The 69,333-nt window shown below is 33.7% G+C and overlaps 1 protein-coding gene across 1 annotated transcript; it reads left to right on the top strand.

The window, feature by feature from the left end:
* Nucleotides 1–15,291: 15,291 nt before the first annotated feature.
* LOC129219019 (glutamate-gated chloride channel-like) lies at nt 15,292–67,224 on the top strand. Its single transcript, XM_054853339.1, has 10 exons — nt 15,292–15,371; nt 16,591–16,673; nt 18,628–18,692; nt 20,626–20,840; nt 48,187–48,269; nt 53,080–53,220; nt 55,562–55,932; nt 58,003–58,280; nt 63,842–64,116; nt 67,079–67,224. Exons 1-10 carry the CDS (start codon nt 15,292–15,294, stop codon nt 67,222–67,224), a joined length of 1,737 nt encoding a protein of 578 aa, XP_054709314.1.
* The last annotated feature ends 2,109 nt before the right edge of the window (nt 67,225–69,333 follow it).

The following is a 69,333-nucleotide window of genomic DNA, read 5'->3' as shown; positions in this document are numbered from 1 at the left end:
TTGTTAGAAAATCGTTATAAATGGAGAGTAAAAGCTGTAAATAAAACGTTAAAGTAAGGTTGTCTACCTTTTTTTCTTGCCCTAAACAGGTTGCCAGAGGCTAAAAAGGGGCCAAATATGAGTAATTTACCCTCATCGAGTTTCCAAAAATTGTTGTCATAAATAAAGAGTAAAAGCTGTAAAGAAAACGTTAAAGTAAGGTTGCCTAACTTTTTTTCGGTCCCTAAACGGGTTGCCAGATGCTAGAAAGGGGCCAAAAATGAGTAATTTACCCTCATCGAGTTTCCAAAAATTGTTGTCATAAATGAAGAGTAAAAGCTGTAAAGAAAACGTTAAAGTAAGGTTGCCTACCTGTTGCGTGTGAACTGATCAGGGTTGCCAGGGGCTAAAAGGTGCACAAAAATGAGTTTACCCTCATCGAGTTTCCACATAACTTATATAAAAAATGTAGATAAAAATATTACAAAACGGATGGTATAGGGTTGCCGAAGCAAAAGTGGTCCAATCTTAGGGTTGTCGCAATTCGAAGTTTCAATATTGAAACTTCGAGCAGTGATACATAAATCAAGTACTGAAGAAACTCTAGATGACTAGTAAAAGGAAATAAAACAACGTAAAAAGGAACAAACTTTGCATGAAAAACTGCATACACGTGTTTCGGAGTTTTAAGAAGCCCTTTTGTAAAAAAGTGAGATTTTCGATGTCTTCTTCTCAGCCAACACCCACCCTTGGCTGTTGAGCCATTAGGGTGCATTTGGAAACAAGGATCGGTCGTCGGGGTGCCACCACAAGCGTTCGGAAACGCTTGTGGTGGAACCGGTGACCTCACCTAACCGTGTTCGGAAACGCTGCGGACACTTTCTAGCGGTCGACCTGGTAGCAGAGATGGGCAGATTCGTATTCGTAAATCCGAATCCGAATTTGATTCACAGTACCTTAACGTATAAATCCGAATACGAATACATTCGTATTCACAAGTGTGAATCCGAATACGAAATTCGGATTCATACCTAGTGAATCCGAATCCGAATTCGTATTCAGATTCAGACTTATGAATCCAAATCATTTCTGATTCACATCTGTGAATACGAATCCATTTGGATTCACACTTGGATTCACTGAAATATTTAATTCAAAAGCTCAATATAAATAAGTAAATGTCTGTCTGTACCTCGCTACAGGTCGAGTTCTGGGTGCTAGTGAATTTCTGAAGAAAAATGACGATATTGTTATGGGTTCAAAAATTTTAAAAGTGGAATTCTACCAAAGTAATGTAAATTGAAACTTTGATTTGTTTATATAATTTTACCACAGATATCTATGTAAAAGCGAAAAACGAACAGTAACACAATCATAGGTTTAAAAAACATTTAATGACAGTTCTAAAAAATTAGGGAAGAGACCCGCCGATAATCGGGAGTTTACTGTACTTGTCATTAAATTGCTAATTAAATGGAATTCATTATAGAGCAGCCTAGTTATTGATAACTGTTAATTATTATTTGTTATTGTAAAATACCAATACACTCCTATTTGTGATTTTGAGTATTTTTAAAAAGAATAAATGATCTCAGAATTTATGCATAAGTTAGATGATTCATTCATTTTCTTATTAGGAAAAGAATAAGTAATGTGTTTTACCAACAATTGTGTCAATAATTCACATAAATTTACACCGAAAAAGTTTTTAATTTTTTAGTTAATTATAAATTAGACTTTGTTTTCACTATGTGTTGACATTAGAATCACACAGAGCTAGAACATTTAGACGCTTTTGACTTACTGCCGTGCTAAGCACAAAAGTCGTATCTGCAGTCGAGCTCAAAATAAGAAACCGCTTTTCAGAGTTTTACGAGCATTATTAAAGTTCCACTTTTTCAGGATTTTTTAAAAAATATTTCTCATCCACAAATAATCCCAAAGCATTGTACGTAGGTAAAATAAGTTGCGAACCACGTCATGACAATAACTCAGTTTTGATAAAAAGTACAGATATAACTTTTGTGCTTATCACGACAGAGTACTGCTTCTTAAACTGGTCCTTACTCGTTAAATATTGAACTTGTCCTTTCAACTGCCGTCATAAATACCGAGAGAGTATAGCTAGCATGAAAAGCAGAAAATTTTAAACTGACGTAAAAATCGTAATTTTAGGCAATATTTTGTAATTTGTATAGGGAAGGGAGTTTGGGAGACCCTCCCGAAACTTTTTTAACATTGAAGTCACTATTAAACTGTCTGATGTGACGTTCGGGAGTCAATAGCTTCATCCGGTATTTTTCTCAAAACTAAAGTTTTTAAAACGCGTTTTTAGGTTACTTTTGAAGCCATGAGGTGAGAAGTGCTGTGCTCAGATTAGTATACGAAAGGAAAAAGGAATTTATTTTTAAGTTTGAAAAGGCATTATTTTTATCTATTTTTTGAGTTAAAAACTTGAAATGTGTGAAAAGATAACATTCAAGTCTCATGGAACCTCTGAGAGGGCTCCGTGAAACCCTGGTGTTCCACAGAACACAATTTAAGAAACGCTGTGTTACAGAATAAATTAATAGTTTTCTAATGAGGCTATGTGAGAGGAACTTTGATGTACAGTGGCTCCCAAAAGTCTTCGTACACCTACTACTTTCAACGAAATAGGCCCCAATCCATTGGTTAGAATCAATATTTCGGAATAGGTATTTAATTATAAGATCTATGATCAATTTTTAACAAATCTACATGAAAAGTTTTTAAAAAATATTAAAACTTATTTTTTAAAAAATCAAAAACGAAAAAGTGCCGGAAATTTTATCTCACAAAAGTCTTCGTACACTTTAAAAAATGTCTATATATTATAGAATAATCTAACTTTTTATTAAGTTATTATTTAGTAGAATAGTATGCAGTATCAACAACACTTTTTAAATGTCTGGGAATAGATTTCATTCTTTTTTTTTTCTTTTTATTTGCGTAATTTCTGAGTAAGTGTTCAACTACACTTCGAGTCTTACTGTTTCTAGATCTATTTTCGTTTCAAAGCCGTATTTTCGTAATTTAGCCTCCAGATATCTCTAAATACGTTACATTAAGTTCAAATCTGGAGATTGAGGGGGTATTTTCTAAACTTTTGGACAATTTTCGAGTTACTAGACGCAAACGTTGAAAACCGTGTGCTTCTCACTCTCAGAAATGGACTTTCAAATTCGACGAAATTTTCTTCGTTTCTGACGAAATCGCTTCCAGGGATATGCTCCGAGCGAACATTTCGTCAAATTGAGGAAACTGCTTTCGTCTCTGGTTTGAAGATGCGAATTTCGTCAAATGTAACGAAATATTTCTTCATTCTAGTTTCGTCAAATCGACAATCATTTTCGTAGTTTTGAGAGTATTAGTTTCGTCAAATTAATTTCGTCACATTTGAGCATGTTAATTTCATAATTTTTTTGAGTTTATTTATTTCTTTTATTTTTATTTTTTCTTTTTTGAGCTGATTAGTTTTCTTTCTTTTTTTTTCTTTTCTATTTTTTTTTGACAATACTGACAAACCTCGTTAACTCGAACACGCTTAAAAAGAATTACTTCTAAAACGGACTTTTTTGTAATCCCTGTCCCATTGTTTATTGTTTTTCGGATAAGACGAATTCTGTTAAGAATAATCGATTTTAATGATCCATTAAAGTTCGTTTTAACGAGGTTCGACTGTATCTTATAAGATTTAGTCAAATCTTTACTTAAGAATCTTAGCACCATAATTTCCCACTTTGATGCGCATAGTCACACTAACAGAACAGTCATTTACGGGGGGGGGGTATTCATGGGGGTTGACATTCCCCCCCCTTGATTTTTGAACATTTATTCTTTACGTACGAAAGGTCGTGGTTTTAGTTAGTTCTCTATAAAAATTGTGAAGAGTGTACACCTTTTTCCACAATTGGAAGAAAAATCGAAAGGACTGGCCTGCACTCCCCCCCTCCGCCTAAAGCAAAAGGCAAGTGTTTCTTGAAAAAAAAAGAAAAAAAAAAGATGTTAAAAACAATTTTATTAATGTAAAAATACAAGCAGACAATTTCTTTAAAATGTAAAAATAATTATTGCAAATTAAAGTTAAAGAACAATGTGAAATGATTATCTGGGAATTCGGGCTTTACGATGCATCGATACATCGTAAAATACCGATGTACAGTATACCCTACATCATTACACCGGTTTAGAATAAAAACCTCTAAACCGATAGATCGGTGTGCTCCACAAGTTTGCTTACATCCAAGCTTTTTTTTTATCCAAGCAAAAAAAAAAAAAAAGAACGGAAACTCGCATGTTAGTCCGGCCCCATAAACTCCCCATGGTATCTAACTAAACCCCCATAAGGGGGGGGGTTTCCTGCAAAAAATATATTTTTTGCCGGATCTTTTCCATATTTGGCACAGAGGTTCATTCTTGATGCTCAGGAATACTCATTGAGCAGAATTCGTCCCGCTAAGGTGGGGGGGGGGGGGGAACAACCCTCATGGGGGATCTCCTTATAAAAGCCAAGTTTATGTCTGATTTTTCCAAATTTGGCACAGAGGTCCTTTGATGCTCGGAAATGCACACACAATGGTTTTAGTCCCTTCATGGGGGGGGGGGGGAGGGCAACGCCCATGGGGTTTATCCTTACAAAAACCAAGTTCTGTCGGATTTCTTCTAAATTTGGCACAGAGGTCGTTTGATGCTCGGGAATTCAAGCAGGGTAGTTTTCCTTCCTCTATGGGGGGAGCAACCCCCATTGAGGTTCTCCTTATAAAAAGCAAGTTTTTGTGGGATCTTTTCTGAATTTGGTACAGAACTTCTTTAATGCTCAGGAATTCTCATTGGGGAGTTTTCGTCTAGCTATTGGGGTCTTTTTTTTTTTTTTTTTCAAAAACCAGTTTTTTATAAGATCTTTTAACAATTTGGCACAGAATTCCTTTGATGCTCGAGAATTCCCTCGTTTTAGTCCCGCTATGCATGGGGAATCCCCCGCGTGGGTTTTTGTCGGATCTATTCCAAGTTTGGTACATTTGTCCTTTGATGTTTGTGAATTCCCATAGGGTAGTTCCCGTGCCAAATTTGGGAAAATTCTGACACAAGCTTCGATTTTTGCAAGGAAAACTCCCCTAATCGGGGGTTTGCCGCCTATAGCGGGAAGAATAATTCAAACTGCTTCAACTACTCGCGATGTAAGTTTGGCGATGCATCACGATGTAAAAATTCCTACATCGTCCAGCCCTACTGGGAATATAGAAGTGATACTTCCTCAGCAGACATTGGGTTCTGGAAGAATAAGACATAGGTTACTTTTATGCAGAGTTACATCAATATTTGCTCAAGAGAAAATTGCTGGTGATTTACTTCTTCATTGCATCGCATAAAAAATTAAAAAATTCCAAAAAAAAAAAAAAAAAAGATTTTTTAAAAACTAATACCATAAATTTTAAAGAAATAGTGCAATAAAATGTACAGGTTTAAGTTTGTATATCTTTGTTCGAAAATTAGATATAGAAAATGAAATTAGATAATTTGGAGAAAAATCGATTATTTGTCTTATTAATTTTGCTTCTATGTAGAATGCTTGTTTGGCAAAATTTATGTTTAATACAGGAAGTGTATTATTGCATGCAGTACATACTTTATACTTTGGAGTACTTTGGTACATACTTCATATTTACCTGTCTGGAACTTCAAGGGAAATTAGGTACCTTTATACAACATAATTGATTAGACCTTTACTGATTTACTAAGATAGCTCCATAAGCATTAATGCAACCATGGCCAACGCTAAGACAGAATTGCAAGTAAGAGATTCAAAGGTATGCAATGAAAATAGTGACTAGCGTATCGAGAAAAGTTTGCTAATTTTTATCATATACTTTTTATTTTCCTTTCGATTTTTCAATTGAAATTTTACATAGACATTTTACTTTGTCTGCAGCAAAAACCATTACTCTAACTTAAATTTGGACTTACTAGTAGTTCATCTATGAAATGCTTCTGAAGGGAATTCCCTTTATTTTGCTGATAATTCCTTGAGGCAACAAATATGGCAATAAAATTAATGCTGCATTTATTTCAGCTGTAGAAACTATGTATAATGGAAAAATTCATAATTATCATAAATCAGGTAACACAAATTAACATAGAATTTAGCGTACTAAATGTGAAAATAAACAACAAAGAACGCTTTATAATCGTTATTATTTTCAAACATGCTGCTAACTTACCTTTTTTTTAAATCAAGGTTACCTTCAATAACTTATTTTAAATTTCGGAAAAACTGAAAAAATATTGAAAATATTTAGCTGCAAAGCACAAAGATATAGTTCTTTATGGAAATTAATATTTTCTTTGTAACTTAAAATGCTTTGTTTTAAATTAATACTTACTTTACTTCATGTTTTATTCTGCAAGTAAAACCATTCAAAACAAAAAAGTAAGAAAGAGACTCAACAAATAATGAAGTATTGATACAACATAAACAAGAGACAGCTGCAGAAGGGGATGACATTACATAAACAACATGGGGTGCGACTTTAATAAGTCCGGTCATCGAGCCTAACAAAAAAAAAGGGGGGGGGGGTATCATTTCCGAACCATAAGCTGATAGCCAGTTTGCATTTATTTTTAATTGCATTAAGCGCTTTTTTTCCTCGATTTTTGTGGGCTTGTTTAAAAGGTTGCTAAGCAATTATTAAAAAATATTTTTATGAACACTTTTGTGAGATAAAGTTCTTAATACTTTTTGATTATTAATTTCTTCAAAATCATATTTCATTTTGCAATTAAAATATTTCATGCAGTTTTGATAAGAATTAACTATAGAAGATCTATTGTTTACCCATTTCAAAATATTAATCTTACCTAATGGGTAGAGCAATATTTCATTGAAAATGATAAGTGTTACGTACACTTTGGGAGAGAGCTACTGTATAAATTATTATTGTATTGAATAAAATATTATATGTAGAGTAGAAGAAGAAAAAAATACCAATACTTAGAGAGGGGGTGGGGGGTGGGGGGGGTGGAATATTTGTTTAAGAAAATAAAAATGCAGAGTAAAAAAAATTTGAATTCTTAAACAAAAACACTTCGTTCACCAGAATTATATTAGTAAAATTCATGAAGAAGAATGAAAACACATAACCATGTAACATATTCAACATTGAATTTAAATGCTTCAAAGTTTTATGCTATTATCAAGGCGCTGTATTTATTATCTGCGTTGCTGTAGCTACGGTGGAATTTTTTATGTAAGTTTAAATTCGTAAAAATGCTTTGGTCATCTTTGTCAATTGTCTAACGAAATAAAGGAAGTACGTTTTTGGAAACAAATGTCAACAAACACACATTTTCATTTGCAAATAAAAAATAACGCTAGTTAAGCCTAACGTGAAGGTGACTCAAAGTTATTTTATACAGAATTCCAAACCAAATCGAACAGGTCGTTTTCAATTTTAATGTGTTCTAAATACAACAATAAACACAACACTAAACAAAAATGTAACAATACATAAAAGAAGGCACATTGCACATACAAATTTTAATAAATACTAACCTTCTTTATGAATCCTTTAGAATAACTGCCGTAAAATAATTTAACGAGCAAGTACAAGACTGAAACGAAAACTCCCAGAATGCACTGCAATGTGACGAAATCGGGACGAAATTATTTCGTGAAAAATTTGAGATTTCTGGTTTCGTCAAATATCACGTGATTCGGTGACGAAAGGATCGTAGGAAATAACGAAATAGTGCTCGAGGATTACCGAGTCGTCAAAATTGAGCGTTTCATTTTTGACAGTGTTTATCGTTATCTTGATGAAAAACAAAGTTGTTTCCAATAACCAAATTTTTGGCTAAGAGTTCAAAATTGGTTTTTAAAATACTTAAAGGAACAGCATGATTCATTATTTCATCAAAAAATTCCAAACTACCAAGTCCTGATGCTGATATGCACCCTCACACTAGAACACCTCCTCCTTCCTGATTAACTGATCCAACTAAGTCCTTAAGATTAAGCTCCTAATTTTTTCTTCTACTTACAATTATACAACAATTTAACCAAAAATGTTGAATTCATTTTTATCTGTAAGTAACATGTAATTCCAAAACGTTTTGAGCTTATTTATCATTGATTTTGCGACGAAAAGCGTAAGCTTTCTGTTTTTCGCACGACCAGGAAAATTTCTGTGGGAAGAGGTCCCACTTAATCTAGCTAATCAGAGAGCTTGATGAACAATTTTAGGTGAAAATTGAATGCAAAAATTTTCATTTAACTCTGTAAAAACTTTTACAGCACTCAAATGTGTATTTCTCATAATTTTTTTAACTTTAAATCTCCGATCACGTTTTGTCAACTTTGCCGGTTGACCTTTTCTTACCTTGTTTTCGATCCGATTTCTTTCTTTAAAGCATTTTATCAAGCACTTTAATATAGAATGGAATAAATTAACTACTTTAGAGACATTTAAAACTAATTAACCGCAACTGTGGGAAAAAAATTCAAATTTTGAATGGTGTTTGCGGTTTTTACGAATACCAGCGATTTTACAGTAATAAGCACAATATTAAGGAATAAATAAACGAAAAATTAAAGCCAAATGATTTATAAGGGTCAACACAAATGCAAAAATATTAATAAAACGGCACATGATAATTTTAATTATGAATTTATTCGAAAATATTCGATGTACGATGACTTTTGTGGCGTGTTATTTCTCTGTCTCTTCGTTTTTTGACCCGTTTCAAAAAGAAGATCCGTCAATATTTTGAAAAAACCAATGGGTTGTATTTAGAATGACATAGGAATGATGTAAAAAAATATTGGACTTCATATTCGAATTCAGTTTTGAGTTATTTTGGTTTGATTAAAACATTTCAAAGTGTACGAACACTTTTGGGAGCCACTGTATCAGTTTTATGGGTTATTTTTAGGAGTTTGAAAATTTCAAAAAAATATGCAATTTTTAAGTATGGACATAACTTTGGTTACCTACCCTAACTGAGCAGCATTAGTTTTAATTCGTTTCACAATTCATATCGACTATGTACCTGTGTCTCTTTTGGGAAAATTTATTTGCACCCAACTAATTCAGTTGAACTTATTTATTCATAAATTTGAGAAATTGCAAATAAGTTCCACACTTGGGACATTGAGTTTCTATAAAGAATATTGAGGAAAAAACTGTATAATTGTATTAATAAAAGCGTATGGATACAAAATTTTATAAATTCAGTGATATTTTGATGATAATAAATATGTCATACCATAACAGGACAGAACAGTTGTCATTGGTAAAAAAAAATTGAAACTATTCATGAACAAAAGACGTTTCGTCAAAAAAATACATTTGTTACTTCTACAAATGAAAATGAGTCTCTAAGTATATATCAAGCTAATTCATTTGAAGTGAATTTAACGTTACTATGAAGGAATGGAAAGAAATGTGAAATGATGTGAAATAAGGAACACTGAAAGCTAAAAATAAGCTATGCTCATAATTATTTGGATTTATCAATTTATTTTATGTTTCCAAGAGGGAAAAGCAGAAATATTACATTCAAAAGAATTAAGAAGGCGGGGGAGACCTTCTATATTTTCAGAGGCAAGTGTACATTCTGATCATCGTTGAAAGTTTACAAGATCATATTATTTCTATCTAATGATATTTTTTTCTTTATTGGGTTGTAAAATTGTTGAATGTAATCGCTTTCTCCATTGGTTTAAAGGAAAGAACTATGCTTATTTCTTATTGGAAGAGACATTTGCAGCTTTCCACGGAGTTCGCAAAATCTCTTCTTTAATCCACCATCGGACTTTGGAGAAAGCTTATTGCTATTTGAGAAACATCATTGGATACTGAAAATCTGCCCTCTATTCTATTTAAAGAGCCGCAGTCTGTTTATCAGGGCTTCTTCACTACTTTCTCTATGTCTTACTGCATGTGTGTCCCCATGTTTCGTATTAAACGTGTTTGTTTATGTTCAGCTGTCTGAATCTCTGCTTTACACAACCTTTCAACAGCAGAGCGTGGTTAGTTCTAAGTTTCACCCAGCTACTAAATCACTGCAGTAGCGGAGTAACATGGGGGACGAGATAAAATATTCCGTTGAGCCTTTTGACGGAAGGAATTTCTCTCTGTGGTGCAGGAGAATGGAAGCGGTTTTCGCAGCAAAGAATTTAGAGATGTTTTTGGAACGTGAAGCGGATTCTTCGAAAGCTAATGAACTTTTGGCGAGTAAGAAGGCCTATGCCTTGATGTTATCATTTCTTAGTGATAAAGTTTTAGTTTCGCTTTCGGAAGAAAAGACTTGTGCTGAAGTAATTGCAAAATTGAAATCGATCTATGTTCGAGAAGGAGCGGTCAGTCAGATATTGGTTAGAAAGAGACTTTCAACTTTGAAAATGAAAAAGGACTCATCCATGCAGGAGCATATTGATGAACTGAACAGGCTCGTTACCCAACTAAAATCGTGTGGCGTGAAAGTGAGTGATATGGACAGTATTGTCTATCTTTTGATGTCTCTTCCAGCAGAGTATGACGCATCGAAATCTGCAATAGAAAATCAGCCTTCGGAGAACCTGACTTTAGAGTTTGTTTGCGGTCGTCTTCTGGATGCTGAAGCGCTGATGAGAGATCGTCGAGTCTCGGAGCCCAAATCTTGGAAAACAGAGTCATCAAATGGTGCAGCCTTTTCTACAAATCATCGGGTAGTGTGTAACAAGTATCGCAAAACAGGGCACATTGCGAAATTTTGTAGAAGTAACATAATTTGCTACCAGTGCGGAAGAAAAGGACATTTTAAGAGGAATTGCACAGTCCAGACAGAAAAAAATACATCATCAAAGGATGGAGCAGTTGCAGTGACTTTCGTTGTTGGCGAAGTAGAACATCGGTCATTTATAGTAGATAGCGGATCTACAGCTCATATGTGTGCACATCGGGAATGGTTTGAGGAGTTAAAACCATCCTCAGGAACTGTGTCATGCGCTGCAAAAGCCAGTAAACTGGAAGTAAAAGGAATAGGAACTGTTCGCGGTGTATTGGGTGACGGTGTGCAAGAGATCCTACTGAAAGATGTGCTATATGTTCCAGAACTAAATGGAAATCTCATTTCAGTGAAACAGATACAAAAAGCTGGATACACTGTGAGCTTCAAAAATGACGAAGCAGTCATTGAAAAGGGAAGTACAAACTTCGTTTTGTGCAAGCTGAATTCAAAAGGTCAATATGCAAGTGATTTCGTTCCCTTCATTTCAAATTCCTTTGTTGCAGAAAAAGATGGAGGTGAACTGTGGCATCGCAGGTTAGGACACTCCGGAAACCATGTTCTGAGCAAACTAGGATTACCAACAAGTGACAAATTATGTGAAAATTGTGTGTTAGCGAAGCAGTCCGCGAACCCTATAGGAATAGGAAACCGAAGAAGAGAAAAAGCTCCCGTGTTGACAATCCATTCTGACCTATGCGGTCCGGTCAACCCACCAACTCAAGCGGGTGAAAGGTATGTTTTAACATTAGTTGATGATTATTCTCGTTTTTGTGAAGTTCGTCTTCTTAAAAAGAAAAGTGATGTTCCCGTGGAAATCAAAAAGTTTCTCAAATTGAATGAAAGCGTTCGAAAAATTCGTTGTGATAATGCCCAGGAATATGTTTCAGGTGAACTTAAAGTGATAGCAAATAAACTTGGAGTTACAATAGATCCCTGCCCCCCTTATACTCACGAATTGAACGGAATTTCAGAGCGGATGAACAGATCACTTTTTGATAAAGCCCGTGCACTTTTATATGATGCAAATTTACCTAAGAACTGTTGGGGATATGCTATTCAAGTTGCAGCATATATTCATAACAGAATCCCTAGTTCAAGCATAAATGATATGTCACCCTTTGAACTAAAATATTCCCAGAAACCGGATTTAAATCAAATTAAATTATTTGGTTGTGATGCTTATGCCAAAATTCCTGACACTCGCAGACAAAAATTAGATCCGAAATCTAAACGAATGATCTTCATTGGATATTCTAGCATGGGATATCGATTAATGGATCCTGATACGCACAGAGTTATTGTGTCTCGTAATGTTCGCTTCAATGAAAATAAAGTATATGTGCAAGATAGAAGTAATTCACCAGACGAGCTCCCGAAAGGAGAAGAAAAATACGAGGAAAAACACGACAGAAATGTAAATAAAGAGTTAGGAGAAAACGAAACCAATGTAAAACAAGAAGTTCCGGCAGATACACCCCGACGATCAGGAAGAAAAAGTAAAATGCCAGAGCGATTTGAAGCAATGTACACGTCAGAAGAAACGTTGACCTTTTATGACATCTCAAAACTACCGGAAAAACAACAAGCCCAGTGGAAAGTCGCGATGGGGGAAGAATTGCGCTCTATCCAGATAAACAAAACTTGGGAACTGGTAGATCTCCCTGATAACGCGACCCCCATAAAGTGTAAGTGGGTGTTTAGGAAGAAAAGAGATGGAACTCTCAAAGCCAGACTTTGCGCCAGAGGAGACCAGCAGAAGGAATACGTAGAAACTTATTCGCCAGTCATTGGGATGCCTTGTTTACGATTAGTTCTTGTTTCGATTCTTCAAGAGGATTTAAAGGCTTATGTGATGGATGTGAAAACAGCTTTTCTGAATGGTGAGTTGCAAGAAATTGTTTTTATGGAACAACCGCAAGGATTCAACGATTCATCTGGCAGAGTATGCAAATTAAATAAAAGTTTATACGGATTAAAACAAGCTCCTAGACAATGGTTCTTCAGATTTTCGCAATTTATGTTGAAAATTAATTTTAAGCAGTTAAACTCGGAACCGTGTATTTTCATCAGAATTGTGAATGGAAGAAAAATAATAATTTGTTTATATGTTGATGATATTCTTATCGCTGGATCAGATGTTTCAGAAATAATGATTGTGATTAAACTTCTTCAAAATGAATTTCAGATGTCCAAACTCGAACCAGCTTCTGAGTTTTTAGGAATTCGTATGGAATTTACTTCTACTAAATTAGTGCTAGATCAAAAGGAGTATATTCTTAAAATATTGAAGAGATTTAACATGAGTGAGTGCAAGCCGAGTGCAACACCTTTAGAAGCAAAGTCAACTCCAGCTGACTTTGAGGAAGGAACTAGCTTCAAAGGACCTTACCGTGAACTAGTTGGATCTTTATTGTATCTTGCGATGACAACACGACCCGATATACTGTTCGCTGTGAACTGTCTCAGTCAATTGCAGGAGAATCCAACAGAATCGGCTTGGAATGGACTTAAAAGAATTCTGCGATATTTAAAAGGTACATCGGAATATAAAATTGTGTATAGTAAGTGTTGTGACTCAACAAATGATGTTGATTGATCTATGTATGTTGATTCAGATTGGGCATCAGATCCGCGTGATCGCAAATCAGTTTCAGGTTACGTTATTTTTTATAAAAAGTGTCCAATTTTATGGAGCGTGAAGAAACAAAGTTCAATAGCTGTTTCTTCTACTGAAGCTGAGGTACTTGCAGTTGGTAAGTCTTTAATACATCTAGTGTATTATAAAAATATTGCATGTGAATTTCTTACTGTAAATAACATTGTCATATATGAAGATAATCAGTCTGCAATCAAATGTATAACTAATGAAAATAGTTCTGGTAGATTGAAACATATTGATGTTAAGTTAAAGTTTATTAGAAATATTTTAAATGTTGAAAATATATATATTGAATATGTTTCTACTGATAAACAAATTGCTGATATGTTTACTAAGGCTCTTCCAAAATTTAAATTGCATGAACTTATGTCATTGTGTTGTTTAGTAATAAGCGATTAAGGGCGGGTGTTGAATGTAATCGCTTTCTCCATTGGTTTAAAGGAAAGAACTATGCTTATTTCTTATTGGAAGAGACATTTGCAGCTTTCCACGGAGTTCGCAAAATCTCTTCTTTAATCCACCATCGGACTTTGGAGAAAGCTTATTGCTATTTGAGAAACATCATTGGATACTGAAAATCTGCCCTCTATTCTATTTAAAGAGCCGCAGTCTGTTTATCAGGGCTTCTTCACTACTTTCTCTATGTCTTACTGCATGTGTGTCCCCATGTTTCGTATTAAACGTGTTTGTTTATGTTCAGCTGTCTGAATCTCTGCTTTACACAACCTTTCAACAAAAATAAACTTCTTTAAAATGACAGTCGGTGTCCCAAACTATTATCTTTTGCTGAATACATGAAAGAAAGATCAAAATAAAAAGTGTTCCAAGTTAGGGAAGGAGGTCCCTAACTTGGGACAATGAACATTTTTTTGTTTTATTTTTAAGGGGACAAATCTACACACCTTGTCTTGAAGGGACGTAGTAAGGAAATCCTGAAAATAGAATATTTTGTTCAAATGGAAAACGTATGATTAATATGCTTCTAGAGGTAAAAGTTCAAAACTGTCCTAAGTTTGGGCACTTGACTGTACAAAAAATTAGCTGAAATTTTTAGCGTTTATGACCATAAAATCACGATTTTTAACTTTTTATGGACTTCTAAAACCTGGGTCCAGTCGTATTCGACTTGGGGCTCCAAATAGTAGGAAGTTCATTTTCGGGTCAATTACTTAGATTGACGCCAATAAATATACATCCAAAAACTCGTTAACACCCAAAACTCGAACTGTAGCGAAAAACAAACAAACAAACATTTATTTATATTGCCCTTTTAAATTGAATTTTTCAGTGAATCCAAGTGTGAATCAAATGGATTCATATTTATAGAAATGAAACAGAAATGATTTGGATTCATAGGTCTGAATCCGAATAGATTCGGATTCGGATTCATAGGTATGAGTCCGAATTTCGTATTCGGATTTACACTTGCAAATATGAATCTATTCGAATTCACACTTGTGAATACGAATGTATTCGTATTCGGATTGACACGTTAAGGTGCTGTGAATCAAATTCGGATTCGGATTTACGAATACGAATCTGCCCATCTCTGCCTGGTAGCAACCTGTCGTACCGCCTTTTCGACGCGGATAGCGAGATCACAAATGGCCAATCCGGTCGTGTTTCATGGCTTCATCGTAACGCACGTGATTTTCCCATTATGAAAGTTACGCTTTGATTGGAGCGTCGTTTGCTGCTGAACTAGAAATATCGCGCTGTAACCACCACGAGCGTTCGGAAACACTGCTGTTCCACCAGGTTCCCAGAGAAATTCCAGATGCGTCATAACCACACCGGACTAACCACGCGGTGTAACCGATGGATTGTTTCCGAATGCAGCCCAGGTGACACGCTGACCAGTAAATATGGGTCTGTCTAAAAGGTTGTTTAGATATCTTTACTATGGTCTAGAGCAGAGCAAGCTTTCAAGTGTTGAGCAATCTAGGTAAAAAAGCGAAACCTTGTACTGATTATTTAGATTACGCACGGGGCACCACGGATTTGTATAACCCTCCAAAACCTCGGCTTTTTGATGTAAAGACATCCAATTCCTGAAAAATTTGTGCATTTTTACATTGTTTTATTTTCTTTTACTTTTCAAGCACAAATGTATTTACTCAACTCTAGATGCCTAGTATAAAAACCAATAAAAAAATTTGTTTAAAATGTCTTTTAGATTATTTCTTCTTCCTTGTTCATTTCACTGGGTCTTATGAGGGCAGTTATTACTGATTGTATGTAACTAAATAGCGATGGAATAAGATTTAATTTCTGTATTTTTTAAAATCATATTAAATAAATTGAAAGATTCTTCAGAACTCGCTGAAGTTTCTATTTTCAATTTTAATTTGAATCTTTCCGTTTCAGGTCGATGTTAGAAAATGACATTTCAAATCTTTTACCATTGCTAAGCTGTGCTTTGCTTTTAATTGAGACTGTGATCTCAGATGAGCCAAAAGTGTAAGTACAAATGCTGTTTTTGCAAAGCAAAAATACTGTGCAGTAAATAATAACAAAAAAATCAAAAATGTATACAATAGAGAAAGTGGGACAAGCTGAACCTCTAAGATTTGAAGTGAAATTAAGAGACACTTGGAGATATTTCTACGATAAAAATTAGTTAACATATTTCCTTATACACTTGAGAGGAAATGCTTTCGAGTTTGGAAGTCTTGATGTACGTAATTTTTTCTTGTAGATTCTTTAGTCAACCTTAACAAAAGGACAGTTTTACTTCATGGGTGGGGTAAAATAATAGTTTTGCCAATTATAACCAAGGGATAAAATATGAAACGTGGAATTTCATTACTGAAGTCAATTATAATACTAACTACAGTGAATTCAATTAGTTACTTTCATCATGCATAAAAGTAATATTATTTCTGGTATGAAACAGGAACTTTAAAATCGGACGAAATTTTTCAATTTTTTTCATACCTCAACTGAACCGCTGACGGCACTAAATACAGCTTCAACTGCTTTTATAGCAGTTACTTTAATAGTTACTTTTGTAGATAAAAATGTTTGAACTTTTTCATAGATAAAGTTTCGTGAAAGTGCAATTTATTGACATAATTTCATCAAAAGTTAAACAAGATTATTTTTTTCTATAAGTTGGTGTGAAAAGTATTTTCCGACTACAACTGAATTTTTTTTTCATTCAGGTTTGCTGATAAAAGCGATAAAGAAATCTTGGATGCTTTAGTAGGACCAGACAGTCAGTACGACAAAAGAACTAGACCTTCTTGTAAGCTGCTTTGATATTTTAATTGCAACAGTGGAATTTTGTTATTGCTTAGACTTTTCCTTTCATTCCTGAAATATTGAACTTATACAGGTTTTAAACCACTGAGAGTATGATTTTAACGTACAACGGCGGATACTTCAGAATTTACAACATAATAATCTTGATGCGCGTAAGAATTGACGGCATTAATTGGAGCTGTCGGAAATGCTTTTTTGTTTTTCAAAAACTAAATCCATCCAACAAATCTTTACGAGCCTTCTTTTCTATCTTTTGTCGCTTATATGCATTCCAAGTCGTTATATACGTTTTGAATTTCTTTTTCTCCGGAAAGCATTCTTCCCCAGTAAATATGCAGTCGAATGAAATATTGCAATTATTTGCCAATTTTGTTTGACATTTGACAGCATGGGGTTGTTTAATGCGAGCACAAAACTCCATAGCTTCTTCAAATTATTCTTATTTTGATTGAAAATTCATCCTAGCGAAAAAAAAAGTTTTGATTTCAAGATCTAGGGCACGAGAAAACGTATTCATTTAAGAAAAAATTTACCTGTGCGAGACTCTAGTTATTGTTTTGCTTTGAATTCGATTACAAGGTTCCATATCCCACCAATGAATCCACACCTTCCGGGTGGGCAAAGGAATTTTGTAGCTGCGCTATTGGTAGATACAACTGATTGAATTTGATTCGATTGAATTTTGTAAAAGTTGAATGAACCCCTAAGTTGAACTTGTGATTAATTAATACAACTGTCATGTTACACGGAGCTGTATGGAGTAGATCACCTTATACATCACTATTTTTAAAACATTTAAAAATAGTACTGTACATACAAATTAGAAAAAAGCTTTAAAGACTAGTAAAACTTAAAAAATATCCATGCACATTAAATCAAAACATCAACACAGTTAAAACTAGTAAATCATAAAATTTACTTTGGAAAAATAATTTTTCGTCAAAATTGCATCAAATTGATTATCGGAAGCATTTTGTTCTCTATTAAATAATCAACATCGATGTGATATAAAAACTTTCTAACACTTTTCCTGCACTATTAGAAATTCAAAAGCACTCTAGGGATAGTAGGAATACATGATTAAGGGACCCATTCAACATTATTTTGTTTCAATCAGTGGAATTCTCTCTACCAAACGCGTAGAGAGAAATTTCCCCATGGGCAGAGCAAAGGAAATTTCTGGCAACGCTATTAGTAGACACAATTGATCGTACTCGATTCAATCGAAATCTATTACATTTTAATGAGTCCCTAAGACAGATTGCATGACTGACAACAAAACGTATGGTCATGTGGTGAGAATTTATTCAAGGTTGAGGACACACACACACACAAAGAAGTGCAATTCTTATGGTGGCACAAGACCAAATCCAATAGCAGTACGTTATTGGCGAATCAAACCATGTGAAAAGGACATAGCCATGGGAACAAGAACACATCTATAAAGTTTAAGAGCCTCTCTAATACATCATCAAACTAATAAAATTATTAAAATTTAAGCAGTTGATATAACTTGCATAGCTTTAGTCCTATGCACGAAAGAAATAATTGTTAAATGAGATCAAGTGTGTTTCGCTATTTGGTCTTATTTTGCTCAGAGAAATGCATCAGAAAAATATATTACGTTTGATCCCCCCCCCCTTTCTGAAGCAGTGTAAACAATAAACAAATTAAATTTGATGTAACAATCTTAGTAATTAGATAATCTTAGTAACGCAAAAACATAAATAATTTCAGAAAGCCTTCATAACAGGACCATCATAAACAATTTGAACTTTTATTGGATATTTTATCCTTATCCAGAGCCAAATACTGAAATTAAATCTTGAATTAATTAAGAAGATAAATATTAATAAATAAGTAACATACACATTATTTTTTTAATGTAATTACATGAAATGATCTAAGAAAATATTGGCTTCTTTTATTTTTTAAAGCAATGACAAAGATTCAAGTAAATGTCTTACTGCATTCTCTTTCTTCTCCGGATGAATCCAGTTTGGTAAGTTGCTCTTCGCAGCATTTCTTTGATACTTCTGCGAACGTGTTCTTCGAGTAGAATATATATATATATATATATATATATATATATATATATATATATATATATATACTAAAGAACCGGAAATTTAAATCGATAACATTAAAAAAAGAAATAAATCAGCTGTAGCTACCCGGGTTTGTACCAAATTTGGCTATATATCGTCGCCTCAGAGCAACAGTAAGATATCTTAGTGCTATTTCTGGGATTAGGTATCTTACTGTTGCTCTGAGGCTTCGATATATCCGATTCGGTTGCCAAGCCTGGTGAGAAACTGCTACTTTTATCACACTATTTAGTAAATATTGTAAAGACACTGGCGGGCGAAGCACCCGAATTGTACTGCTGAAGGTTATGCACACTAATCGAGCCGCGCCGAAGCGGCACCGCGTCGTAAGCGAAGAACTGGAGAGCAGGGGGCAGTGTCTTCTAGAATGAATGTATAATATATTAAAGGGGGAGAAAGTATGTTCTAGAATACATGCATGCAACACATACCTGAATACATACATGCAAACTTTTCTTTTATTTTATGATATATAGTAAATTTTGAAATTGTACAAACTATGTAAAGACGCTTTGATGTTGATGTTCAGTTTCCTTACATTTTTTAGTTCCAAAAAAAAAAAAAAATGTGATACTTAATCTTGTTTTGCAAGATATTTAATGTCTATGAAAATGTGTCACTTTATATCAAAAACATACCGATTAAATAAATAAAAATGATTAATATTCAGTGGGCTCTAAACAATTTGCAGAGTTCCAGAAACGTATTATTTAAAGTTAAGATTTTAAAAACCAAAATGAAAACAAGCAAGCTTTGTGTATTTCTATCGTTTGAAAAAATAAATAAATAAATAAATAAAATATAGCTTACGCAGTACGAACTTCTCAAAAGTTATGTCACTTATTATAATTTTTGTTTTTTAAACAACACTGCAAATCTTAAAACGCTTTTTGAAAACGTTTTATACACGAACACTTGACCCTTTTTCAGAAGACTTTGACACACGTTTTGGAAGTTTTCAGTACACTTCTAACAACGCTTTTCAGAGTACTTATTTGGTGCAGCACTGGGGGTGCATCAGAAAATATTTTTTGACCACTGACACTCTTTTTTAGAACACTTAGTTGCACATTTTTTGGGACACTTTTAAGAACATTTATGAAGTATTTTCATTTTTCTATACTCTTTGAATATTTTACATTAAGGTTTTGCTGTCACTTTTATGCAATATCGCTTTGTAGCTTTCAACCGCCGGGCAATGGGTGGTATTTGACCAGGGAAGGTCAGCTATTATATTCACGAAACCAATCGGTAATGATTCATTATAACAAAATTCCTAGTTGCATCATATTAAAGGATTCTATTGACTAGCAGGTAAGAAAGAAGTTAAAATCCTGCTTGTGCGAAAGAAAGTGAATTTCACAAATATGGCCAAATGAGTTCCCAAAAAAGTTCTCAAATGTGTTCCCAAACAGTTCTCAAATGCGTTCCAAATTTGTTCTCAAATGCGTTGCAATCTTTAAACTTAACGAATATTCCAAGCGGGATGTACTTTCGGAACACATTTCCGTTCATTTTCTTTTAACAAAGAATACCCCAAACACATTTTAGTGTACATTCAGGCAACTGGAACACTTTCTCTGAATTAAAGTGTTTCGAATGATCCCCCTCCCAACTAAGAATGACATTTTACGTTTTAAATATAACACCAATTTACGAATCATGACACAGAAGAATAAATGCACAAGAAGTACCAGGTGCATACGCTCTGCTTGGATTTTATTTAAATATTTATGGATTGAAAGTTGAACGGTTTTATGTTTATGTTATTTTCAATAAACCTTAGTTTGTGCTTATAGCTTTACTCTATTTCCTTCTTCGGCTAAGAATTATGAAGTCGAGTTCCTCATGTATCGAAGATGGGAGGATCCGCGACTCAAGTACCAAGATGATGGTCGCCACAAGTATTTGAACGGGATGAGCCACGTAAATGACGTTTGGCTTCCTAATACATACATCGTGAAGCATGGGAGCTTGAAGGAGCCGCTAGTTGATGTCAGCCTCAGGGTGTATGATAATGGATCAGTTGTTCATATAATGAGGTAAGTGTATTCAAACATATTTTTAAAACATATCTTGTACCTCCCGTACAACGATTCTTTTTTGGTATTATTGCTGTAAGCGTTTACAAAAGTAAACGATACGTAAAGTTTATGTAATTGTCAATTGACGTTATCAATTATACAAAATAATAATAATAGTAATAATAAATCCATTTCCGAGAACACACCAAATAAATGTTAATCCAGCAAAATAATATCCACCAATCCACGAAATAAATAATAATCATTTATTTCGTGTTAATGAACAGTTTACCAATAGAGACAAATTCTCAAGTGGGTTTAGTTTACATGTGAACCAATGAGAATCAAGGAAATGTAAGTTTACTTTTTTTGGTTTTGGGCGAGCGTGCAAAGTTCAACCCCAGGTAGGTTTTTCCCTTTCATTGAAAAGTTTTCTACATAATGCTGTATACTATACAGCCTGGTTAGCTATACAGTGTCTAGCTTATTTGGGCTCCTATAGTAATAGGGTCCCTACGTAGCTAGGTAGCCGGTGCTACCATTTCCATGGCACTGGAGACCGTAGATCATGCGGCCTATGTGTCGCTGCAGGAAAAAAGGAAGGTAAAAAAAAAGGGGGGGGGGGAATAGTGTTCATTAGATTTTTCCGCTTACATCGACATAGGTACCTGTACATTAGGGTGGGTCATCGTCCTATGGTAAAAAAGAGTTTCCGATTTCCATCGGGCAGGGCAAGAAAAAGGTGCCAAATGACGTTTTAAGGTTATATATAAAACTAGCAAAAATACCCGGCGTTGCCTGGGTCAGTAATAATTATGAGAAACAATCGTTACTTGCCCTTGTTTTCTGTTTTAAGCGAAAGAATTTAAAACAAACCTTTTTGACGTGATTAAAAATCGAGCTTCTCCCTTATTCAAAAAACTAAAATAGCAATAAGTATAAAGAACAAAATAGTATTCAATTAGAAACGAAAGCAAAGGGGTCTAAGGACCTTTAACCTTCAAAATTTTTGATTTTCTGGAAAAAATATATGTCATGCATAATTTAATTTTGAACAATTTGATACCTTATTTATTATTATACACCAAAAACTTTTCAAGTTATCGTAAAAATGCGTTAACTTTCCCCATAGAGATTTATGTTAACAGCAGCTGTTTAAGCCTCTTTTTCTCAGGTGCCGATTTCTTCGGTTTTCTCGTTTTGCGCGCACGATATCTCAGAAAGTTTCTAATATATTTCCGTGAAACTTTTCATGCATGTTTGTCTTGTACATTTTTATGATCTGAACCTAAATTTTACTTAAAAATAAAAGTTAATATTTAAAAAAAATATTTTTTTGCCCAAAATTTTGGAAATTTTCGATATTAACTTATTAAATTTCAAAAAAAAATAAATAAATAATTAAAAAAAATAAATAAATTTAGGTTCAGGTCATAAATATAAACCAGATAAACATACATTAAAAGTTTTACGGAAATATATAAGAAACTTTCTGAGATATCATGCGCGCAAAACGAGAAAACCGAAGAAACCGGCACCTGAGAAAAAGAGGCTTAAACAGCTACTGTTAACATACATCTCTATGGGGAAAGTTGAAGCATTTTTACAATAACTCGAAAAGTTTTTGGTGTATGGTAATAAATAAGGTATCAAATTTTTCAGAATTAAACTATGCATAACATATATCTTTTCCAGAAAATCGAAAATTTTAAAGGTTAAAGGTCCTTAGACCCCTAAAGCATATACAAATTTGAAGAATTTCCGAAATATGAAATTAAACTTTACATGTTTAAAAATATTTATCTGTTAGTACTTTTTTTTTTAAATCTAAAACCTTCTCAGTATGGCTATTGATGTACGAACTGTTTTAAAAAATGTAGCAGCTCGTGTTCCCCTTACACTTGCTTTAGTTATTTTGGGAAATTTCAATTTTTGTGAACACTTGGTGCGGTTTAAAATCTTACCAAATTTGCGAGAATCATTTTGGGACACTTTCGATAATACTCCCCCTCCTTACTAATTTTTATTATAGAAATATTGTTGCCAGATGCTGAGATACTTTTGGTCAAAAAAAAAAAAAAAAATGCCGCCAAACGGTTTCATCCGAAATGTTTCCAAAATAAGTAGTAAAATTTGGCGATTGTTTGAAATCGTGCAAAAAGAAAAATTAATGGAAGTTTTTGTGCGGTTTATGGATTTGCCAAATTTAGTTGTTGAATTATTTTACACAGTATTTTTTTTTTTTTTAAGTATCTTTGATTGGCGATATTTTGTGTATATGGTGAAAGCTGAGAAACATTATTACGTAGTCTTTGGGCTCAAAAACAGCGACAGTGGAAAAAACTGCCAAATGCATCAGCTACTGAAATCTTTCTGAAAAAATTCTGGCGAGCAAGTGTCCAATCAGCATAAATAATAATAATTAACCATTAATTACATAAGTTCCGTTTAAAAGTAAAATGATCAGCCAAATCCGTTTATTTTTAGCCAATCTTGTGGAAAAACGTTACTTTAAGATTTGACTTGAGAAAAGCCTCAAAACGTCAGACGAAACGCAAAAATATTCAACAATACAACAGTTCTTGGGAGTTGAGATGACACACTAAATAATGACTTGGGTTGATGAAAGCCTTCGAACAGGGAACAAAAAAGCTCATAACTCGTTTTTTATACAACTTAGAAACTTCGAACAGATGCTATCTTCAGCAGAAAAATTGGCGCTTTCGATGGACATATAATGTTAGTTTTTTTCCACCCCCATATTGGGACATTTATGCGAAAATTGGGACAAAAATTGGAATAAAAAGGGAACTATCAATCGGATTTTTTTTTCGAACTGGTCTATAAACCTTCCCAGTACCAAACTGAACAAACGCTGAAAGTTTCAGCCAAATCTGCCGGGTAGTTTCTGAGATCTTAGGGAACAAATTTACCAAAGTCCATTTTTATATATATAGATTTCATTCGATTAGGAGTTTATTTTCTGCCTCCGGATTGAGTTTGAAAAACCCGTATTTAAGAGGAAAAAAATCTATTTTCATTAAAAAACTGAAAAAGAAAATTACAAATATATATAATAACTTAAGGTTGTCTAAGTATTAATCATTTATTTACAAAAACGCTTATGATAATCATTAAGTTTCAAAATTAAAAATATTCATCTTAAAATAGCTTGAAAGTGCTTACAATCAGTTTGGCATACGTTTCCGAGACTCCAGTTGGTTCTTTATTAAAGCTTCTCTTTTTGCACAATGTAGTTGAAACTTATGTCAATTTTAACTGCCCTTCGACAGGGGTGCCCATCCCCAAATGCTGGGAAGTACCCACCAGAACGAGACCCCCCTCTCCCCAAAAAGGTCGAAAATCTGTAAAATCAACCCTCTTAAAAAATTTAATGCCGCAGTCTGCGCTATGAACCCCCCTGGTGGGCACCCCTGCTTTTCAATAGCCTGGGTGTATGGCATCGCAGGCATAGTAAACTTCTTTTTTTTGACAGAAATAAACAGTTGAATAACTTCTTCAGAGATTGATTACAATATTGGTGGATCAGACACATTTTTCCAGTCATTGAGATCAATTTAACAGTAAACTTCATCAAACTAAACAGCAAGAATGTGAAAAGTTAGTGTTTTGAGAGTCTATTTTGCTGAACACTACGAGCTTCTAAAACCAAAAGAGCTGCCAATTCACGGATGTGCTGTTTCAAGTCTGTCAGCATTGCAATAAATTAATTTTTAGGACATGCAAAAACACTTTCTTTGGATTACGGGATTTGTTTTGCACTTTTTGATAGCAAACCAGATTGAGCATAAACTTTGACGACTTATATTGCAAGAATTATTAAATTTCCAGAAGGAGATTCCACTGAAACACACAAACTTAGAATTTGATTAGCACGAGTTAGCCATAGAACTTGGGACATTTTGCTAGGCTATTATTTCTTGCTAAGGCAGATTTTCGAGCGATTTTACGCTTTCTACAAAGTATGTTTTTCACAATAATTTCTGAAGTGGTGGGGTAAAGTACTACTGAAGCAATAGCTACTGCAGCCCTGTCTGATACTTCGTATCTATCACATGTCCGTGAAAGCAAATTACAGTCTACTGTATTGCTTGTAGTAGTAAATTTATCGATATAAGCGTTCGTAGTTTGAAGCTTGTAAAGGTTCCTTGAACTCATTTTCACTGTTCGTATCTGAGAAGAGATGCGATGAAATAATGATATTAAAACTGTCTTCACTTTCTTCTTGAGGCTGAAGCTGCGATTTCTCTCCCTCTCTCATGTTTTTTTTTCCGGACAAATGTAGTCGTTAATATCTTTGCATGTGTAAGATGAAGTGTCAAATAGCAATCTACTAGCTTGGTAAAATGATTCCGGTAATTTTTTTAGTTAATTTTGGATACAATTTCAAAAAACTGCTGCTGCATTTCAAGAGGTAGATTCTTAGCATCTCAAACTCATTTATGTTGCACAGTAGGCAGGGAGCGCTTGACCAAATTTACAATTTCAGCCAATTCTAACACATAAAATGGCAAACGAATTCAAACCAGGTGCAAAATGAGAGTTTGATCACTTGTTACTGTAAACGAAGTAACATTTATTATTATTGTAACCTTACATGGAACGTATCTAATTTGGGTAAGGAAATCCAAACTTCAAACTCAATCCGGAAGCAGAAAGACTTATCAGAATGGAGTAAAATTTCATTCATGTTAGTTTGAGACCATTTAGCACCTTTTTAATCCTCTGCCCTCCTTAACATTTCGATTTTTTTTTTGACCCACCCTACTGTACATTCTTGTATAAGCATGCATTTTGAACAGACTCTTCCTTCACTGTCTTGCATGTCGTTACTATGTACAGCTCGCGTGTAGAGTATAATTTAGAAGTAAGATTGAAAAAAGTTTTAAAATTTAAAATGTTGTTCTGAATATCAACAAAGGAGTTAAACTGAGAGTTGTAGGGAATTCGTTGTAAAATTTGACAACGGGGGGGGGGGGGGGGGGGCACATGGATTGCTGTGATGTAGAAAATACATGTAATCTTTTCATAAAATGCAATTTATATTGATAGCCATTGCTTTATACTATCATAATATCTCATATCGAAAGTTTTAATTTAAAAATATTTTTAGAAACTGAAATTATTAATAATAGATTAAGGAAGAAATAACATACAATTTAATAGTTTAAAAAAAATAATAATAAAAAAAGACACAAGCTTAAGAAACAAATATAATTAAATAATTCAAAACAGTCAGAGTTTGGATGTGGGGGGATGGGGCGAGAGAGAGGTGGATTAGCACAAATTAACAGATTTACTTTTTTTTTAAAACAAAATTATAATTTTGGGGCAGTAGTTAAGACCGAAAGACTGACTTTTGAGGGAGAAAAAACGGAGATAATTTTGTTCGAGAACTGAAATTTTGGGGAGAAAATAATGCTTCAGAAGCATATTTTAAGAAATTAAACTATTTTTCAATCATGAGATGATCAACAAACTCATTACAGGAAGAAAGAATTGTAAAAAACATCGGTAACGCACGCATCAGTTCAGTAACAAAAGGTTTCTACTTATATGCTACTCACAGGATTATTACTGATATGACGAATTTTCCGCAAATTTGATCGCTAAACATCGCTAATTAAAGATTCGGAAATTAAGGCGCATAATTATTTTCATGGCAGAAAAATTATTTTCAACTATGCAAAAAAAGTTTGAGAAATTAATTTATTTTGCGTTTTAATCTGCGCTATCGACATGATCCTTCATTTGGTAGAGAAAAAAGAACAGATTGGAAACTTCTTACCTGTAATTCTATGCAATCAAAGTGAAAACTTTTGATTGGAACTTACACACCACATAAAAGGCTACATACCACGAAATCCATTGGAGCCAAATAAATGTTTTTACTAAAAATAAACTTCCCTTAAGTTTGCGCTCGACACATGATATGAAAACTTGGGACGATCATAAATTGCCTTTTTTTTCAATGTTGAATTCATTTTTTCTAAAACACAATATTCAATTCTCATAGATAAACATAAAACACGTTACTTCATTTGGTATTTGTTTTTGCTGCAGTGTTTTGTTATACACAGGATTTTTTTTGAAGTTTGTTATTCGAACGTGAGACAGTTGGCAGTTCCATGACTGCCACATTTTTTAAAAAGTTTTTAAAAAATTGGAATTTCTTGGGAAACTTATCTGGAATTATAATTAGTAATTTTAATGATATTCACCCTTATGTCCAAATCTTTAGTTTTGGTAGTTACAACCCTTTAGTTCTACGTGCTTTATGTGTAGTACATTAAACTGCCACTCATTTGAAATTGTGTCCTGCAAATAATTCTTAAATTTTAATTTCCATATAGTGCAGACAAGTTTGACTAAATAACTTTCTTTTCACAAGAATTTTCTTTTATAATACTTTTTTCTTGATTTACACTACTTGTAGTTGAAACAACTACTAATTTTTTTTTTATGCTTGACGTTAGTTCTTTATTCAAAACTTTACCAGAAGACGCATATTCTTGTCTCCAACGGGTCAATATTGCGGTCAGATGTGAAATTGAGAATTTATTTTTGAAATTTAGTTTTACTGATTGCTTCTGAGAAATTAAGTAAGAAAATGTGCCGTTTATATTTAAATATGAGTGCTTAAAGAAAAACATAGATCTTAGATCACTTTCACATCAAACAAATACAAAGCCTTAAATATAATCAAGCAAGCAAAATGGCTTTGTTAAGTTGCATAGCATAGTTTTAATTGTGAGCCAGAAGAAGTGTTATTAACCTAAATAAAATGCCAAATCATCAAATGAAGCAATGTTTGTAGCTCTCATTTTGTTGCTATCACGAGCAAAAACTTGAAACTTGTTACGAACACGGGGATATTATTTGTTTGTACTTGCGTGACAGTGATTGTTTGATTTTATCCCCACGTGTAGGTAGTGTACTTTTTTTCTACGAGTGAGATGCATATCGTTTCCATGGAGAAGTTCATTAAAACTTGCAGAAAGCTTTATTGTTGTCTCTCTACATAGCGTTTGGAATAACATTGCAATATGAGTATATTTATGAACAGTTTATTTATTCATCTCTTTCGAAGTTTAACAGCTCCAAATAGGGGAGAGTGGTAATGAATGATATATATATATATATATTTTTTTTTTGCTTTTAATTTTCTATTTTTTTTTCTATTGATCAGGTTTCTTTAAAATCATCAGGACAATTTAATTACACAGGGTGGCGACAGGAACTGTGAAAAAAAGTTCCCTGACTTTTCCCTGATTTCCCTGATTAAGTTCACCAAATTTCCCTGATTTACGTTACCAATGATAATGGTTTTCTTTCTTTGGGCTACTTGAAATCCATTGTATGTTTGTATCAAATGCAGTATTTTAAACGTTTTAAGTTGTTGAATTAAAGATATATTTTTAAAAGATGCTACTTTTTTAATAAAATAGTTAAAAAAAACACATTAAGTCAAATTTTTTTGGGCAAAAAACCTACAAAATAGTATATTAAATTTTTCTATACGGAAAGAATATAGAAAATTAAAATAAAAAAAAACTTTACTTCCACAAACCACTTAGCATAAGAATTTTAAGAAGAATAGAAGTAATGTAGTTATTCTCATATAACTGACATATTTATGCAAAAAAGATGAAACCATTTGACATCCATTCATAGAGAGCTTTTCTCTAATCAAGAACACAGGTTTTAATGAATGAATACAGCATTTGAACAATAAAAAAAATAAAGATATTTACTTAAGTACACAAGTTAACTCTATTTCAAATGATTTCAGTATGTAACGAAAAAAATCTTAGATTGCTTTTGTAACAAACAACTTTGAAATAAAAGGAAAAAGAAAAAAAGAAAAAAAGCAATTAGGTAATTTTAAAATATATAAAAGAAGAATGCAACTTGGTTATAAAATAAAAGTATCATTTAAGACTGAAGAAAAGAAAACCTTTATGATCTGTGGTGACTGCAAATAGTATAACGGCAAAAAAAAAGTTTTTTTGATTGAAAGTTCAATTTTAGCAATTAAATAAAAAACACAAAGCAATAATTTTTAAGCTTTTGTAGTATTAATTCAAAAACCAAAGATTTCTTCTTGAAATTGCGATTACAGTATGCTAATTACTTCGAGACAATGGAATAAAGGCAAAGGAGCTAAGGCATTAATGAAGGCTTCCTCTTTGCCTGTAGGGTTGTTTATTTTACGTAGCATTGAAAGCGTGAAAGGAAATTTCAAGCTAGGTAAAATAAATAACCTAACAGACACAGAAGCAATCTTTGGAAGTTCATCCTGTGGTTAACACGTCAGATTCAATATTTTGACGTTGAGGAAAAAAGATGCGCAAATATGCGGCAGTGTATAATTGCACCTCATTAATTTTACTTTTTTTTTTGAACAGATAATTTGGGGGAAAATGCATAGGGAATTAGAGAACTTAATTTTGTAAAGCAAAAAAAATTTTTCTTGATAAAATCAATTTTTCCTGATTTTTTGTTATTTTTTCAAAATTCCCTGATATTTCCCTTACTTTTCCCTGATTAATAAAGTTCCCTGATTTTTCCCTGATTTCCCTGATTTCCCTGATCTGTCGCCACCCTGTTACATATTCAGCAACAATTGAGAAACTCTAAAATTGAAGGGGGGAACAAAAAGAAAAATAACGAAAACAAGATGCAAGGTGACAAGCTTGAGATACAGAGCATTAAAAATAGGATGTTAACGATTTTAGTTTTGATGTTAACGATTTTGATAGCCTCTTTAGATGACGATATCTTTTAGAAAATCAATAATTACTCTCTGAAACTGTAACCCATTAAAACATGTATAATGACAATAGCATTAAAAAGTACGAACTTTTGAATTAGTTTTGTTCAAAATTTATGACATTCTAAAATCCAGGAAAAATTTATCCACTGCGTTTTGTCATGGCTTCGTATATGTTATACACAAAAATACTGGAACGTATTCACAACAAAAAGTGCGCTAAGCTCCTGAAATTTCCGGCCTCTAGTGTGATAAAATTTTCAACAACCTCAGCTTAAACATTGCAATTCTTTACGGCAGACAGAATTTTGATCTCCTTTTTTCATCCTTATCTAAAAGAACACTATTGAAAAGAAACTTATTTTGATAGGAAAAAAAATATGTTCTTTCCAATGGCCTTAACGAAAAGAAGATGTAAGGTGACCAACTTGAGCTACAGCGCAGCGCTTTGCAAATGGGCTATTTTTCACTTGAACGGTTTTGATAGCCACATTGGATAACAATATCCTTTAGAAAATAGATATTTAAGCTCTGCAACTGTAACCCATTAAATAAAAAAAGTGTTTTTACAATCGAATCACGAAGTACGAGTTTTTGAATAATTTTTGTTCAGATTTTATGACAACTCAAAATCCAGGAAAAAAATCCAGGAAAAAATCCAGGCTCTTTTTCACGAGTTTACATATGTACTACACAAAATCTAATGAGTTCAAACTTGCAAAAATACTTTATTGTATCAACAGCAAAACGTACTTTAAGCTCCCAAAGTTTCATGCTTCCAGTGTGATAAAATTTTCTGCAATCTTAGCCTAAAGGTAGAAATTTGTCACAAAAAGCTATTCCGCCTTTTTGGTTTACTTTTTTGAGAGATCCTAGATCCTCAGGATTCAGATCTCGGAAGCTGAAAATTTGCATAGGTTAGTTTTAAAGGCAACTCTACACCTCTATAAAATTCCATCCAATTCGGAGATGGTCGAGCGAGAACCACTAGGTCACTTGACCTGGAATGAGTGAGGGGCTACAATGTGGTCTTGAAGCAGAGCTCGTAACTCCATCGATTTGAAAGCGTTTGTGTGTACCTTTTAGCAGTATTATTCAGAAGAAAGTAACGTCCTCGAATTTGTCTGCTGCTAAAACATATACAAATACAAATGTGACGACCAACAACAGGCTCGTGGCCCAGCTAGGCTGGTCCAAGTCAATTTATTAGTCCTCAAATGAAGATCAATGGCCCTCTTAAAGCTATCCACCACCTTGCTCATTACCACCTCTTCCGGTAAGCTGTTCCAAGTGCCCACAACCCTACTAAAGTAGTAGTTTTTCCTTATTTCCAGGTTAGCCTTAGATTTGAATACAGTGAAACCTGTGTAAGTTGACCACTTGAGGTGCACTACTTAAGTGGTCAACTTTAACAGGTGGTCAACTTACAGTGGTTGATTTATATGGTAATGGCTAATTCCGTGCCTTATAAAAGTGGTCAACTTAGACAGGTGGTCAACTTACAAGGGTGGTCAACTTCACAGGTTTTACTGTAGTTTAAAACAATGACCCCTCGTTCTGCTTTCGATGCAAAAATTTAATCCATTAACATCATTCATTTTGATAAATTTAAACAACTGAATCATGTCCCCTCTGATCCTCCTTTGCTCCAGGCTATACATATTAAGCCTATTATATAAGTCTGGTATCTTAATATAAATCTAAAAGTCCCCTTATTAGTCTAGTTACCCTTCTTTGAACACTTTCCAATACACAAATATCTTTCCTCTGATAAGGCAACCAAAACAGGACATACTCCAAATGGGGTCTTACTAAACTCCTATATAAAGGCAGAAGAACCTTCTTAGATTTGTTTGAAATAGATCTATTGATAAACCCAAGCATTTTGTTGGCTTTGTTACTTGCAATGCTGCACTGTTAACTAAACTTGAAGTCCTGATATATTAAGATACCCAGATCAATAACATTTTCTGCCTGACTAATGATTGAACCCTGTAAACGATAACTTGTAGGCTTATTTCTATGCCCTAAGTGTAGCATTTGATATTTTCCTACATTAACTGCCATAACCCACTTATCCGCCCACTTAGTAATATAATCTAAATCCTCTTGAAACTGTTCTACCTGTTCTTCATTTTCTACAATCCCCATAACTTTTACATCATCAGCAAAACAATTCATGCTCCAGAAATATTCTCATTGATGTCATTCATAAAAATAATAAACAAAAGAGGCCCTAAAACTGAACCCTGAGGAACCCTGCTCAAAACAACACACATGAAAATGCTTTCCAAGGACGGAACGCTTAATATACTCAGTTTGAGTTATAATTTGCGATGAAAAGAAGTATTCTTCAGCAGATGAAAATTCTTTTCCTATTATTTCTGAACTTTCATACGATGAAGTGTTTAATAAATGTTGTTATCGCTTTAGCAACAAACGTGTCCATCTGTGTTTTTTCTTTTGTTTTAAAAATGCTTATTTTTCAGTATTTAAGACAAAAAATACAGTTTCAATGCAGATTTGAGCTATGTATTCCAATGTAGTTTTTTTCATGTTATGTATAAGTGGGGACAGGGGTTCTGCAGCAACTGTAGTATTGTAAGTAGTAATGTAATATTGCATCGTCGGTTAGTGAGACAAATAATAGATGTGTGACAGAACGTTTCGACTGTACGTATTTAACACGTGTACAAACAACGCTCGAATAACGTGCTTTCTGTTTTGCCCGATTTCAGGGCAAGCAAATCAAAAAATATTCAGTTAAATGTTTTTTTAATGGAAATATACCTTTATAATTCATAAAGATATTAAAGAATTTTTGGGGGAAATACCAATTAAATGTTCGAGAAGCATAGCCAAACGTAGCACAATTCTTAACTCACGATGAAAAACATAGTCGATTGAAACTAATAAATGCAATTTTTTTTAAAATAAATCTACGCGAAAATGAGAAAATATGGCTTCATAGATTGAAATGATATAAACGTTATTACTGCTAGAGATTTTGAACGTGTTTCATTTGCTTCTTTCCTGTATATTTTGGTAAATTGTAAGTAAACATACTATTTCAGGGTTCTACACATAGCGATGCATAAAAAAGCAAAAATGTTGTGGCAGTAAAAGTTAAGAAACTTCAAGAAATTTAATAAAGCACGCCTTTGATTTTATTTCATTGAAGATGTTTCCCCACTTCTATATTAACCGAAAAACACATTATGGCGAAAGACACAAACATCGCGCATGATGCAAATTTCAAAGATATTAAAATCGGGAAATAATTCAGAAGATGATTTCAGAGAAACTATAATCCTTTTATAAAAGACAGAAGTTTATATTTTTTCGGCAGTCCTGTTCTTCCTTTCACTTAATGTTTAACAGAACCAAAAGCGTTTTCTTATAAAAATCAAGCCGACATAAACAGATATACTTTGCGTGTTATTTTTCACATGTATCTGTAAACATTACATTTCTAGTTTTGTATGCAAAAATACATTATCTAAATTGAACGCAGAGTTTTCAAGCTAACACACAGTTAAATGTTGTTAACTGCCATGAATGTTGCTTTATTCGAAAAATGATTCTTTGCCATTTTTATTTAAATATGATTGCTGGCATATGGCCACCTTGGCTGGCTCGGAGAAAGTCCAATCGAAAAGTCCAATTTTCTCACTTTTTGAAAAAATGGAGGCCGTATGTCAGTTATAAGGTGGCCAATGTTCTTTCCAAGGCGTCAATCGTCTGTGGCTCATCGGTGTAGACCATAGACTTCACATAGCCCCACAAAAGGTAGTCCAGCGGTGTTAAATCGCGTGATCTTTCAGGTCAAATCACGGGTCCATTACGCGAAATTATTCGTTCACCGAAAGTTTCTTTCAATAAATCACGGGACGCGGGAGCGTTCCGCCCCGCCAAGGAAACCAAACGTCAGCAGCCAACAGAAGCAAATCCACTGCCAAAGACGAAAGAAAATAAAAGCGACCAAGAACAAGATTACACGACAGAGCAAGTTGGGGTTTTTTGGGTTTTTCACCCCTCTGTATCTCAGCCCCATGAAGACCCCTGGAGTTGATTTTTGGTACACTCAATCTCTAGTGGCCCCTGACGCCGTAAACCAAAATACAATACCCTGGACCATCAGGGAGAGGAGGTATTAAAGTTATAAAATCGCAGTTCAAAAAAGTTTTCGCTTTCTTTGACAGGGCTACAGCCCAGACGAAAAAAGGAATCAAGCTGAAATTTCGCACACACATTCCTTGTGCCCTACTGATGTGTCTTTTGTGCCATTTGATCCCCCCTCCCTTTCCCCCCTCGTTTTTACCCCCAAATTGTACCTTCCCGGGGTTCTATCACAGCCCCCGGGGGGCCACGGTAATGATTTTTTGTATACATATTCTTGGGGGGCCCTTGAGTACATATACAAAAATTCAACCCCCAGGGACATCATGAGCCGGAGTAATTGAAGTTTGAAAATCACTAATTTTCCCTAAATTCTTATGTACTTACTCTCAGCTCATAGGGTTTGTTTATCTCGGACTGCAATTGCAAGGTTAGAACAGATCTAACAGTTATACCAAAGTTGTCTTAGGAAATGAAATTCAATCAAGACTAAAACATATCCAACAGTTGAAACTAAACATTAAATCGCGGATATCACAAATTTGCCACAGCGACTGCGCATGCGCGCGGACTTCGCTCATTGGGCTTCTGTTTTCAGATTCTATGTTGTTTGTTTATACTTAAGCAGAGAAACAAATTAATAAGTGAGATTAGAATGCTGTCCTCCCCCCCCCCCCCAAGTTTTGCCGATACGAAATTTCCTTCCCCCTGTTTTTCAGTTTTGATATATTTATGGAGGGAAGAAATTTTAAATGTCGGCGCGAAACTGAAGTTAAACCATTACAATATTTTACGTGACAAATTATATGAAACTGTACGCATATGAATACGGCACAGTATATAACTTTTTAATTGAAAGCGAAAAATGGCACTTTTTTTTATCGGTTTACTTATTTTCTAAATCAATGGATTTTTCACAAACAAAACATAATGCATTGAAAATATATGAAACACGTGTGTAGATATCCGTGCTTTGCAGTAATTTGTTAGCTGAAAAAATTTTTGCAATTAATTTAAGCAAGACTTTCAATGAGCTTAGTCTGCGCGCAACATGCGCATTCGCTATGGCAAATTTGGGATATCCGCGATTTGACATCGAGTAAAGTTGTATAGATCTTCTGACACATTCAAATTTAAAATATTTAATAGCTTAGTTTTTTTTTTTTGCTTGGTGATAACATGCGTTATTTCGTTTTTAAATAAACTTTTAAACAAAACTAGGTATTAAACAAGACAAAGACTTCTATGAAGAAAAAGATAAATCACCAAACAATTAAAATTATCCCATAAAACGTAAAATAATGCACAATTTCGGAAAAAATGTAATTAAACAAAAAGTGAAAAACTAGATTAAAATAGCCCTTAAGCTGTAAAATATTTAAAGAAACCTTAATGAAAATGTTGAATAATCTGTCAAATAAAGAAACTGTAATAGAATTTATTGCGAAGTTGTAAAATACTCGAAAACAATATAATTTAAAATATAGTATTTTATTATCCAAGAAGTTTTCTTTGCAACAGAGAGGATACAAGGATTGCAATAAAATTTAAACCGCCCAATTCTCGCAAAATGAACACAGAATCTTAATAGTCAGAAAATAACTTGACGTAAAATTAGGCTAGCCATTATTGTTCCTTAAAAACACAAAACAGTGTTGTTTCAATTGAAAATTTTCTGACTTGAAGTTCTCAATTCTAAAAATACAGACAAAGTACTAATACCAATGCAAAAAGATGTGATATCTCATCAAAAACAACCCTGTTGTAAAAACTTCCCCGCCAAGAAAACCTTTTACTTTTCCGCACAAAAAAGAAAATCTGCATCCTGAACCCAAAAACCTTCAGCCATAAAAAGTTATGTTATCTAGTTTACTCGCCAAGTATCTGCCAAACTATCATCCTCTCTCTTCTCCTCTTTCATCACAGCTACTTCCATTAGAAACTCCTCCCACCTTCAACCCCTCAGAAATATGGATAGATCTTTTAAATTGTTTATCTTGTTTGGCGTTAAGCTTTTTAAAGTGAAGTGGTTGCTTGGTGAGCAAAAAGCTTCTCGCCAAACAAGATAAACAATTTAAAAGATCTATCCATATTTCTGAGGAGTTGAAGGTGGTAGGAGGTTCTAATGGAAGTAACTGTGATGAAAGAGGAGAAGAGGGAGGATGATAGTTTGGCAGATACTTGGCGGGCAAACTAGATATCATAACTTTTTATGACTGAGGGTTTTTGGATTCAGGATGCAGATTTTCTTTTTTGTGCGGAAAAGTTAAAGGTTTTCTTGGCGGGGAAGTTTTTACAACAGGGTTGTTTTTGATGAGATCAATTGTGACACGAGCTCTGTGGCATGTTGCACCGTCTTGTTGTCTATTCATGATAAAATGGCAAACCAAACTGAACACAAAACAAGTGACAGCTATCAAAATAGCACACATATCAACCAGTGTTGCCAACTTAAAGTTCTATACCTCTAAAAAAACACCTTTTATTTGACAAAAATATTTTTATTAATTTCCGTTTTTTACTTATTAAAAAAAAACACACATACACATTTTCAAAATTTTTCTTCCAAACTTTTCATTTTTTATCTATTTTTAGTTGTTTCAGAACTATTAAAATTGTTTTAAAATGTTCCGTGTGGAAGGTTTTGTAAGTATTTATTTTGTGCTCATACTTAAGGGGATCATGCTCCCCGTTTTAGCGGGACAGTTCCCAGTTTCAGATAGCCTGTCCCCAGACACGCAATTCTTAATTTTTTCAAGGGGAGGAAAGAGTGCATACGCAATGTAAATTTTACCAAACGAGCTGATGTGTGCATCACATGACTTTCTTTTACTCCAATTTAATGTCATCTCCCCGTTACTGGCAATTTTAATGTGATTCAATAGTTTACTCTCTAAATATCACCAACAGTAACCAAATTGAGATCAGATTTAAAAAAAAAAATCGCCAAATTTGTCGCCAAGTTGGCGACAAAACTTGGCGACCGAAAGACTGGCGATATATCGCCAAGTGTCTGACAAACTATATCACCACTTGAGTTTACATCGAAATTAACAACGATTTCCCCCCAAAAAGGGGCAAAAGACCCTCTTAGGAACATCCGAATGCAACCAAAAGAGAAGGTGCACAACTAGACCGCACTAGGAGTCTACGTACCAAATTTCAACTTTCTAGGACATACCGTTTTTGAGTTTTGCGAGATACATACACACATACACACATACACACATACGCACATACATACGTACATACGGACGTCAAGAGAAAATTCGCTGTAATTAACTCGGGAATCATTATGGATATTTCGCGTGTCTATACGTTCTTAGGCACTTATCCACGTGTGGTTGAGTCGAAAAAAAAAAAACTCAATATTCATTCGGGGGTGAGTAAAATGTAAATTAAGGTCGATTTTTGAGTGAAAATTTTTTCGCGAATACAATACTTCCTTTTTTGTAAAATTAAGTAAAAACAGCAAAAACCGCACGGACTTATATGTAAGTACCTTAATTTTCCAAAGCCGGGGACACATTTGAGCTCTTGACTGCCCCCTCTTAAATTACGGGTTTTTCCTGTCCGTTGTCCCCGCACATACTTGCGGGACGCTGAAATGTCCCGTTTTATGAAGTAACAAAATGCAATACTGGGATGAATTCAACTGAAAGTCGTTGGGAGGAAATATTTATTAATTACATCATGTGAACTTTTTCATAATTTTTAAAAATATAATAATTTTAGAGCCTTAATCCGCTAGTAAAAGGACATTTTTCTTATGAATAGTTTGGGGATTAGTGAAAAAGCACGCTTGATCAATTCCAGTTCAAAGTGATGTTGTTTATATAAGTAATATGTCAAAATTCTGAGAAGAATGTCTGTGTTATTCAAAACCAGCACCAACAAATACACTTATGTAAGCTTTTGGTTTAGAAAATATTATACTCTTCATTAATTCTTCGTTTTCAAGGGTTTATTTCAGACCTTTTCTGTAGTTTTTAGGAACTGCAATAACGTGCAAGTTTTTTTGAAAATACACATGTCCAAAATGGTTACATTTCCCCCGTTTTGAGGGGAAAAATAAATGCTCACCTAACTCGTACTTAGTTGAGGATAAAACAAGAACAGGCAAGTAAAGTTCACACATGTAGAAATTGTCATTTTGGAAACATAAATTATGACTTGTGTGTGGTCTCGTCAAAAATTTAGATCTTTCGAAAAGAAAATCATTCGATAGAAGCTGATTGGTGAAGCTATATGCTCCGTAGTGCTTTAACATCTGTAGCTTTGGGGAAAAAAAAGATTTCACACTAATAAAAGTTTTCATTGTGCTTTCGGGACATTTCAATGAAATAGATTATCGATAAACTGTCTGTTGTGTTTAGTATGTTGCACAGGTTTTACAATATTTTATAGATAAAAAAATATTACAAGAGCTAAGAAAAAATATCAAAATAGTTGGTTCTTTTAAAGAAATATTTGAGTGACCATATTTTTCCAGAAAGAGGTTGTGACAACGTTAATGATACATCTCTTTCAATCGTGAAGAGTAAAATAGATTAATAAGTAACTGAACTAAGTGAAAACAACTTTCTTTTCAATTTGAAAAACAATTTTTCATTTATGTTACAAGTTTCTTAATTAACTGTAGTTATTAAATAAGGTAATCATGGATACGGCAGTAAAGACGTGGTTGATAAATAAAAATCAAACTACATAAATATTTCGCATGAAAGATACACAAATTTACAATTTCCTGAACTATGCATTAGTTTTTCTTTTTTTACATAAATGAAAATTTAATTAAGTGAATGACTGAATAAGTAATGCTTCAGCGCTCTATCAGCTATCAGAAAGTAATTGCATGAAGTAATACCTGATGAAAATGAGCAGAATAATGTTTCTAAATTCTGTACTCCTCTTTAGACCGCATCTTAAAACTACCAAGGACAAAAGATTCAACTACTCCGGACAAAACTTTCAACTATCCAGGGCAAAACTTTCAACAGCTTGAAACTATTCCCAAATTTCTCACTTGTATGTGGGCTTTTCTTTTACCCGAGAAGGATTTAAATCAGTTGAAGCGATAAAATTTGTCAAGAGCTGTTTTAATGGCATAAAATATGCCATTAGAGTTTAAAATAATTGAATGTGGCAGATACTGTATTATATTTAATTTCTGGTTGAGTTGTGGGTGAAAATATTTTATTTGTTTTTGTATCAATATTTTTTTTAAATTACTCCCGCCAACGTCCTCTCGGACATGAGGCGCCTTCCAGTCCAATACAACAATGATGTAGCAATAGAGCGGAAAAGCTCTTTGAAGATGACATCCTTGAGCACGTCGAGAAGAACGGGGCAATCAAAAAGATGCTCCCCTGTCATTTGCATAGTCCCTTCACATATTGGGCACAGTGGAGAATCGCTCTGTCCGATTTTAAAAAGATGGGCTTATAAGTAGTCGTGACCAGTAATGACACGAAAAGAAGTAACCCCTTGAACTCTAGGGAGGAGGGAAAGTTGCAATCTTGTTTGGTCTTCAAGAAGACACGCCCAAGATTTTCTGCTGGCAATGTCACGGAGAAAGGAAATTCTTTTGAGCCTGATATTGCTTCCAAGATGTCGCTTGGCATTTCGAAGAGGGATCGGGAGACAAGGTGGATTTAATGTTGAAGCCTATTTAGCTAATAAATCAGCTTGCTCGTTGCCATGGATGCCGCAGTGGCTTGGTATCCATTGGAGCACAACGTCTTTACCAGAATCAAGAAGTGAACTTATAATGAGTTTACATTCAAACTCAGTCTCTGTTGGGAAAAGGTTAGTCTGTAATTGACTGTATTGCAGCTTGTGAGAGTCAACAAAAATGACAATTTTTTGGCAAGAGATCTCAGTGGCAGCCCTAAGGACATATAAATTGCAAAAACTTCACCGTCAAAATTATCTGACTAGGCACTAAGAGGTTACTTTAGGCTGAAAGAATTGGAAAAAGCGCCAGCACCAGTCCTACCTGAGGAGGCTGTGGCAGATTCATCGATATATACGTGAAGCCAATCTTGAAATGGACACCTTCCATGAATAGTAGCCAAGGCAGAAGCCCTTAACTCAGCCTGTGAAGAAGAATGTTTACGTAGAGGCTACACCAAGTCTCCACAAAAACAGCAATTGTGCTTTGCTTCCGGCGAAATCCATCCTTGATGCGTTGGTTTAGTCGTGCAATTAGCTCGGTGATGTTATATACCCTTCTAAAGCCAACCTGTCTCTCCGAGACAAGATTACAGCTATCGAGATAAACGATCAACTACCATTCGTTCAGTCAATTTGCTTAAAATACATGTCAAAGAAATTGGTCGAAAATTATGAATGCCTGTTGGGTCTTTCCTTGGTTTTAAAATAGGAACAACGTCTGCTTTTCTCTAGCAGCTTGGAAAACTGCCCCCCCCCCCCCTCTTTTGCTAATAAAAAGTAAAATAGTTTGTTTAGCCTTTATGCCATGTTCCAAAATGAATTCGGGAATGAACCAGGACCGGCCCTCTTGCCCCTAGATAACTTCTGGAGACTTCTCCGAAACTCCAACTCTGTAAAAGGAGAGGAAGAAAGATGTTCCCAATCTTGGTTCACTTGTGGAGTGAAGATTTCTCTTCTCTTAATATGGGATCTTCGGCTGAAATTACTAACACTTCGATAGTGCTTTAAGAAGGCCTTGGCTATGTCTTGATCAAAAGTTAAGATTTCCCCCCCCCCCAACGCTCATCGGCTGTTTGCAAGGTAGGGTTCGTTTACCATTCAAAGCTGCAAAAAATTTAAAAGCCTTCGGACCGTCTTTTCGATAGTCCATATCCTCTTAAAATTTGGTAAAAGAACTGCGTTTTTCCTCTAAAATTTCTCTTTTTAGAGCAGCTTGCTTTTTCCTAAGAGTAATATAATCCTCAAGAATGCCTGAAGAGGCAGCCTTATCTTTAGCAAGGTCTTTTTCTTCCTTGAGGGTCTGTAATTTATCGTTCCAGAAAGGTTTCGCGTTCTTAATATGCCCTCTAGGGATACATAAATTAGCACATTTCAGTATAGCGGTCATAATTCTATTTAGGGCTTTATCATTATTTCTATTCAAATCACGGTCACCCAACATACAATCAGTAAGCTCTGCATATCTTCTCCAATCAGGTTTTTTCAAATTCCAACGGGTAATTCTTGATTCATGGGCCAGCTTTGGGCTTGAAATAATAGAAGAAACAATCTTGTGGCCAGCACTTCCTGGAGCGGGGAGTAAATCATGTGTTATATAGGAAGACAAATTTGGATGAACTAATAATAAGTCTGGATGTGAGGAATAACCTGTATATGAAAGAAAGTTATGCAAAGTCTTGGAGTTCTCAATAAATTCAACTTGCTTTGTATTAATATAGTCCTACAACAAGTTGCCAACAGGGCAATTTTGAGCATATCCCCATCTAGTTGAGTGGGCATTAAAATCCCCCAAAATGATCGAGTATCTATTCCAGTCTTGAATTAGGGAATTCAGATCGGATTTATTCTTTGGGGGGGGGGAGGATTATAAGCAAAAGAAATTCGGAATCCAATGTTCTTTTTCCAAACTCTCAATTCTATTGTTTCCAAAATGTCAGTAGCTGTCATAGTATGTTTAATCAGAGGTTCGGCAATAAGAATGTTCTTGACAAAGACAACAATTCCAGACGCATCTTGTTTCGAATGTTTAAGAGAATACGATGTATAATTCTTTAAAGTGATGGAATTTAGGTGGTCAGCTGACCAGCCCTTCTCAGCTATACCGAATGCATCAGGTTTTTCTTGAAAAATAATCATCTTTAGTTCAGAAAATTTGTCAGTAGTAAGGCCACCGGCATTCCAAAAAAGAACTTTAAAACCGGTCTTATCCTTGCCCTTAAAAGGGCAGTTTTTAAAAGCCTTCGAGGTAGTCTTCATAGGCTTCTCACAGAAGAAATAACTGCAAGGTAATGGCGAAGACTGTAGCAGATTTAGCGTGACCTCCAGGGTGCACCACGTGGAGGCCTGCTACTCTACACCCCAAGTATAAATATAGAGAAAAATATGTAATTATATTTATATTCTCCAAATGTAATTATTTCTGTGTATCAGATATTGCATGAAACAAAGAGAATTTGTGTAGTTTATAACAGCAAAAAATTTCATCGCAATCGTATTTTATGTAATTTTGAAAATGCTTAAATTCAATTAAACTATTTATAAATGCCTTTGGTAGGCTGCACAGTGCACATGCAATAAGTTTAAACCAAGCTGTTTAGTCACAAATTCGTTTATGTAGTAAAAATATACTTATAAATTATTAAGGCACATAACAACTATACAAAACAACGCAAATTAAAAACAAGAAAAACAAACTTTCGTTTTCGAATAGAAGTTCGATAAAGTAGATAATTGATACATGCATCATTAAAGTAAGGGGTTGAATAACTGGTTGTTGCGAAAGAAACACCTTCAAAATTAGCTTATTGTTTCAAGTTTATTTCGATTGCCACTGCTGGCTAGAATTTAAGAAAAATAAATCAATAACTAATGAGGAATAAATGAATATTTCTCTAGTATTAATCCATTTGAAGCGTATAGCTGCAAAAATAGGTATCTAAAAAAAAAAACTTTTCCTGCTTTGTTTATACCATTTTGAAACTCTCTGACTGTCTCAGGTTGTTGACCTACCCAAGTATTGCATTGGAAAAAAAAAAAAAAGAACGCGTTTACGAACAGATTGGAACTGGGCGGTCATTCCAAGCTCGTCAGCTTGCGAGATCGAGATTCTCGCTCACGTGATCGGTTGTGACGTAGAAGTATCGCAAAGTAGTATTCTAATCTACTCGAACCTAGCCGTCAGCTAAGTTCGAGTAATTAGAATACTACTTTGCGACATTTCTACGTCACAACCAATCACGTGAGCCAGAATCTCGATCTCGCAAGTTGACGAGATTGGAATGACCGCCCTGGAGATGTACCTACTTTTGCAACTGCGCGCTTCATTTTATCAATCCTAAGTATTGTGTACAAGAGTACTAATAACTCCAATTGACCCTTTTAAGCAAGGATACTAATTTATTTCGAATGGATTTAATAATTATTATTTTTATTTTGGAAAAAGAATATTTTCATCTTTATAATCACATATATTGTACAATAAAACTATTTAAATATTAGGGGTAGCAAGTTAAAATGGAGCAAATTTGACTCAAAGTTTTTATTTGAATAACTGTATTTAAAACGTAACTGGAGCCAAATCGGTTCGGAAAAAACGCAATTTACTGAATTCCTCTTATTTCAAATGTTATATGCATACACGTAGCTGCAATGTTGGATAAAAGAAAAGAAAAAAAAAAGGGAAAGGAAAGAAAGCAGTCCTTCCCAAAGTTACGGTTTACATAAGCCGAGAATTTTTTTCGTCATAAGCAACTTTTTTTTTACCTTCATTCAAAGGCACTTATCCCGATCCTCGTACGCCTCAGATTAATCGTTTTTCGATTTAGTCACGTGACGAATTTGATATCGGATTGGTGAATAGGATCCAATTTTGTCCGCGTGACAGGTCGAAGACCATAGGGAAGGAAATTCGACCGGTACCCGAACCATTCTGATCACCTTTAGCAACCAAATTTGCAAGTTCTCTTTGGAATATTAAAGTACATATTAAAAAAAAAACATTTAAACGAAATTGATTACTAAACCGGTGAATTCCATGCCATAAAACTGAAAATGTTTGTTGCATTAATAGACAGATAGACATCTAAGCACTGTTTCTATCGTAAAACGAAATATGTTATTCACTTTTGCGTACATTAGAAGTTTAAAAAAAGAATGTTAATGCTTTAAACATGAAAAATGTTAACCATTTTTGCTGAAAATGTTTTTTTTTTTTAAATATGCTTGGCATTCCAGCAATGCATTCTTCGTGTCAATTATGCGCTAAAACGGCCTTGATACTCCTTTAAATTCCACCAACAAAAGTTACATCAATCTATCTATCGTTTTTTAAAAGTTAAATATTTTATTATATCTATCATTGTTTGTTTATGCAAGTATAGCCTGTCTTTTGAAGCTTTCATAACTTATTCATTAAGAGCATTTGTTTGATAAAAAATGAAACTAGCTATATTTTCTCAAGAACTAGTTTTTTTTTGTAACTCATACGCGTTTTTACCTTATACTCTATTTTTCTATTTCAAATATGGTTAAAACCTGACCTAAATATGTTAAAAAGCAAGAAGTGAAATAATGCTTAATTTAGTTATTTGTTGAGTTACTTTATGAAAATATATCAAAATTAAATTTTTCTTCCCGACAAAACATTATTGTTCAGCGTAAGTTTTTGTGTCAAGAAGTTATTAGTTAGAAAATAAGATGTATCGACATTTTAGTCTAGTTTCTTTAAATTAGAACATTCGTATTACATCATGTTTGAATCGAAGCCAAGTTCGAGTGGAATTTGCTTGAATCTATGCCAAAGGAACATTAACCGATTACTTGATAACAAATTATTATGTTTGCCTCTGAAACTGAGAATCATATCTTATTCAAAAAAATAAAATTGCTGTAAAACTTTTCAAAAAAAAAAAGAATCAATTGTTGAAAAAACTATTTTGACTTTAAGACATTAGGGCTTTAAACATATATCCCAGTAAATTTAGGATTTTTTGCACCACAAATTTATAATTAAGAAATATTTTCAGAATTAGTTCCTCATAGCATGGAGAGTAAATCCTAAAAAGTACCCTAAGTTCCCATGTGAGCTTCCATCTAAAATGGCAGATCAAAGATGCTCAACTAGTACTTTTTGTTTTCCTTACAAGTCGGTCAAAAATGAAGATTTTTCAGTTCTAAAAGAACTTGTATACTCTAAAAGTAATACTGTTTCGATATATACCCTAAAATAACCAATAAAAAAGCTTAACAATTGTTTTCATACCAAAAGCTAAAATTTCTATTTTCTATGTAATAAGCAGCAGAACAAATAAGCTTCTAAAATAAAGAATTTTTTATGGTATTCTCTTTAAAATATCAACTGCAAAATGATATATAAATTCCATTTATTGAATAACCAAGTAGCTTTTATTTTATTTCTGAAATAAATCTTGCTATTTCTAGCTAGGGAATGAGAATATGATAAGGGAAAAAAGTGACCTTTAAAGAATTTTTTTTTAAAAATGCAGAATATCATTCATTTAGTACTTTACAAACTGGTATATAATATCTTATAGAAAAACCTGTAAAATATATAAAGAGAAGATAGTAATGTCAGTAAAAATCTAGAAAAAAAAGCATCATCATTCAACTTCGTCATCATCCTCATCTTCGAAACTGTACACAGACACTAAATTTTCACATGTTTCACCAAAACAATGCATGCAAAACTTGGAGCATTAAATATCTGCGTTTTCATTGGCTTCTGAGATCACAGTCTCACATAATAACGGTTCTTTTGTAGTCGCAAAACATTAAGGAAAGAAGAAGGGGACGAACGAAAGAACGGGCAGTGACGAAAGCATTGTGCACAGTCCACCTTCTTTTATAACACATCCCCATTCAATTGGATTCATATTTTCCTTCAGCCACTGTTGTATTTGAGGATGAACACAAAGTTAATACTGTGAAGCAGCTGCACTTGTGGGTGAAAGAGTTGTCAAGCTTGAAATTTCGAAGAACGAGTTTTGGTTACTTAATTATTACGCGGTTGTATCCCGTCGGGTGTCTAGAGAATTAAGTTTTCTCCAACCAAAAAGATGTTTCAGGAACGCTTCTGCAGTTTGAGTGACCTTTTCTGGATCAAGCTGGAACTATTCAACTGTGAGATCAGAGAAAGCAATTTGAGGTCTCCCTGAAGTAACTTGAAAGCTCCAGATTTCCTCTTTATGAATATTGCTGACGTGGAGTTACCAGTTACATCCTGTGGCTGCGTGGAGAAAAAGAAGAGGATCCTTCAAGAGACCCAAGGTTTCTTGTATTTTCAATACAGTGTAATATTCTCCTTTGTATTAAATTTGTTTGGGGGTAAAAAATACAGTGATGTTCCAGACATACCTCTTTCACTTAGAATCGAGAGCAGATCTGTATCAGTATCTGTATCAGTACCTCTTACTGCGATTGGTCTGGAGCTGTTCTGGCACGTTTTTATTGCACCTGAGCAAATTAATACATTGGCTTCCTTATCCACTTGTACAACAGTCATTCCTCCTAATCGGAATTATTCCATCATAATTTGAATTAATCTTGATTTGTTCTCAGAATTCCGCAAAAAGTAAGTCTATATAGTCGTTCCCACCAGATTTTCCTCAAAAAGCAGCAGTCTCAGACTTTTGCAAATTGCAACCTCACCCTTCTTTGTTTCTTCCCATTGTTGCTCGGTAATGCACCAGTGTATCCATTAAAAACCACTGCTTTACATTAAAAAAAGTTTCTTCTGAAGACACATGAAATATTTGAGTCATATGTCTTTTTATTATATGCCTGACTTGTCCCATCCCATGCCAATGTGTGCATAAGAAATCCTTCGTCTTTGATGGACGAATTGATTGGTGGTGCCTTAACACAAGGCTCTACTGATTTAATGATGGCTGCCCCGCTTTTTTTTTATCCATTCTCAGAGAAACACAATCAAAAAAGCGGGGGTAGTTGAGGTGCTAATTCATATTTCAGATGATTTCGTAAATTATCGTTTGATTTGAAAACAGCAACATCCTGATGAAAAACCGTGGAAGATTGAACAGAACACTCATTTCTTAATAATAACTCCTCTTCTCTTCTGATGTTTAACTTCCCTAAAAGAACTTCCTAAAGTTGAAAGCAGTAATTTTTCACCGACATTTTTTTTTCATTGTCACATAATTATATGGAAAAATAATTAAAAAAATCATTCTTAAGTAACTATTTGCTACCTAAAATGCACAAAAATACCATTTTGAGATAACAATTATCTTTCGAAAAAAAAAAAAAGTTTTGAACGATTTTTGACGAATTTCTATCGTTACTGTGAGTATTTTTTTTTTTTTTTAATTCTCACTTAATATTACAAAAGGAATTTGGAGCCACATTACAATTTATGGTAGTTTCAAAGAGCTAAACAGATCAGCATTGAATTTTCACATCGAAAACTTTGCATTTCAGACAAAAAACACTATTTGCAGAGCATGTATGTTTATAGCTTTTTATGGGGAAATGTCGGTAAAACACAAGCACCAATTTAAACAAACATAGCATTTTTTGAAACTGAAAAAAAAAAAAAAAACAATAATTGACTAATATATGAGGGAGAATATTTTTTTAAAAACACTCCGAAAAATTATAAAAAATATTTATTGAAGTTGCTTATGTGTTCAGCTGCATATTACATAGAACACAGAAATTTCTGTTTTTGGTGTCAAAACAAATGTTAGAAATTTTTTATTGGTTATTTTAGGTTATGGGATCGAAACAATATTACTTCTAGAGCCTACAATTTTTTTCAGATCTGAAAAATTTTCATTTTTGACCGAGTTATAAGGAAAACAAAAAGTACTAGGCAGCCATCTTTGATCCGCCATTTTGGATAGAAGCTCACATGGGAACTTAGGGGACTTTTCAGGATTTGTTCCACACATGTTCAGGAACAAATCCTGAAAAATTCATCTAATTATAAATTTGTGGTGCATCGACCTTATTTTCGGCCGAAATTTACTGGACTAATATTTCCGCATTATGAAACGCACGTTTCAATCTCATTCTGTTGCATCCCAAATTTACTAACAGTAAAGTGTGAACGTCTTAAACAAATCTCAAAACATTAAGCAACATTTGTTCTTAGCTATTTTCTGGTAAAAAATTTACTCAATTGAGTAAATTTTTTAGTTCAAGCGAATTTTAAAAAGCATGGTCACGCTATTACCAGATGGTTCCATATTACCTTAAATTTACAATTTTTGTATTAAATATTTTTTTTTATTGAGAGCAAAAAAAAAAAAAAAAAGAAACTTTCTATTGCAAGTGACAATTCATAACAGATTGTTACAGTATGTACTCATGGTGATTTGGAAATTTTATCGCAAAACGAGTTAAGTTATTTATAGGGATTAGGCAGTGAGAAGCAAAGGGATGTAAGTAGACATTTTCAAGTTTTGAGTAAAACGCGTTCAAAAATAACTTCCTAGGTAGGCTTTCATTGAAAAGTTTTTCAAACCATGCTGCATAACAGAACCTATGAGGATTACTAGTACTTATCTCTTGCCCCAAGATGGTGGAAAAGTTCACTTACCATTTGTTCTGGTTATCTCCCAATTTTTAATTTTGCCATTTACATCCCTTTGCTTCTCACTGCCTCAAATGTAAATGATATTTCATATTACCCTCCTCTCATCTATATGCATGCAATATATAAATATATAGGTATCTCATGTGTTAACCTTTGAACAAACAGTAGTAATTGTTCACATGATTTATTTATCCTTTCAGGAGAGGAATTTCTATCAATTGCCAAGGAAATTTGAAAATATTTCCATTCGATAATCCAAAATGTCCGTTTGCAATTGAAAGTGGTAAGAGAAGTCTTTCCTTGTTCAATATTATTTCAAACTGCACAGTATATTTACAACAGATCTTACATGATTAAACTTCCGCATTTCAGCGTAAAAGGTTTAATGTTTGAAGCTTTGCTTTCATGTAATTCAAGAAATTGAACACCTTTGGGAAAAGAAAATCTTTATCATTCGCATTGAGATTTTAGGGGAGAGATTCAAAGATATATATATATATATATATATATATATATATATATATATATATATATATATATATATATATATATATATATAGTCAATAATTGTTGTCCTTGCAGTTTGAATATGTATAAATATTATTGGATTTAGTTTTTTTTTTTTCTAATTTTTGTTACATGAAAAAATATAATGTTCAATAATTAGAAGCAGGGATGAACCGTTAAATAGGGAAAATAGATTATTATGTGTGGTTCGTAATATGAACGTGTCTGGACAAAAGGTGTCGGAGGGTTTTCTTGCGGATCAGAGCGAAGTGATTTAGTCAAATATAAATATGTAACAAAGATTTGTAAATTATATGAAGAAACAATTTTCAACTTTCTGTATTCAGATGTTCTCATTTGCAATCCAAACATGAACAGGGATAATAATGTGTTAGAATTATCTCAGGCACTAAGCAGTTTATTGAGATATCTAAAAACTTTTCCTAGGACGTAAGTCAAGTAAAATCCATGATTTGCAAGAAAATTTTCATTTGATGGTCCTGCGTTGTTTTTTCTTTTTACCCGACTGCGCGTGCGCGACGCAAAGGAGGGTAATGTGTTTATCAGTCTATGTATTTATGTATGTCCGTTTCTATGTGGCGTTCTACAGGCTAAACGCCTTGGCCAATTTTGGTAATTCTTACGTCAATCGATTTTTCTTAACCTTGGGAGTGTCACTAAACACATGACAGTAATCGAAAGTACCATTTAAAAAACCAGTTGCCATTTTGTCAGTTTGGGATCGGCCTACGCTGGGTGTCGCACACTGTTTCGCACGCTACCTGCATGCGACAAATGCAGGTAGTTTTCGCTGCCTGAATTTTTACCCGACTGCGCGTGCGCGACGCAAAGGAGAGTATTGTGTTTATAAGTCTATGTATGTCTGTTCCTATGTGGCGTTCTGCAGGCTGAACGCCTTGAACAATTTTGGTAATTCTTACGTCAATTGATTTGTCTTAACCTTGGGAGGGTCACTAAACACATGACAGTAATCAAAATTCATCATATCAACAACCATTTGCCATATTTTGTCAGTTTGGGATCGGCGCACGTTGAGTGTTGCACACTGTGTCCTACGCTACCTGCGTGCGACAAATGCAGGTAGTTTTCGCTGCCTGAAATTTTTTTGTTTACTAAGTCTACTAATTGGGGTGTCATTGGCCTAGTGATCTAAGCGATTGCTTCTCCCACTTGAGGCGGTGGGTCAAGACACCCTCGCTCCGGCTGATGTAAATTCTTTCGTGTGTTCTTTATATGTATTCTGTACTGTAATAAAAATATATAATTATGCGTAACGAAGGCAAGACACTTAGATTGTAGTTCTCATCAAAATAAACCCGTGCAACAAGCACCAAAATAAAGAGAGTCTACTAATTCAATTTTCATCTGTAACATGTTGCATTTGTTTTTACCTTGATTTAAGGGACAAAGTTTCGTGACGTGTACTTTCTTGAGAGTCTTTTTTAGTTTTGCGAGAAAGATTTGATTGACGACGTTTCCGATTTCGCGTCATCATGAGTTATAGAGACTGTTTATATAGCTGTGCTGTGGTTGACTTAAGTTCGCGCATTTTTGCCGAAGGTCAAGCACATGTAGCTTTAAGCCGAGTTAGGTCCCTAGAGGGACTAATTATCAGTAGTTTAGACCACCGCAAGTTACTTAATAAACCTCACGATAGAAACAAACTATCCCGATGAAATGACAAGGTTGCGAAATTTATCGTCCTATATTCATAGTAACTAAGTCAATGAAAATTAACTAAAAAGTGTAAAATAAAAAATTATTAAATAAAAACAAAAAACCCGACTGCGTAAAAACCAAAAAAACTAAAAAGAAAAATGTATAAGCGCAGTAGTTTAGAATATTATTAAGTACTACTGAATAACTACACCGTTGAAATAGTTTTATATAACCGTACACAGATAATATGAATCATAAATTCAAAAGCAGAATAGAAGGATTAAAAGTCGGGACCCATTCAAATTTTACAGAGTTCTTTGAATCAGAAAGGAATGGGCCTCGACTGTTAACCCTTCTATTCTGCTTTTGAATTTATGATTTGTATTATCTGTGTACGGTTATAAAACTATTTCAACGGTGTAGTTATTCAGTAGTACTTAATAATATTCTAAACTACTGCGCTTATACATTTTGTTTTTAGTTTTTTTGGTTTTTACGCAGTCGGGTTTTTTGTTTTTATTTAATAATTTTTATTAATTTATCTGAAACATATTGGAAATTTATTTGATGCCTCTAACAGTACTTGAGACCAAATTTGGATTGACCAATCAAACTTAGGGAAAATTTGTTCAAGGTTTTTTTAGCAAAATGCGTATTTTAGGTCAAATATAAAATGCGCTCTTAAATGTATCATGTTAAAATGAAAAGTAAGTATATGAACTTGATTAATACGAAATGTCAAAAATTCACAAATTTGTTTTTATTAGACATTAGTCGTAACAACAGTGAATAAGTAAAATTGAGAAAAAAAAAATAAAGAAATTCATGTCTATACTAAAAAAGAATTTCTACGAGTTTATTATTGCTATACACACAATGTAATCTAATTACACTGAGGAATATATAACTTACTTTTTAAAACTTAACGCTTTTGGGAGAAAATGCCTTTATATTTAGTTGATTTTAGGGCTTTTAAATATTACCATTAGCATATCTTGGTGGAAAACGCTAAGTGCCATTTGCACCTCAAAAACTTTCGACCGCATCTCATAAAATTGTATTAAAGTGGTACTCCGCAAATAAAATTAATAGTTTTATCTCTACGCTAATCGAAATTTTTGCTCTCCTTTGCTGAAACTATCATCGTAAGACTCGAACTATGCGCGAGATTTTAAGCGTATTTTAATGGCACAACCGAACTTTCTTAACAAAATGTTGGTTTTAGCTGTGATTTCGCTTTAACCGTGATCGGATTAGAGAGTTCAACTGTAATTCGGAACGCATGTTAAACCTATGCTAAAATTTTGAACAACACTGCCTAGCAGCAAAACTAATAGCTGCCGTGAGAATAAATATTCTAAAAATAAATTTGGCATCAGCTAAAAATGAGATTTCCTTTATTTTTCTTTTCCCTTTTATCTTAAAGATATAATTTTCTGCTGGTTAATGGAAATAGCGTAAAAACCGAGCGAGGCTTTTCAGTAATAATCAGCGGTAATGAGAAAGGTATTTAAAGCACACTTGGGGCGTTGTCTCTTAAAAATCGATCAATGCAATCAGCATTTTGTAACTGCTGAAATAGGGGGAAAACTAGGGCAGGTTTAATGGTCATCACCAGTGAAACTTTTTTTTTCAGAATAAAGTATTAGATAAGTTTACAGAGAAAATTCATTAGATGTCACGACTTGCTTTAATTTTTGCAAAGAAAGTTTCTTTTGGGTGTATGAGTTTTGAGTGTATTAAAGCATTGAGAGTGCAGTAGATATTGCAGATGAGCTAGGAAGTCATTGGGTGTGATTCATCGTACTGAGAGCTGTAATGCAATGAGTTTGATAAACCAAACATTATTTCGTACTTAAAAAAAAATTTGTAAAACCAAGTTTTAATTCTAACCTTTCGGCTTTAATATTTTGTATTTCATCTCTGTTTTTACTAGCTAAGGCGGAATCTGTTGATATTGTTCGAGTTGATTTGAATTTAAAAAGTCAGTTTGTTAAAAATAAATAAATAAATAAATAAAATGTACATGATATTTAAGGCAATAAAGCATTAATTTATGTATTCAAGTATAGATAATTCGTATTTTCTTTTGTTCAGGATATTGTTATACTTATTTGCAACTCATAATAAGTATAACAACATCCTTATGCCTATTATAATAGACACACGGAATTTCAACACACCAACGTGGTATGGTTCATTCCATACTTCATGTTGCACCAGGTTCACACATTAAGTGGTAAACTCCGAGCTGGGCAAGCGCCCAGTGCAGAAACTTCCGGGCGAAATAAACCACGTCAGCAGATCACTGTCGGCCTCCAAGCCCGCCATACGGGGCCCCGCTTCGCGGACTCCTCGTGTGATACAACCTAAGGCTTCACGCTAAAAGTGAGGTAAGGTGGAGAAAACTATAAAACAAACAACATGTTTTACTACTATAAATAATTTTATGGCGTATCTAATTCGTTTCCTTTTGACTAAAAACAAACAAACAGTAAACAATGACAGAAAAAGTTGCCCGCATGGTGTTTCTTAATTTCAAAAATCCCAGGTATTATACATGGTAAAAAATTTTGTCTTAAAATCTTAATTGTGTCAAAAAGTTTTGTAACAGCCATTCATAGTTTCATGATACTCGTTTAGTTATGAAGAACTTATTTTCTAAAATCAAAGTTACTTTTGAATTTTGACCAGAAAAAAAAAAAAAAAAGCTGTTTACAATATATTTCAGCTTAGAGTTTTTTTCAATAAAAAAATTGTTTAATTTATACTATTCATTTATATTATTCATCAATTATATTTATTTTAATCAATAGTATACAATCTTCTTTTTGAACTTGAGTTGTTTTCATTGAATGTCTCATTAAAGCGATGAGTTATTCATTGGCAATTCATTTGTTTTACAGTGGCTTTAGAGGAAGATGAAATGCAATTAGTTTGGTCGACTGTCGAGTCTCCCTTGAGAACCGCCACATCACTACAGTCATTCAATGCATACCTAATTTATTCAGAAATCGGTGAATGTGGAGAAATGTTTACTTGGAGAGGTAAAGAGATAAATTACGCAATTCATCTTTTTGTTAGATTCATAGACCAAACTTTTAAATCAAACGTATGCACAGGAAAAATAATACATCAAACATTTTCATACAGACACAGATTTTCTATGGAAAAATACTAGAAACAGTGTTTCGGGCTCTTTTTGTTCTTTTAAGAAAGTTAAATTTAGTTTAGTCCATTTTCTGGCTTATAAAATGAATTCTCAATTTTGATATTGAATGAATCAAACTCTTTCAAGAATATCTTTATTTTCCTTTCAAGAAGCTCTTTTTTCTTTTCATTAAGAAAAAAAATATTTTTAATTTCTATTGCTGTATTGCTCCTGAAATCTGTAGCTTAAAAAAATATGAAATAATATTTGTCACGTAAATAAAACTTGTCTGTTAAATATGCGAATCAATAACATCTTCCGCGAGGTACCAGTACTCGTTTCAGCGAAAAATTTTTGAAAATAACAAACTGTTTTGCTTAGTGCCAGAAATTTCATTTCAGTTTCAAAGCTTTTTTTTAAATTTATAGAACCTATTTTCGTAAAAAAAATAAAAAATTAGGATAAATGCAACTCAATGGTCTATATATGCATGTAATCAACTAACCATATTGTCGTCTACGTTTGTCAAATTACTGTTGGCAAGGTAAGCCATTTTTTGTACAGTTTTAACGTTTATGCGATCATTTTACACGAACTTTTCTTTGGTTTTGAAAGTTCGTAGCCTTGTCTGAATATCATCCGTACATTTTCACACTTTTTTTTTGTCATGAAGTGAGTGACCGATTTACTGTACTAAAATAAACTACATAGGCACTCAAAGGCCAACACGGTAAAGTAGATTTTTGAATATTTTTTCTGATTAAAAAAAAATGGAATACAATTTTTTGTTCTTAGTTATAGAAGCGTTCTTACTGCCTTCTTTTCTGAAAGTAAGATATATTTTTTATTGGATTTTATGAGTATGTTGTGCAGTGCTGCATTAAATAGCATGATTTTCCCATTTGTTTTCCTTGACTGACATTGGCTTTTGATATTGGATTTTGTTGGAAGAAAACCTTTTCTGATGAGAAAAAATGATAAAACTACTACTATTACGATTAGAACAAAATGACAATATTCTCACCTCCCAATAAAGAAAGAATTTAAAATACGCATTACAATTAGAACAAAACAGAAGTTCCCATTACTCCAAAGAGAAAAAGAATTCAATTAAACTTATTAAAAAATTTTGCAATTCATTGACTTTTATGGCTCAACTTTTTTATTAAATTTAACGCTTTTCATAAAGACTTTGTTTTCATTTTTACTTGAAGGAGAATAAGCTTTAAGTTCTGAATGTATGGAGAAAAAAAAAACTTGACTTAGTAAAAATAACTCCACTTAAAGCCGAATTTAGTGAACAGCGTTTGGTTATTATTCAAACGTCGGAGGATAAAACTTTAAACTGACGCCGAAATTAAGGAGGAAAATCTTAGAGGACCAGTGATTTGTGTCTTAGCTTCGAAAGAAGGGTTCTTCTAGGAGGCTATTCTTCTTGGCAAACATTCAGCTCCTTGAGAAAGCTCTATAAGCATTTGAATTTCCCCACAAAATTGGCCTCTTTGTTGCTCCTAGCATTTTAGGAAATAATTTTTACAAACATTAGTGCCCTAAAATTATAAAATTGAAATAGAGTTCTTCAGATTCGTCAGTTTGTAGTAGTATATAAAAGCTATAGCTATTAGAACTAGTCTACAGAGCAGGTCAAGGAAAAAAAAATCTTTACGCACGTGGCAAGAATTCAAAAATAAATAAATAAATAAACTTTACTTAACTGATTCTAATTACCATTGAATAAAAATGATTTTCATTAAAGTCTTATAACTCATTATTTAACTTTGTATTTCATACATTCGCTTTGGCTTTTCAGAATTAAAAAAAATTCCTTGTGGCTCAGTCTCAAAGATTATAAAGGAGGCTTTTTTTAAAATTATATTTAATTTTAAATGAATTGAAAAGAAATACAAAATGCAAGTAATTTTTTGAAAATAAAAAGTCTTGACAGAAGAAATTAATTATATTCTATTCTGTGCGAGTTGTAGCTAACATGTCTTAACAAAACTGTATGTCATATGCATTTATTAGATGAAATTAGAGACGAATAAATCCTTCAAAGTGCAATTATATTTTTCAAATATGCACAAAAATATAAAAACTAGAAGAAAAAAAGTAAACAGGCTGTCAATTCAACAAAACTTGTTCTTATGTGTTAAGTCATTCTTAATTTCAAAAGACTACAAAAAGGTTTTCAAATTATCATTTTTGAGAAGAGTTTAACCAAACTTTTTTTATTTCAGGTAACTACAGCTGCTTGCATATCTTACTTGTGTTTACACGGGACAAAAACTTCTACTTCAGTACAGTGTTTGTGCCTGGAATTATTCTTGTTGCAAGTGCATTCATAAGCTTTTGGTTGGACAAAGGAGTTGTTCCTGCAAGAGTCATGATTGGTGTAACCACGATGCTCAGCTTTTGCACAACAACCAATAATTTCCGATCTTCTTTACCAGTTGTTTCCAATTTGACTGCCATGAATTTGTGGGATGGTGTTTGCATGTTTTTTATTTACAGTTCTCTTCTTGAATTTGTGATAGTTAATTATTTATACAGAAAACCTTTGTACGAAACCCAAGATTCCACGCCATTTTTATGCTCTAGATGTAAAAAGGTAAATATTCAAATCTTTGACTTATTTGGTTTCTGCAATTAAATTGCGCGATGTACTTATGTACGGCTTTTTTTTCACAAACGACGTGTAGTCCAGTTCGAGACCTGTCATAAAATTCCTGGCGCACCATTTAGCTCAATTAAATCTATGTAATTGAGGGGCTTAATTTAGCAGATATTAACTGAAAATCACAAAAATACTCCTTTTTTTTGGAATTTTTTATTTTGCTATAGAATTGGAGGCACTGCTTAAGCTAAACAGCGTATAAATAGAAAGCGCGGAAAGTGAAACCAATGAAGATTAAACTACTGAGAAAAAAAATCTCATCCACCTGCTGGTAAGAAAATATCGGTCATTTTTTTCCCCATTTCAAAACTCTTGTCTTTAAACTTGATTTTACTCCTTTTCTGTTGAAATTTGGTGAGTTATTGTTATTTCATGCTGATGGTTGATAAAGGCCCTTTGTTTATTTTGCCTTTGCTAACTTAAGTGCATTTTCTATTGAACTAGCCCATGGCAAGGCAATATTTTTATTCAATAGTTGCTGACCCTATGGTGGTGCTCATGCTAAGAGAAAAAGAAATCCTTTCAGCTCGTGAAAATGTTTCCCCCCCTTCCTCGAAGTAAAAATGAACATTTTAGGAAACTAAAATACACATAGGTAATTTAACCTAAGCTCCAACCATGTAATAATAAAACTTCCCGATTAGTGATAGACATCCTCCGAGAACTGTCCCTTTAGCCTTTTCTTAAGAGAAAAAAATGATTAAATTACTACTATTACGATTAGAACAAAATGACAATATCCTCACCTCCAAATAAAGAAAGAATTTAAAATACGCATTACAATTAGAACAAAACAAAAATCCCCATTACTCCAAAGAAAAAAGAATTCAGTGAAACTCCGCATTACAATTAGGACAAAATGAAAATTCCCCTCCTTCGAAGAAATGGAGATAAATGAAAACAAGCTTTAAAATAAAAACAAAATGAAAAGACGACTCACCTCTGAAGGAAAAATAATTTAATTAACAAACCCGCTACGAGGATACAATCAAAACAAAATACAAATTCCGCTCCTCCCTCTCCACTGAAGGGAGAAAAAACTCAATTTTGAAACGTAAAAAAATGGGGAAAATCGTTACCGTAAGCATAATGGTCTCTAATAGCAAACACTACAATCAGAGTAAATTAAAAACTCCCTTCCCTACCCCTAAAACATAAAGGAACTATTACTGTAATTAAAATGCGCGCACATAATTTAACCTCAGATACAAACGTGTGATCCATGTTGCAATAAAAACTCTCTATTAAAATAACGACAGCTATTCCCCAAATCTCCCATTGCAATTAGAGCAGAATTAGAAATCTCCCACTCTCCGGAAGAAAAAAAAAATCACATCCCTATTTCAATAGCGATCAGTCAAAATAATATGAAAATATTCCGGCCAAAGACTAGCATGGCTAAATTATTAAAATTAACTAATAGTTTAAAATAAAGAAAATATGCAAAAATATTTAAAAAAAAATAACCTGCCGGCATTTTACTAGGAAAATACTTGAATTTTACGCATTAATAACACCTCGTGCGGGCGAAAAAAAAAAAAAAAAATGAGATGTGTATTCAACAAAACTAAAGTTGCACTAATCTAAAAATGCTGATGACTCTAGTTATAGTTAATATATAGTGTTTGAATTTTGACACGAGGTGAAAACTTTATCCGGAGCAATTTTTTACAAGCTTTTGAATGATACCAAATTCGAAAGGTTGTGGTGATTCCTTTGGATAGAAAGATAATTTGTACGCCATTTCTTCGTTTAAAACTTAAATAAAAAAGAACAAAGCCAAATTTCAGAAAAAAGACCCCAAAGCTCCATAATTTTGTGCCGAATTTCATAAAAATCAACCGAACGATTTTGGCCTTAGGCAAGTCGCAGACAAATAGACAGACATACATAAATCCAGACAAAATTACTGATCTATTAATAGTAAATATTGTTGTGTTTAAAGAGAAGTAAACTATTTCGTACGTTTATATAAATTTTAACTTTACTGACTATTTTTTTCAGCTTAGTAGATCACAAGTGGGTGATGAAGCAAGTAATGAACTCAGACAGAAAGAAAAGGATGATGAAGCGGGTGAGAAATCCACAGAAAAGTCAAGATTTGCTTGGATACGAGTCTCCGCTGCAGACAGGATGACAAAAATGACATCTAAAGAACTTTCCTTTAAAATAGAAAGTTTAGCTAAAATACTTTTCCCCAGTAGTTTTTCCATTTTTGTGCTGGTATATTTCATTGTTTTTGCAGCAATTTTACCTCAAGGACACGACAACTGGGCTATACAGTACGTCGATCAAGTTTCAAAAGTAGAAAAACTGCCTTAAAAGCTCACTCACTCATTTTTGATATTTAGAGGTTTTGTGAGTAAATAAAACTTTTAATTTTTTTTAATGACAAGAGAGAACTATCAAGTGGTGCTTTATAAAGTGATGCTTTTTATTTTTGTGCAATTCCTCATTAGCGGTAGAAAAGGCAGACTTCAAAATATTTATTAAACTACCAACGTATTACAACTACAAAAAAAATCTCGATTATCTCTACTACTGTTATGGTTATGACTAAACAAACTCCAGCAATGAAACAATTTGAAAACAAATGAACAACATCGTTAAATCTTCACTTATCGTAGCTTTGCTTCCATTTTTCTGTAGAGTTAGTTGTTTCAGAATGTCATTAGTTCTACAATTAATAAATAAAATATGATAATAAACAAGCATCATACAAATATTTCCCGAAAATAAAGAAAGGAACATGTACTTCAGTCGTAGGAAAAGATTCCTTGAGAAAAGGGTTTAGTCCATGTTCTTCAGTTTGTCAAATATTCATTCGTACACAAGCTAATTTCATCTGCTTTAAGCACTAAAAAAGCATTATAGTAGAGGGGCTATGGTAGAAAATATAGCCGGAAACTGCATTTTGTGATAAAATCATGAAACTTGGCATGCATGTAGACAATGTACTAACAAACATTTTTAGGAGGGGAGGCATTTCAAAATCCCCCCCCCCAAAATCCCCCTGGCAGCCATTTTTGGTCAAAAATCCAAAACTACTTTTCTTTTTTCTTTTTTGAAAAATACCCACTGTATCTTCTTTTGGGAGTTCGATTATGCTTACTAAAGCGTAAAAAGTCATCAAAATATCTCTAAACCTCCTAATTTTAAAATTAATTTTAAATTATTTTTTAAATTATTTTTTTTATTTAAACAAAACTTTAACTAATCAAAGTCTTCAACATTTCTTGAGGGGTCGTTTGAGAAATGTTTTTTTTATGCATTTTAAAGCACTGTGTTAAGGAAAATCAATCCATTTACAGTCGAGCCCAATAATACGAACCCCAGAAATCCGAAACATCTGAAAATCCGAACCTACGTTTTAAAGTTTACTATTAAAAATTGATTACAAAACTAATAATAAGACTAGAAATTAAAAATCGTAGACAAAGCTAGTGATTTTTCAAAACTTGAAACAAAGATTTGAATTCTTGTTTAAAAATAAATACAAAACTAAATCAATTTTCATTATCGGTGAAAAAAAAAAAAAAAAAAAAAAACTTCAAACACTTGAAAATGAAGTACGCAATTTTTTGGAAGTTTCACTCACATTCTGCAGTTTTATCAGTCATGTGTGCCACTTGAAATAAGGGGGAGGGGGCACGGACGTTGTGTTTACAGAACTCCAATCTTTATTATTGTTAAACGCTTTCAAACAAGTTTCAAGTTTTTTCTCATTAGACGATTTGAGGCATTTGTTCTATTAACGATGTAATTATTATTATTTATTACTAATTGTAATTATTTAAACGATGTAAGAGGAAGACATATTTAATTACTACAATAAGAAGTTTAGTGCTATGTTAATAAAGCTAGCAATATTTTTACTATTAATAAAATTGTTATTTATTGAAATATAATTCGCTGTTACAAAAACTACATCTAAAATGCAATACAATTCTGATTAAGTGATGCCTACAACGATTATATAGAAGACAAATTAAAACGTATGAATTTACATATAATTTTACTCATAACATTTCTAACAAAGTACATAACATTTTCCATTGCAGTACTTACACATAGGTGTTTAGATAAATCCATTTTTGAAGCACCCACAAGTTATTTGAGAGCAGTTTTTTTACACTTGCATAACGTAAATTCGCTTTCAGCAAGAACTTGAAACTTCGGGCAAACTTAAACAAATAAGAACGTGCTTTTCATCTGTTACTGTAAAACCTCAATCATAAATTGAAGTTAAGGCTAAATTTTTAGACATATTGCTCCACTGATGTCCACCTTGATAAGCACTAAATAATTTGCCTTAAGGCTTCAGCTGTGGGTGGTAAGTTATTCATTGACCATCGTTCGCTGGTGGAAAAAACAGTTTCCAGCTTCATTTCATTTATGGGCGGCAAGTTGCATGCAGACGAGTAGTAGCAAAGATTAATGACTCGCTAAGAAATTTGAAATTTTTAATTAGGTGTGCCTTTTTTAGGTTAGTATATATATATATATATATATATATATATATATATATATATATATATATATATATATATATATATATATATATATATATATATATATATATATATATATATATATGAAAATACATCAGGATAGTCTTTTCATCATTTCCACATCGTCACTTTTTTCCGACCTGCAAGAAAAGAGGTAACCATGAGAAATCCGCTGAGAATGAGTGGAATTCTCTTAGAACAACTGATTTTTGCTGGCCGAATTTGTACGCTAAGTCTTGGACTAGTATAAGTCGAAAGTGCTTTCCAGCTCCAAAATCTTCTTTATCCCCTTTTTGTACGGCTGATGGAAGCATCGTTGTCAACAGTTCCAACGAATATGCTCATGTGTCCTCTTATTGCAGCATGCAAAACATGAACGAAGATCCAGAAATTAGCTTCCTCGTGATTTTATGGCACTAGAGATGTATTATTCGATGAAAATCACCGTCACATCATTAAGAGCAAACATAAGATCATATTGCTAGTGCAATCATGGAAAACAATTCTGTCTTATCTGCGTTTCGTAGAAACTGAAACAGTTCTTAGAAAGCAAACCATTTTCTCTAAAATGATATTTTTCTCTTATTCCTCTTATATGTCTTACTTGTTGTATCCTGAAAAGAATGCAGATACTCCACCGAAAAATTTTCTGTCCTAGGTCGTTTTATGTGAACGATGAAAGAACCATCATAGACAATGGCGTCACAATGCATCTCCATTGCATTTATTTTAAAATCAGCATTCATCATTTGCATCTTCATCTTCCCATCTTAACTCGTTTTCTTTTTCTTCTCTTGAGTTGTTTTCATCAGTTGGAATACTATAATATAACTCATTGAGCAGGAATATTATTGACCAGACTTATTTCCCATTCAAAGAGCTCCATTTATTGAAATCGATGGAGGGTGAGGTTGATTTTCATAGAGGAGAAATTCAACTAGGGTGAAATTTACGGTGTTGCAAATAATGAAAAGCTTTGAAAATGAATCTGTATCGGATTTTAATCTTTTCAGTAAAAGAGCAGACTTACTGATTTTTCTGGGAAAATGAAATGCTAAAAAGTTATTGTTTTTCTACTCGTAAACATAAAGTGACTTTTGAGGCACAACTCTTTTCTCTAAATTTGTTGCACTGTTTTTTTTTTTTTTTTTTTCCCACAACTTGCCCAATCTTCATCAGTTGCTCCACATATTCTTCGTCTACTGCTACATTCGTCTGCAATGAGAACAATTCTTTCGATGACTCTAAAAATGGATTCTCATGTTTAGCTATTTCTCTTCAAGACCTTTCTTGAAAACATGCTGTGGAAACTTAACATTTCTTCATTGCGCATATACAGCATTTCTGTAAAACAGCAGAGGTAACTTTTTCAAACTGTGTAATTAATTAGATAATTTGAAGACCAGCCAACATCCATCTTCTTAACTCAGTTGGATCTCTCAAAGTGATCACAGATACATTCGTACAAGATTCGACTTTAATCTCCTCACCAGCCCTTACAACCGATTCAAAACTTCCCACGGCCATTATCAAAAGTTTGGTAACCTCATTCGTCAGTGGCTATTAGCACACCCTTTCCACGTTGTTCACGATAAAGCTTCCTTTAACAGATACATCTCTGAATTTATTCCCTTTATCCAATCTTCAATGAGTAAATGCTTTAAGAATATCACCATTAAAAACAACAACCTGAAACTTCACTGGTGGAACAGTGAGTTGAAGACTCAAAAATCAAAAGTTAAAGCCCTTCGAAGACTGTACAACAGGGCACAGGATCTCGAAAAGAAGGACATCTTAATCAAAATCAAGAAAGAGAACGCAAACTACAGGAAGAATATTGTCAATGCAAAACTTGATGCATGGAAGAATTTCTGCGCTACCTGCACAGCTCCTTACGGTATGCCATTCAGAATTGCCTTTAAAGGCCTTCGTACAAGATTTAACCGTCTCACAACGCAAAACTTCCTGTCATGTTTTGACAATATCGACAATATCGTCAAGAGCAATTTCTGCGTCAATACGGGTGCCATTAACATTTTTGACTTCCCTTCATCATCTAGTGAGCAAGATTACTGTTCTCAAGTGCCATACATTCATCCTATTCAAATTTCTAATATTATCCACTTTTTTTCTACTAAAAAAGCAGCAGGACCTGACGGTATAGACTTCAACATCATTCGTTTCCTCTACAATAAATTCCCGGACCTCATCCAGTTTATCTTTAATTCATGTATAAAATTCAAGTTATTCCCTCCTATTTTCAACGATTCTATGATTGTCTTTATCCCTAAAGATGCCAAGGATCTTTCTGATGCAACAAACTACAGGCCAATTTCTCTTATCAATTGTTTTGGGAAAATCTTGGAAACGATTATCGTGCAGAATATTTACAGTAATATATTGAACAATCCCATCTTCTCCACAAAACAATTTGGATTCGTGAAGGGGAAATCCACTATAGACGCACTTCAAAGCATTAAGGATAAAATTACTGAACTCAGAGCCGGCGGCAATTACGTCGCTTTCATTACTTTTGACATCACCGGTGCATTCAACTCCATAGAATACCACACTCTTTTTGAAGAATTTCTAAAGTATGACATAGATCCTACGTTTACTTCTCTCATTTTTCAATCCATTACAAATAGACATTTTAAAATATGGACACCAGGACACTCTGCTTCCTACACGCTTCGGAAAGGATGCCCACAAGGATCTTGTTTGAGCCCTCTTCTCTGGAATATTCTTACCAATATCCTTCTCAACTACCAATTTCCTCAAAATGTTTATGTCCAAGCATATGCGGACGACATAGCTTTCCTTGTCTCCGGGACCACCAGAAAGTGCCTTGAAGACACTGCGAAGATTTCCTTCGAACTGTTTAATTCCTGGATCTCCAAATTAAATCTTTCTATTGCACACTCAAAGACCTCCGCCCTGCTATTCGGCAAACAAACCAACTCTTACCATATTCAGTATAACCATTCCATAAAACTTAAAAGGGCACCTACAATCAAGATTGGCGAACACTCTATTCGTTTCAACGACTCTCTTAAATATCTGGGCGTTATTTTTGATCAAAATCTTAATTTTATCCAGCACCTCTATCACCTACGGACAAAATCCCATTCCGCACTCCAAAAATTTTGTCGAGTTTCAAGTCTTAAAGGCTATCTTTCTTCTACTATTTTAAAATTTATTTACAACAACGTCATCTCTAAGATAATTGATTATGCAAGTGGCATCTGGTTTGACAATGTTCCTTGATCATCTTACAGGCTTCTCTCTTCAATGCGAAGGCCCTTTCTTCTCAAAATTGCTAAATGTTTCAGATCAGTATCAATTGATGCCCTCAATGTTCTCACCGGTATTCCTCCTCTCCACATCCATTTGAAATACACCGCTATCACTTTCAAAACTAAAAGACTCCGCATCAACTCAGTTTTGAACGACCATACCATTCAAGCTGATGATTACGAATTAACTTCAAGGAATCAACATAACTACAACAGCAATCTTCACCAATTTATTCTTCCGCTCACTATCACTGAATCAAATGATGATTCTACTATTAATGTTTATACGGATGGTTCCAAGACAGATGCAGGTACAGCATGCGCTTTCATCGCTTTGAAGGAAATGGACATTATATTTTCAAGTTCTAAGACCCTTCGTCCAAACAACTCTGTTTTTCAGGCCGAAATCCAAGCCATACATCTCGCCATCGATTGGATTCATGATCATTTCTCTATGGATCACTTTGCTAACAATAAATTCCACATCAGGTCCGATAGCTTATCGGCCATCAAAGCCCTCCTCAACTATGAACCCAAGTCCATGCTCATTTTCCAACTCCAGTCTAAATTAATTAATCTCCGTCATATTGTCACTATCTCCTGGATAAAAGGCCACTCCAACAATAGTGGAAACGACTTTGCCGACCAACTCGCTAAAGATGCCACTAACTCAGCCACTGACCTCATTACTCCCTTCCCAATGAGTCAACTCAAAAAAGACATCAATCAATTTCTCCTCAAAGACTGGCAATCATACTGGGACCATTCATCTAATGGTCGCTGGACGTATAATTTTTTCAACACTGTCTCTTTGTCTCGACTCCAAAGTTCTCCCTTAAACCAATTCACCACTAACCATGGGCTTACCCATTCTTACCTCGACACAAGAAACCTCCTTGAATCTCCCTACTGCATTTGTGGGGAACTTGGAGACTTTGAGCACTTCTTCTTCCACTGCAGATTTACCTCAAATTTCCATGTTGTGATTTCAAGTAATTTAAGAGCGCAATGGAAGCGTTTCATCTTCATCGATAAAGAGGCCTACAGGAAAGCTCTTTCGCTTATTAACTTTCTTTTCCAAAATAAGCAACTTCTTTTTCCCGCCTTATCATAGAACTGGTACTGTTTGGCCATTGAATTCAGTTTATATGTAGTCACGAATTTTTTTGTAACCAGGATCATGTGTCTCTATATGTTTTTATCATGTAATTATGTTTTTGTTTTCTAATTAAATAAACACGTACGTCGTTCAGGGCAAACCAAACCGAGAAGATCTTGCAATCATTCGGGCCCTGAAGGATGGCGCTTAACTCAGTTGGATCTGTGAAAGACCAATAGCCCCACCATCTCCTTTCACTATCGCATTGTTTGGCTAAGCATGGTCCGATCCCATTACAGAAAACACGTTCATTGTCTTTTTTACAACAAACGTTCCTTTTTCAAAGGCTTTGTGTACGTCTGGAAGGTTTGTGGGTTACAGAAAAAGATTTTGAATAAAAACTGATAACCAGCCAGCATAGTTACCAAAGTATATGTATAGCGTATAGCAATAAAAAGAAAAAAAACCCCACCCACACACACACACACAAAATTAACTCCTTCAAAGTTTCAGTAAAGATACGTACTAAAATTGGTTGAAATCTATGATCTAATAAACTTTAATTTTAAAAGCACCAGTTTTAATACGGTGCTCCAAAACTTGAATTTGTTTATATGTATGTTTTTTTTGTATAAAATGAGAAAAAGCTTACTGATGAACAAATGGGTGACGGAGAATTAACAACAGCAACAATAGTAATAATAATAATGAACAAAAATTTAAAATTCAACTCTAATTTCCTTTCTATTAGAATTATGTTGTCTTGAAATTAATTTCTCCCTTTTTTCTTCAAGTCCTTGTTCTATTATACCTTTCGGAAATAGTTTCAATTATGCGTGCTCAGTCATTTAAAACGAGGGGCATCATGTCCGGATAATTGGACAGTTCGGGTAATTAGAGTTCGGATAACCGGAACCCTACTTTGATATAACACTAATGTAATGTATCTTCAAATTCAGAAACCTGTAATTCTGTTATGGGGGGGGGGGGAGGGATTCACTTCAGGGAACTCACAATTAAAAAATATCGCTTTTTTTAAACCACTTTTTGCGAAGTTATTTCTGAAATTAGACTTTTTTTGAGTTTTAAATAGTAAAAAATGTAATGAACATCCATGGAATGACACAACCAATGATTTAAAAAATTATAATACTGAAAATTTAAAAAGAATCGCCGTTTTTGGTTTTGGACCAAAAATGGCTGCGAGGGGGGGGGTTTTGGGGGGGAGTTTGGAATGCCTCTCCTTCCTAAAATTTTTGTTTATACAATGTCTACAAGCATGCCGAGTTTCATAATTTTATCACTATTTGCAGTTTCTTCCCCCCGTAGCCTCCCGACTATTACCTTATAATATAGTGTAAATCCCTAAGCAAGCTGTGATAAACCAAACGTCACGCCACCTGAATGTTGCAACTGCAAGAGAAAACCACTTAATTTTGCCATTTGAATGCTCAAGAAGACTTAAATCAAGAAATTAAACCACTGACAAAAATCTCTACTCTCTGCTGAAATTGAATCTTTTTTCAAGTAGGTTAACTTCGTAATTATTGTCTGAACCTTTTATATTTGTTATTCCTGTGACTACAAGCTGAATCCGGAAAGCAATATCACTGACAGTCGATTGAACGACATTGAATATCTCACTGTGTTGATTGAACGACTTTGATTATATCACTAAATTGAACGACATTGATTATACCACACACACACTGAGGCGATTGAATGACATTGATTGCTCCGACTGTTAAAACAGCATCTAAAGGTTACAATTAACGATTCCTCTTAAATAAATATATGTCTTCTTGCAAGATTTCTGACTATCCGGAGAGTAAGGACACGCATTTTGGTGAACCTTGTTTTTTTATCCACGCTCGTTTGCGCAAAACATTACCATTATGTTTTGTACAAAACTCTTGCATGTCCACAGTGGAAACTTTTCCGCGATAAAGAGAGCGTTTGGTAAAAATTGTCTAACGGAATGGTTCGAGTCTGCAGTTCCATTACGAAGGATTTTTGAAAGACACAATCAATTTTTGAAGACCATGAAAAGATCCGCGATGGAGCCCGCTTATAAGGCCACCAACAACTATAAGGCCACCATCAACTACCACAAACGAAAATGAGTAACTGAAATTTTCAGCCCAGTGTTGTTTGACTGTTCCTGAATGACATAGACATGAAATACTCAAAAAAGTACTGTTCAAGAGATTGTCATCTGCAGGTGTGGAAAGTGCATGAAACTGGTGACAAGAATCTCAGCAAACATTCGGAGGTATCAACAATTCCCTTGCCATCCTACAGTCCTGTGTTCACTTCATAAACCTTTAGAGAGAATGAATTTGATGTCGTTCATGTGATAGGTAACATTTTCCTTTTTCAGGAAGAACATTTATTATGCTTCGAGGTAATCGGCTCAACCGTTAAAAAATTACGATTGAAGTTATTTAGAATTAATTGAGTGCTATACATTTGATGCCGTTAAACGAAAAGCGGACTCATTTAGTTCAGAAAGAATTTCTTGTCGATTTCTAAATTTAAACATAATACAGGATTCATTTTCAATATAGAAATAATTATTATAGAAGACAGTAAACAACGTATAAAAATGTGCGGAAAAATGAAATAGCGGAGCAAAGTGAAATGGTTAAATATTTTGCTTAGTTTAGGGCACCTATTTGGCAATATTTCAACGATGTTCTTAAACATGTTGCTGATGCTAGTTAGAAAGTGGTTGCCTCTGTAGATTAAAGTGGTTGAGAATACGAAACATTTTAAAAATTGATGCTTTAATTGCAGTCTTTTGTAGTGCATCAAAAAAATTTTTTGTTATAAAAGGATAAAATTTTTATTCTTAACGTTTCAAATATTAATTAAAATCAACAATTGCTCATTGCAGTAGAAATTTTTAGATATTATTTTAATTTTAAATATTTTGTAGAGTTTGTCGCGTGCGTGGTGAGCAAAGTGAAATGACATGATTTATTCATTTATGTACTAACTGATTTAAATATTCATTGATTTATACATTCATTAACTAATTCTTAACATTCATTTATTCATTCCTGTATCAATTTAACATTTTCTAATTTATTCACATTTATTGAATCATTCCTCAATGCATTTGTTCAATTCTTCATTCACTGATTAATATTCATTTATTAGTTTGTTTATCCTTTTTGCTATTCATTCAAAGAAAAATATTTTTAATAATCAAATAGAAAATATTTTAATTGAAAAGTATTTCAACTATCACTTTGCGCCTTATAAGGAGCAAAGTGATGTTTTAATAATTGAGGGTACAAATTTACTGCCAAAAATAAAAAATAACATTTAAATGCAAGTTGTACTACAAAATACAGTGTTTTTTGTGCACTACAATGTTCAAATTAAATTTCCAGTTTGTTTACTTAGAGAAATGCAATCTACCTTAACTATTTCCCTTAGCCCTACGTGTCCCTACTTGAAATTTGCTATCATTTTTCCAGTTATTAAGTTCCCGACTAAATTAGTCACACAATTATAGTCTGCATTACAAATCTTCTCACTAAAGTTTTAATATTTTAATAAATACCAATGCGTTTTTTTTTACAAATTTGCTTTTAAATCATAATGCACTTAATACGGAACTATTTGCACATGGAAGACTATTTTTATTACAACTGTTTAGTAATTCTGCTAATATTTTACCATCGATCAATTACATTTCATTTCTTATTTCATTTCAATGTACAGGGTCCATTATGAAAGTAATGAGCATAATGTTATTGTGACGCGACGATACATGGCAGCACGGTAAAACAGGCTGGGAAATGTGGTGGAGGATATGCCCTTTCAATGCATCCGGTCGTCAATTGAGTTCGAGCAGTGTGAGCGGAGATACGTGCCTCCGCTTGAAGTGAGTTTTCAACTTTTGTAACGTAACGCGATAGAGCGTTCGCATGAACAACGATACGCTATAAAGTTTAGCGTGAGGCTTGGAAAGAATGCAACCGAAACATTTCAGATGCTGCAAGAAGCCTTCAAGGACGATGGCGTTTCCTGATCACATTCTGGGAAGTGGCACACGGCGTTCAAAGAGGGCCGGGAGGAGGTCGCCGACTGAGTAACACCCGGTGATTCCTCACCCCTTACAGACCCGACTTAGCTCCATGTGACTTCATTTTGTTTCCGCGACTCAAGAGAGATGAAAGGAAAGCATTGGGAAACCGTGGAAAACATCCAACACCATATTACAACGTTCCTGAGAGGTATTCCCGTCGACGAGTATAAGGGTGCCTTTCAGGCGTGGCAAACACGTCTCCGCAAGTGTATTGATGCAGGAGGAATGTATTTTTAAGAATATTGAACATTTGTACAAATTACGATCAATAAATACATTTTGCCATTAAATGCTCATTACTTTCATAATGGACCATGTATTTGTATTATT

Source organism: Uloborus diversus, chromosome 3, assembly GCF_026930045.1.
Source record: "Uloborus diversus isolate 005 chromosome 3, Udiv.v.3.1, whole genome shotgun sequence".
Lineage (NCBI taxonomy): Eukaryota > Metazoa > Arthropoda > Arachnida > Araneae > Uloboridae > Uloborus > Uloborus diversus.
The sequence above is the reverse complement of the archived record's forward strand: the minus strand, read 5'-3'. Positions and strand labels throughout refer to the sequence as shown.

What these genes read in the sequence shown, in the direction of transcription:
- LOC129219019 (XM_054853339.1), top strand. Translation starts at nt 15,292, where the DNA reads ATGGGTCTGTCTAAAAGGTTGTTTAGATATCTTTACTATGGTCTAGAG. An exon ending in TCAAGTGTTGAGCAATCTAG is followed by an intron (nt 15,372 to 16,590) that starts GTAAAAAAGCGA and finishes TTTTTCATTCAG; the next exon opens with GTTTGCTGATAAAAGCGATA. An exon ending in CACGACAACTGGGCTATACA is followed by an intron (nt 58,281 to 63,841) that starts GTACGTCGATCA and finishes TAAATGTTTCAG; the next exon opens with ATCAGTATCAATTGATGCCC.